The 66055-nt window shown below is 40.0% G+C and overlaps 1 protein-coding gene and 1 long non-coding RNA gene across 2 annotated transcripts; one reads left to right on the forward strand and one right to left on the reverse strand.

The window, feature by feature from the left end:
- Positions 1-6082: 6082 nt before the first annotated feature.
- Positions 6083-9923, reverse strand: LOC144522530 (uncharacterized). Its single transcript, XR_013502411.1, has 4 exons — positions 9877-9923; positions 9322-9521; positions 8583-8668; positions 6083-8434 (listed from the first exon to the last, which is right to left on the reverse strand). It is a non-coding gene; the product is annotated as an uncharacterized LOC144522530 (long non-coding RNA).
- An 11614-nt stretch (positions 9924-21537) lies between these two features.
- Positions 21538-59561, forward strand: LOC144522531 (C-Jun-amino-terminal kinase-interacting protein 1-like). The gene is made up of 12 exons (XM_078257680.1): positions 21538-21770; positions 32783-32858; positions 37328-37900; positions 44026-44604; positions 45323-45580; positions 51574-51649; positions 51741-51907; positions 52005-52108; positions 53815-53925; positions 55015-55085; positions 55333-55431; positions 58721-59561. Exons 1-12 carry the CDS (start codon positions 21699-21701, stop codon positions 58791-58793), a joined length of 2259 nt encoding a protein of 752 aa, XP_078113806.1. The 5' UTR covers positions 21538-21698; the 3' UTR covers positions 58794-59561.
- The last annotated feature ends 6494 nt before the right edge of the window (positions 59562-66055 follow it).

Raw genomic sequence — 66055 nt, forward strand, 5'->3', positions numbered from 1 at the left:
GAAACCTAAAAAAAATGCTACGTGTTAAAATTTAAATGCCCAATGTGTATGTTTTGGAAAAGATCTGATATTTTTTGCTAGCAGCATTTTTATATTCCACCTTCCTAAATCCTAAATTCCCTGTCTGTTTTGGAGGCTCACATATCCGTGAAAGTATAGCAAATAAATTAACAAATCAAGAAGAAATAGAAATAATTTCCCCCTGGGATTATTAAAGTATTTCTGATTCTGATTTGAAGACCTTCTGTGTGAACAGATTTAATCTATCTGTCAGTTGAAAATGCCACTTGTGTGGAATGAATGTAGAGAAAAAAGTGGCGTGTTGTTCTCCTTGCATATTTATCAGTTTGTATATAAACTATGTAAAACCATAACCTGTCTGCTTGACCTAGGTCTGATTTTAAGGGGGTTTCACAAAAGGCTTGTACATTGTTCCTTCCTGGATGTTTCTTACCCAAAGCATCCACTAGAGGGTAGTAGATGGAGCCATTTCTGCACATGGTCAGTGAACTGTTGAGATTAGTTGTAAGTTTACTACGACAGCAAATAAAGCTTTAGTGCGTAACTTTTTGATATTAATGAACGCCCGTTACATTCAAGCCATTGCCAAATGAGTTGCTACAAAGCTAATTAAGACTGTCAGCTCCACACAACTCTCTCTGTATTTCTCAGTATGGCTATGTTCAGAAACTGCTGTCTTTCGCGTGCAGAAACGGTCAATTTTGTTGTCATTACTTAGAATTTCTCATGGGGGCAACAGAAACTACGCACTATAGCTTTAAAGATTATTTTCATAAAATCTTAACCTGATGATCAGAATTGATGGACTCATAATTGTTTTGTAAAATGCCACAAAAGCCACAAAATAGTAGAGCGTGCCCATTATAATTTCGAGGTGTCTTTAAAGCTTTAGTGCGTAACTTCTTTCATATTAAGGAACGTCCGTTACATTCAAGCCATTGCCAAATGAGTTGCTACAAAGTTATCGGCTCCACACAACTCTCTCTGTATTTCTCAGTGTGGCTATGTTCAAAAGATGGTGTTGTCTGGCGACTTTTGTGCGCAGAAACTCAAGTGAAGAGTCCATCATGTTTTTTTATTCCTCCGTGTCCTCCTTGGCAACTAGCAAAGTGCGTGGGGGAGGAGTGGGGGCGCGTGCACGATTACGGAAGGCTTGTATCATGTGGATGTAACAACAGTGGTGTTGTCATCACTTAGAATTCCTCATGGGAGCAACAGAAACTACGCACTATATCTTTAAATGCCCTGTTTTGTCGAATCAACAGTAAAAAACAAAAACAAAAAATTCAGCTTTCACTTTCTTGGTATTTTTGTTTCATAAATTAATAAAACGATGAATCAATCAAAATAGTTGCAGATTACTTTCTTTTGTCAATTAACTAATTTAATAATTGCCAAATCATTTCAACATTAACATGTAGTCTACGGCCCAGTTTAACACTTTTCTGGATACCAAAAAGTATTTTCAAAAGTTTTACAAATTTACTCTTGATAGCACTAAATATTTTAATGTATATGTTGTTCTCATATTTATTGCAGCAGAAAATTGACGCTAGACAATATTACATTTGTACTTCTTACAAAAAAAAACATTTCTGGAGAAACCACATTATTTTCTTTGCTGTTCAGTAGGTTATTGAACATGACAATCTGTGTGGCTTTATCATCTTCACCACTTTCTTTTAACCTCAATATTTTGACAACTAGAGCTGTAACAATTCCAAATGTTGCTGTACAATTAATGGTCTCAGAAATATTTGCGATTAACAATATAATTGTCTCTTCCTGTCAAATTTATATATATTTATTTATTATTACTTTTTTAAACAAATTAAAGTTTGGAATTAATTCCAGGATACGTCTCTTGGTTATATATTCCTGTTATGTGACCCAGATAATGTAAATACAGCCTATGTAGTAAACCATGCCTCTTCATTATCATAAAACATTTTTTCTAACTGTATCCCTCCTTGTCATTTGTCTTGCTATGAACGTGTATAGGGTCAAGTGCCAACAATTAATTAAAACCAATATGACTTACATTATATAATTACAATTTGGCATAGCTTAACAAAATCAACAATTACCAGTCATACGCCTTAAGACCTTAGCTAATGTTAGAAATTAATTGCGGCTTAACAAAGACACAGTGATTATGTAAAAAAAAAATTGACAATTGTGTAATATTTGTGTAATACTTTTTACAGGCCTATTTTCAACTTAAACCTTCAGTGTGGAATAAGCAAGCCATAGTGGCAGTTTGACTTTGTGAAACCCCCTCAGTGTTGCGTGGATGGGTCGAAGTTTCACCAAAGAGAGATCATCGATTTTTAAGAGACAAATCGCACAGCCATTGCAAGTGTCGTTCTGTTTATGTAAAAGACAAGTGGGAACTGTAAAGTTTGAATCCTAAAAGGTAAAAAAAATAAATAAATAAAATAAAAATCAGCTATCGGAACCCCCAGTTCAGGCTCTCAGGGTTGAACTGGACTAACCAAAGGTCAGAAAAGCTCACAGTTCCCACTTTTTCTGAACACAACACAAGTCCTGATCAGATGCTTGTGTTTTGCCATACATTCCAACAACAGTATGATGCTCTGCAGGCCCAGAGGTCTGTCTAACTGGATATTTATTTGTTTTTTATTGTACAAAAAGAGTTTATTTTCATTAAAATTGCTGAAGGAATTTTGGTTGAAATGGGAGTTTATGCTGTGCTTTCTGTTTATTCTACATTATAAGTTCCTGAATAACACATTAATGTATTAAAATGTATTTGGTTTCACAGCAAGGGATTTAGCCAGATGGAGCCATTCTTAAATCAAAGCTTTCAAGAAGGAAAACATGTTTAAACTATAGAGAATGCAATTTCTGAAGAAAGTACAGTGTGAATGCTGGATGCTGAAAGGCTGGCGCTACACTGGATTGCTGGCTTGAATGTGTAAGAAGAAGTTTAACTAGTATGGATTGTTGGAAAAGTGGGAAATGGGTGGGTCAAAGTACTAAATCTAAATTAGCTGTATTGAATATTTTTAAAAGGTATCAATGGGATTTGAAAGTTGTAGACAACTCATGTATGAAATATGTGGAACATGTTGGTTAGAATGGAGTATGAGTTGATAATGCATGATAAAGCAGCTGAAGCAGTATTATATTGGGAAGGTTAGAAAGGGATGAAGGATGCAAAAAAAATGGAGAGCAAGGAAAGAAGTTCAAATGGGAGATTTAGAACTTGAATGAGTCTAGACGAAGTTTCCTTTAATTGTCTTTGTAGGGATAAGAGTAACACATTAAATAAGATCTAAACCCTGACAAGAGATGAGCTATAAACATTTATTTTGGAAAAACTAGGTTCATCCCTTAGCTTTCTGTTAAGATACAGTTACTCTATGGGGCTTTTATTTAAAAAGAACGGCCTTGTCCTGAGTTCCATGTTAAGATAGTTATTTCTGGTCCTTTTAGTCTGAGAAAATCGGGCCCATCCCTAGTTTCCTGTTAACATACAGTGACTGTTGGGAGCTTTTATTTTGAAAAGTCTCACAAGCTCACAGAGCCATATGTGCAAGTCTGTTTGCGTCCATAATACTGTGGCTCGCACAAATGTTTCTTCATTTTGACAAACTTCATGTATGAAGAGTGGAAATGTTTTTTTTAAAACAGAATTTGTTAAAGCTCCTCTCCACTCTAAAGTCAAGTCATTCCCTGCACACTAATGTAAACATCTGAGAAAAAAAAGGTTGAAACTTTTAAAAGTTTTTAATGGAATTTGGAAGTTAATTAACACCCAGAATGTACATAAGATGTGTAACATTTTAAAGTTCGAATGGAGTTTCTAGCTGAAAGTATGTCAGAGTAGATGGTGTTTCTGTCACATCTAGTCCCTGTGTCAAGTTTCTGTGTTGTTGGTTTCATGTTTTGTTTCCTGTTTTATGTTGACGGTTCTCTGTTATCCCTTGTGTTGTCTTGTTTTACTTCTTGTCTTTTGGTTTTCCCACCTTTGTGATTGTCTGATGTCTTTCACCTGTTTCCCAGCCCTTGTGTCACCTGTCCCTTGTTAACCCTCATTTACTTGTGTATTTAGTCTCTGTGTTTCCTTTGTCTGTTGTCAGATCCTACTGTCATGATATGTTAGAGAGGTAAGTAGCGAGGCTTGGACCCAAATGCAGTTCAGTTCAGAGTTGAGAATTTATTAACAAGAAAACTACAACAAAAGGTGTCCAGAAACTGGCAGAGCAAAAACGAGTTCCAAACAATCACAGGGTAAACTAGAGACATGAAAACCACAAGGAAACTGTCTGTACATGTAAACAGTATTTCAAACACACACTTGCTAAAACAGCATTTACCATGACATGGCTTTAAGAAATAAAATCACAAAGATGACTTTAAATAGGACAATATAACGCACATGTGATACACACGTTCTGTAAGTGAAGCTAGGTTGTGCAGCTATAGTTGTAGCATTCCGACCATGTTACTCTGTTTCTCTAAATAACTATTAACTACAATTTACATCCTGGATAAAATACAGGAAAGCATTCATATGTTATACTGACATTATTTTGACCACATTCAGTGTTTTTACTAGCGACTAACCTGGAAAGAACAGGGAAATTATGAGACCCGCCACATCTCCACCCAGGATGCAAAGGGGCTACGGAGCCGTTCCCTTCCTCCTGAATCTGAGAATCTGTGTGTAGTATCTTATCAGTCTGACATGTAAAAAAGCATCAACGATAAATGTCTGTTAAATTCCTCTTAGGATTTACTGTAAATAATAAATGAAGTTAAAGCCCAAAAAATAATCGTAAAAAAAAAAAGTTACTGGTGGTGCTGTGTGGTCCATGCTTAAACCCGCACTACAACTATCTGTGTGGAGTCTGCAGATGACGCTCAACCATCATTCGAAACCCATTCATCATAGACTATCTTAATCACATTGGGGGTTTTTTCAGCCCCATACATAAATAAAAGCTTTCCATGGCTGTGCAAAAACTTACTTGAAAAAGGTAGTTTCTGGGGAAATAGGGACAAATCACATCTATTGATACAATATATCACCTTTATTTCCATGATGCATAATTGATACACTTACATCAAGTATCTGTTTTTGAATTAATTTACAAATGCTGTAGCCCGAGATGTTGATGTTACCTTACCAGAAGGTCATTATTTCATGTATCTTAGAGAGGGTGCCAATCAAAATGAGAACAGCAAGTTCATTGCCTGGAAGTAAATGCACAAGTTTCTGATGAACACATCAGTGACACCCATAAACAATCCAAGCAAAGACTCCATGTCATAATCTGTCTTTTGCCCCCAACCTCTACACCTGTTACTTTACAAAAGCATAATCCAACCCATCCAGCTGTACTGTTCCCCCTGCTTCTTCAAAATGGTAACTTTTGCCAACCAAAAAAAACCACTTAAAGCATCACACGCACTGCCTCCAAAATCATCTGCCAATCTCTTAGATTGGAACCTCAGAGCCCTCACAACTACTCCACCTACTTCCATCTGGCCAAAGATACAGGACTCTCAAATAGAGAAGAGCTCATCTTAGCAGTTTTGTACCCACTGCATAGCAGCTCTCAATCTGCCTTGCCGACTCTGGGATGTAAATGCATTTGAGATTGTGTACTGATTTTATTTGTATGTGGCTATATGTATGTGTTGCCTGTGGAAACAAATATCCCATCTAAATCTAAGAAGGTGGCAGAGCTTTATACAAGTCAAGGCAGGGAACACTCAGTTGGTAGAGCAGGCGCACAAATATTGAGGTGCATACCTCGATGCAGAAGGTCCAGGGTTCGAGTCTGACCTGAGACGATTTCCTGCATGTCATCCCCCTCTCATAATTTCTGTTCTTTCCATTAAAAGGCTGAAATGCCCCCCAAAAAAGAAACCACGCAGGGAACACTAGTTTCTACCCCCCCAAAGGATTAATAGGAACACCAAACCTATCCGCCTGCCTGAGACTTGCCACTAGCTGTTACACCCTTGGTTTGTTAAGGGCTAGTTCTGACCCAGAATGCAGAGATCACACAGACAACGTAGAGAAGTTTTAAAAGGTTTAATTAAACAACGTGTACTCCGTAACAGTTGATTATGTCAGGGCGGGGAAAACTCCTGGCTGGTCTGAGATAGAGGCGAGCCGATTGGGAAGAGTCCAGGTGGTTTCTGGACACAAGGGAGACAGGCAGAGATGAGTACACTGGCAGTTTTCCCAAGGTGGAGACTGAGGCTGGACGGTGAGGCTGGGAGCGCGCAGGCACAGCAGAGGAAGCAGCAGGTCAGAGCGGGAACTAAGAGACAAGGCAAGTATAAGCACAGAGAACAAAGACAAAACTAGAGTACTTCTGGGACTTGGAGCCAAGTTACCACATGGGTTGTAAATAACGAACTGGCGCTGAGGGGATGAGCAGCCCGGGTTTAAATACTGCTGGATTGAATCTGGATGATTAGCTGCAGCTGTGAAGATCGGCAGTGCATGGTTGAAGCGGCCATGCCCCTTGATCTACTTTTCTCCAGACCACACCTCCAGCACTCCAAACGGAGGAAAAAAAAACAAAACATCCAAAGCAGGGCGGACAGAGAGCTGACCATAACAGGACCCACCCTCAACAGACACCTCCCGGCGTCCCTCTAGGCCTTGGCTTGTCAGGGTGAGCTTGATGGAAGTCTGTCACTAGTTGCGGATCCAAAATAAAACTCCCGGGGATCCTCTGGTCCATAACCCTCCCAGTTGACAAGATACTGGAGCCTCTTACCCTGTTGCTGAACATCCAAAAGCTGTTGGACAGTGTAGGCTGGGCGGTCATCAATCATGCGTACAGGAGGTGGAGGATCCACAGGCGGGCACAGAGGACTGGACAGGTTTCAATTGCGACACAAGGACGGTGGGATGACGCCTCATAGTCCGCGGCAACTTTAGCCGCTCAGCAGAGGGATTGATAATCAAATCAATGGACCCAGAAACCGAGGCGCCAACTTCCGTGATTCGATCCGCAGGGGAATGTTCTTGGAGGAAAGCCACACCTGTTGTCCAGGTTGGTACTGGGGAGCTGGGATCCTGCGCCGATCTGCCGAACTCTTGTTATGCTCCGGTCCTGAGCAACGCCTCACGGGCATCGCGCCAAACCTGATGACAGCGAGGTAAGTTCTCCTGAACTGAGGGGATAGCAAACTCTTGATCAGGAAACAGGAGGTTCATACCCCAGTGACGCCTTAAAGGGGGATAGGCCGGTGGCACAGAATTAAGGGCATACTCGATCCAGGGAAGGCGTTTCGCCCAAGAAGATGGATGCTGAGCCGCCACGCAGCGAAGACAGAGCTGGCCAGGTGGTCCATCTGCTGGTCCAGGGTCGGATTCTTGGGCCAACGGACTGCGGCCATGACGCAGGTAGATGGCAGGATGGACTCAGACTCACTGGACTCGTCAGAGACTGAGAACTGGTGGGAGAAGGACAGTTAGTAAGAGTAAAGTTAAACCTGCTGAAGAAGATGGACCATCTGGCTTGGTGGGAGTTTAGTCTTTTAGATGACTGGATAAAAGCCAGGTTTTTGTGGGTGGTCCAAACCACAAAAGGCTGCTCCACCCCATCCAGCCAATGTCTCCATTCCTCCAATGCCATCAACTCCTGGTTCCCCATATTGTAGTGTCTCTCTGCTGGTGACAATTTGAGAAAAAGGCACAAGGATGGAGCTTTTGGTCCATGGGGGAGCATTGAGAGACAACAGCTCCAACACCTAAATCTGACACATCCACAATAAAAGGCAATGATGTGTCTGGGTGAATGAGCACTGGGGAGGTGGAAAACCGTTCTTTCAGGGTACTCATGGCTTGTCTTCTTCAGGAGACCACACAAATGGGACTTTAGGGGAAGTGAGTTTGGTTAGGCGAGCTACTACCCGACTAAAACCCTGGATAAATCTCCTGTAAAAATTGGCAAAACCCAGGAAACGTTGCAACTGTTTGCGAGTCTGAGGTATGGGCCATTCAGTTACCGCTTTAATTTTTTCAGGATCTGCAGAAACCTGTCCCTTCTCTGTGATGAACCCCAGGAAAGGAACTGACTCACGATGGAATTCACATTTTTCCACTTTTACAGAAAGCTTGTTCTCCAAGAGGCATTTAAGGACTAGACGGACATGGGAGACATGTTCCTCAAGGGACTTAGAAAAGAATCCAAATGTCGTCCAGGTAGACGAACACAAAACGATTTAACATGTCTCTCAAAACATCATTCGCCATCGATTGGAATACAGCTGGTGCATTTGTAAGTCCGAACGGCATTACCAGGTATTTGAAGTGTCCAAGCGGTGTATTAAAGGCCGTTTTCCACTCATCCCCTTGCCGAATCCTGATGAGGTGGTAGGCATTGCGCAGGTCCAGTTTTGAGAAAACCGTGGCGCCCTGAAGGGGTTCAAAAGCAGAGTTTGAGTGGCAATGGTTATTTATTTTTCACTGTAATATTGTTCAGTCTGAAAATCAATGCAGGGGCGTAGTGTCTTGTCCACAAAGAAACCTGCCCCCACAGGAGATGTTGATGGGCGAATAATACCTGCAGCCAGTGAATCACCGATATTTCTCCATCGCCTCTTTCAAGTCTGGACAGGTTGTAGAGTCAGTTTGAAGGCAACGGGGCTCCTGGAAACTCAATAGCACAATAATTGGGTCTGTGAGGTGGCAAAGAAAGCATTTTCCTTGCTAAATACTTCAGCTAAATCCAGATATTCTTTGGGGACCAATGACAAATCAAGCAGTTTTACAGATGCAGTTGGGGTTACAGTTTTGGGAGGAATAGCTGAACCGAGACATATGAATGACAGAAACTGCTCCAACTGTTTATAGTCTTGTGTTGCCAGTCTATTTGAGGATTGTGTAACCTGAGCCAGGGAAAACCGAGACTGAGGAGAGAACGATGCTGCCACAACCTTGAAGATAACAACCTCTTGGTGGTTACTGGAAAGAACAAGAGTTATTGGGACTGTTTGTTGAGTTACCTTTGCCAGTAACTGACTGTCAATGGTCGCCACATTGATGGGGATGGGAGTGATTCGAGGGGAATGTTAGCCTGCTTAACCAGATTAGAATCAATGAAATTATCCTCTGCCCCTGAATCAATAAGGGCTGACAATGGTAGTGAACCAAATTGGAGAGTTGCAGGGAGAGATAAACGAGGGGATGTGGGTTCAACTTCAGGAACTGGGCTCGCTAGTGTACCCACTCACGAGCCTCTTCTTTTGGGCGTACAGGACAACTAGCGAGGTAATAGGAGTTTCCACAGTACAGGCACTCACCTGCCCGTCGGCGGCACAAGCATTCAGCTGGGGGTAACCGAGCACGACCCAATTGCATGGGTTTCTCCTCATCCCTTGTAGTGGGGACCGGTGCTGCCGAGAGCTCTCGACGGGGAGATGAGGAACAGGACTTTGGTACCTTGGACGCCTGAACCGGAACATGTGTCCGCTCCTCTCCCGGAGCCTGTTGATCTTAATGGCTAGAGAAACAAGACTGTGCAGGTTACTGGGTTCATCGCGAAGAGCAAGCTCATCTTTAACTGAAGGGTTCAACCCGTACACAAAAACTCCCTGTAGTTTTTCATCATTCCATTTGGAATCAGCTGCTAATGTCCAAAACTCAATTGAGTACTCAGCCACTCAATCAGTACCCTGTCTGAGGTCCAACAGTCTCTTGGAGGCGTTTCCGACATAATCTGGGTGATCAAAAACAGTTCAACCATGCGGAAAAAAAATAAAATCAGAAAAGGTTAAACTGGTGAGGTGTTGACTGGAGCACATAGCTTCTGCCCACACTAGTGCCTTTCCCCTGAGTAACCCCAGTGCGTAATGTACCTTAGATGAAACGACAACAGCTTCTGTTGAAAAATGAGTCCACATTGCACATTGGAGCAGGAAACCTCTGCATTTGTTCAATTCTCCAGAGAATGGCTCAGGTGGTGTCACTGGGGGTTCCCGGGTGAATGAAGCAGAGTCCATGGCTGAGGAAGCAGACTGAGAGGGAGGAGTGGAGAGAGGTGGAACACTGGGTGCACTGTGAAGAGACAGAGTAGCAATTTGAGCAGACAGCTGAATCACTTGAATAAACAATTGCTGATTGGTCTCGAGTAATTTGTGAATTAACTCGTCGTGCTGCTCTAACAAAGCTCCTTGATTTTTAATGGCACGAAAGATGCCGTCTTCGTGTGAAATCTCTGCAGGGTCCATGGCCAATTCGTTCTGTTAGGGGCTAGTTCTGACCCAGAACGCAGCAATATCACACAGACAACGTAGAGCAGTTTTAAAAGGTTTAATTACCCTCACAAGCCTAGCACTTACAATAGCAAATGGCACTGATCACCCCCTCAAACATTTCACTTTACTTCCATCTGGCCAAAGATACAGGACTCTCAAATGGAGAAGAGCTCATCTTGCAGTTTTGTACCCACTGCATAGCAGCTCTCAACAATCTGCCTTGCTGACACTGGGATGGTAAATGCATTTGAGATTGTGTACTGATTTTATTTGTATGTGGGTGTGTGTATGTATGTGGACTGTGGAAACAAATGTCCCAGCTATACATCTAAATCTAAGAAGGTGGCAGAGCTTTATATGAGTCAAAAGGCAGGGAAACACTGACTGGGTTTGCTCAGTTGGTAGAGCAGGCACACTATGGAGGTGCAAAAACATTGACGCAGAAGGTACAAGGTTCGAGTCTGACCTGAGATGATTTCCTGCATGTCATCCCCCTTTCATATTTACCCGTTCTATTAAAGGCTGAAATGCCCCAAAACAATCTTTTTTAAAAAAAACAGAAAAAGGCATGGAACACTAGTTTCTACTCACCTAAAGGATTAATAGGAACACCTACCAAACCTATCCGACTGCCTGAGAAGGGTGTAACAGCCACTAGCTCGGTTTGTTAGGGGCTAGTTCTGACCCAGAACGCAGAGATATCACACAGACAACTTGTTAAGCACTTTGGTCAACTATGGTTGTTTTTAAACGTGCTATATAAATAAAGTTGAACTGATTTTTTAGAGAAGTTTTAAAAGGTTTAATTAAACAAGGTGTACTCAGAGTAACAGTTGATTATGTCAGGGCGGAGAAAACTCCTGGCTGGTCCGAGATAGAGGCGAGCCGACAGGGAAGAGTCCAGGTGGTTTCGGGACACGAGGGAGACAGGCAGAGATGAGTACACTGGTGGTTTTCCCAAGGTGGAGACTGAGGCTGGACGGTGAGGCTGGGAGCGCGCAGGAAGCAGCAGGTCAGAGCGGGAACTAAAGAGAGACACAGGGTAAGTATAAGCACAGAGAACAAAGGTAAAACTAAAGTACTTCTGGGACTTAGAGCCAAGTTACCACATGGATTGTAAATAACGAACGGGCGCTGAGGGAATGATTAGCCCGTGTTTAAATACTACTCTGTTGAATCTGGATGATTAGCTGCAGCTGTGAAGATCGGCAGTGCATGGTTGAAGCGGCCACGCCCCTTGACCTACTTTCCTCCAGACCACGCCTCCAGCACTCCAAACGGAAAAACACAGACAAAACACAAACAAACACAGACACACGGGAAAAAGACATCCAAAGCAGGGCGGAGATAGAGAGCTGACCATAACATGGTTATGAGAAACTTGCATCCTCCTCCCAATGCCAAAGATCCCATTAAGGTAATCACTACCTTCTCTGAAATGGAAAATGTATCTGCTGTATAACAATAGCTTCATGTAACTCATTGTAGCCAGGTAGTCTGAGCATTCATTTTAAGAGTAAAGTCATCTTACAGTGATGATAATATTATTTTATTAAACTTGTATTATTATTAAACTACCCTAGACAGTTGTGACAGTTTAGAATAATTACTCCCTCAATTATTGTGGTCCATTGGCTTTCCCTAGTGGTACTCAGGTACTCATATTGAGAATTTTTAACGAGCTTGGGAAAAAAAAAAAAAAAGAGACGAGAGAGAACGTGAACGCAATAGTAATTACAACATAACATTATTATAACATTACAACAGGTAATTTACAATAATTTTTATACTGTTCATTGATCCCCAGTGGGGAAATTACAATTTACACTCTGTTTGCTAGAAATCACTACATACACATGGTCAGGACCTATTCCTGCACACATGGAGAGATGTCAGAGTGAGTGGGCTGTCAGTGATGGACCAGCACCCTGAGTGGTTGGGGGGGTATGGTGCCTTGCTTAAGAGGCGAGCTGGCATCTCTCCAGCTACCAATCCACACTCTGTACTTTGGTCTGTACTGGAACTTGAACCGGTGACCCGCCGCTTCCACACCCCAACTCCCTATGGACTGAGCTACTGCCACACGCAAGGTAGCTAGCTCTTGTGTAGTTGAAATGGTCTAACCACTTTGATTAAAGTAGAAAACTAGGAGAAGGGACAGCAGCTCCACTGGCAGCTAAATACAGGTGCTGGTCATATAATTAGAATATCATGAAAAAATTGATTTATTTCAGTAATTCCATTCAAAAAGTGAAACTTGTATAATGTATACATTCATTCCACACAGACATATATATTTTAAGTGTTTATTTCTTTTAATTTTGATGATTATAACTGACAACTAATGAAAACCCCAAATTCAGTATCTCAGAAAATTAGAATATTGTGACAAGGTTCAATATTGAAGACACCTGGTGCCACACTCTAATCAGCTAATTAACTCAAAACACCTGCAAAGGCCTTTAAATGGTCCCTCAGTCTAGTTCTGTAGGCTACACAATCATGGGGAAGACTGCTGACTTAACAGCTGTCCAAAAGATGACATCTTGCACAAGGAGGGCAAGACACAAAAGGTCCAACAGGACTTGGCACCTGCACACAGTGCCAAAGCTACCAGTACCTGGTTTAAGGACCATGGTATCCCTGTTCTTAATTGGCCAGTAAACTCGCCTGACCTTAACCCTATAGAAAATCTATGGGGTATTGTGAAGAGGATGATGCGATGCACCAGACCCAACAATGCAGAAGAGCTGAAGGCCACTATCAGAGCAACCTGGGCTCTCACACCTGAGCAGTGCCACAGACTGATCGACTCCATGCCATGCCACGCCACATTGCTGCAGTAATTCAGGCAAAAGGAGCCCCAACTAAGTATTGAGTGCTGTACATGCTCATACTTTTTATCTTCATACTTTTCAGTTGGCCAACATTTCTAAAAATTCTTTTTTGTATTGGTCTTAAGTAATATTCTAATTTTCGGAGATACTGAATTTGGGATTTTCATTAGTTGTCAGTTATAATCATCACAATTAAAAGAAATGAACATTTGAAATATATCACTGTGTGTGATGAATGAATATAATATACAAATTTCACTTTTTGAATGGAATTACTGACATAAATCAACTTTTTCGTGATATTCTAATTATATGACCAGCACCTGTATGTATCTGCCTGCCACAACCTGAGGGACTCACCACTATAAGATCCCAACATTACAGATTGGTTTAGGATTGTACAGTAATTATATTGTACAAAACTGTTAAGTAATATATTGTGTTACGTAATTGTTTTGTAATGTAGTGTGTTGTATAACTATCAGTGCAGTATAGAATCTATGTGACACCTACTGTATGTATTTAATGTGATATGTACTATATATGCATTTTCTGTAAACTGCTTTGGCAACATGTTTTCTTTGTTCATGCCAATAAAGCAGAATTGAATTGAGAGAGAGAGAGAGAGAGAGAGAGATATGCAGAGTTGTTTTGTGGAAGTGGCTGTTAATGGCTCTCTGATCGATCAGACTAGCAGCTGTTCCTATCCTGGAAACAGAGAGAGAGAAGAGCAAGAGAGAGAAAGGAGGGCAGCAAGGGCATTCACTGGATTTCTCTGACAGAGAAGCATGCTATTGGCTTACTGTGCTGAGACCAGCAACACAGAGAAAGAAAGAGTTCTTTCATCTACAGACCACAACATACAAACCAAGGGCCATTTCTTCAGTAGTGGTCTGCCTCACTAACAGATCCAGGATCACTTCTTTAGTATACCCAAGACCACCTTTTCAATAGACCCAGGACCTTTGATCCAGTAGACCCAGAGCCACCTCTTCAATAGACCCAGGAACGCTACTTCAGTAGACCCCAGACCGCTGCACCAGTAGACCCAGGACTACCTCTTCAATAGACCCAGGTCTTTGCTGCAGTAGACCCAGGACCACCTCTTCAATTATCCCAGGTCTGCTGCCCCCGGATACTCAGCACTATCTCTTCTCTAGACCCTGGTCTTCTGCTTCAGTAGACCCAAGACCAGCTGTAGCTGCAGTACTGGTTTAACCTGACCCCAAAACCGAGACAGGCTCAGAAGAAATGGTGTAGACCTAGGACAGACTCCAGTTATCTTACGACATTTGGACACAGAGAGAACTCCAAATTTAGCTCCGTCCAGAGAGGCTGCTGAGCCCCTCTTCCCCACCCAGTCCATGCTGTTGTTACTGGTGATGGACCCTGCTGATGTAGAGAAGTGGGAGGACCAGTGGGAGAAATGGTATATTGATTCTTCATGTGACTTCATTTTCAATGCGTAGAACTAGCATTTAATCAGAATTCCCTTCCTCTTGTTTTCAGTTTGTTGTTAAAATCCCTTATTTCTGACAGCTGTTTAAGCGATTTCTCCACTCTCCCAAAGAGTAGGTAAAGCTAGGGAGTTATATGTCTTAGATATGTGGCTTATCTGCATATACATTATATAAACTTAGCACAAAAAGTAAGGAAATCTGTGTTTGGTAGATTATTTCTCTGTGGTAACAATGCTTTTTGGCAATAAATCTTATACCATTGGAAAGCCCGTTTAGTTCTTTTTCAAATGGTGCCCCGTTTGTAAGGAACATGCATTTGTGGGATGAGCAGCAGCACTCAGTGGCAATCCCATATCTCCACAGTCTGGTACCGAACTCTATCCTCCAAGATGACAACGCTCGCCCTCACAGGGTGGGGTTTATCAGAGACTACCTCCAGAATGTGGGAGTGGAGAGGATGGAATGGCCTGCCAGCAGTCCTGACCTCAACCCCATTGAACACTTGTGGGATCAGCTTGGGCGTGCTGTTCGTGCCAGAGTGACCAAAACAACCACGTTGGCTGACTTGCGACAAATGCTAGTTGAAGAATGGGATGCCATCCCACAGCAGTGTGTGACCAGGCTGGTGACCAGCATGAGGAGGAGGTGCCAGGCTGTTGTGGCTGTGTTTGTGAAATGAATAAATTGTTAAATTGCCAATATGTTGTTTCTTCAATGGCCGAATAAGCTGTTTGGCATTGGCAGAGAAGATTTGGCAAATTTTTCATGGGCGCAGCCCACATACTCAGCGCTGCTGCTCATCCCACAAATGCATGTTCCTTACAAATGGGGCACCATTTGAAAGGGAACTAAACTGGCTTTCCAACAGTATAAGATTTATTGCCAAAAAGCATTGTTACCACAGAGAAATAATCTACCAAACACAAATTTCCTTACTTTTTGTGCCAAGTTTATTTCAAATGTCTGTGATACTTTTGTCTCAAATCTTCAGTTTTGTGATTTTTGCTTTTGTCTAACCAGATTTTAAAACATATTTCTAGTCCCCAGATTGGTTGTATGGTGATCAGACCACAAATGAAAAGAAGAATTAGCTGGCTATGACATCACACCGTCCCTCTGCCTCGATCCCAGTGGCTAGGAGAATTCCCACGGCAAGCTAGCTCCTGTTTATCAAGGAAACATACAGCATCCTGAGACTTTTTGCTTGTGGATGCTAACACTCAGCTGCCGTTGTTATCTAAAGTCAGGTCAATTCTGTTGTGGCCTTATCTTTTCAGAGCAATCTGGCTCTGAATGTGGACCACCAACTTTTTGTGCTCGGCAAACGCACAGGGAAAGTTGTTTTCAATATTGTTGTCGCAATATCGTGCATTAGTCCAGATCTTGTCGGTGGTGCTGCCAAACAGCAAACATGGGAAACAGAACTGCCTGTTCATTGTAGAACACCCAGAAAGGCAATTCTTTGTTTTACACTATTCAGTCTAAAGGGAAGGCCTGTCACCAATGGGGTTTCAAAAAATACACCCGACTCCCATGATTTAGAAAATCTGTCCCGTTCATAATTCCTAATGGTGGGCCTGCTGAAAGGAATTAACGGTTTTCCGTCCCTTCCTTTGTTGAAAATCCCCTAGGTCAGGCGTTGGTCTCCCTTCCCTTTAAAGTGTTTAAGCTTAAGCTTTTCTGTAGACGAAAGCCGATAAAATAGTTTTTCATCATGTTTTTTTTTATCATGTCGGTGAGCTTGCTTGTACATGAAGGTATGTTTACCTGACTGCATGAAGGAGCTGGAGAGTGTGTAAGTGTCACAAATTCACAATAGTACACTAGTCAATAGTACACTAGTCAGCACTGGCATAGTACAGTAATGTGTAAAGGCAGTGTAGCGATCTGTCTTTTTATGTAAATATTAAACTATATGGAAACTGACGATAATGACATGAAAAGGCAAAGATAAAACTGTTCCACTAACAGCGCTTATTTTATTATCACAAAATTAACCACATGCTGAGTAGATGAGCTAGTTTTGATTGCGTGTTCCTTCTGCTCCTCAGGTTGACCAATGAATTCAGTTTGTATGAGTTTGAAGATGAAGACCCGTCTGAACTTACTGAGCTCACAGAGCAATACCACAATCAGGTAGGAAACAGTTAAGATCCTCAAAAAAAAAAAAAGGCCATTGGTCGGGCGCCTGGGTAGCTCACCTGTTAGAGAAGGCGCCCATGTAATGTGTCAATGCAGTGGCCACAGGTTCAACTCTGACCTGCAGCCCTTTGATGCATGTCATTCCCTCTCTCCCCTTTCAAGTCTAAGCTGTCCTATACAAAGAAAATGCCCCGAAATAATCTTTTGGTAACTTTAAGCAACTTTTTACCTAACAGTTTCAAAATCATTTTGATGGTACACTGACTTGTAAAAGGTGGAATTGCACCCTTTCATTCCCACTCCACGGCCCAAATGCCTGTTCTTGCATTATGTAACTCTGCCATATGATATCCTCAAAAATGTGGAAATGTGTTCACAACTTTAAGAAATGTATGGTAGGAAAGCAATTTCTTTAATTTATAGCCAGCAATGTACCGGGAGAACTGAAACTAATTTAAATAAGGACAGGCTAATTAGTGTCAAAATAACAAAAACACCCAAATCTACAGCTATACAGCTTTGGTTTAATTACTCACACATTGTATGGTTCAGTCTGAGCCACCTCTCAAGCCCTGTGGCAGCCGTTAAGAGCAACAAAGCGCTATTAAGTCCACCCAGCACCAAAGTCAGATGAAGAAGTTAGCAACTAGATGGTGAAGATGGTCAAACATGTAGCAGCTAAAGTTAGACATTTTTCTCAGGAGTCAGTGAAGACCAAAACAGAGATAAAAGAGTGGGTGTTAACTACGTTCATTAACATAACACAAAATAACTGCTCATGTAGGCTAGTTATGTTTGCTGGATATGTAAGTAGGCCACTAATAATTATTCGCTATAACAGCTCTAGCAAGGCCAGGGATATGGTAGTTCTGCTTTATGTGTATCAGGACACAACCAGCATAGACTCGAATGCACGACTCCAGACAGAGTAAAAGTTCTCAAATGGGTTTATTCCAAAACCAGGTAACAGTGTCCAAAACAGAATCCAAGGGCGAGGTCCAAAAACAAGCAGAAGTCAGGTGTAAAAAAAAGAAAAATCGCTAGGCTAAGACAGAGTCAAAACAGGCAACAGGTCAAAAACTTACTAGGAAACAAGAAAACTGCTGGAATGTAGACAAAGGTTTAAGACCATCTGACAACGAAAGCTTGTGAGAAGGGGGGGGGGTATATATACACTAAGGAGACAGGGAGACAATTAGACACAGGTGAAACACAGTGTGGGGCAGGTGATCACACAGGCGGGAAAGTAGACAAAGACTGTAAGTGAAATGACCTGGAATGAGAGACAATGGCCCAATCCCAATGTCCGGACTCACAGACTCACGGACTTTGGTGCGCGTTCGTAAGGGCTTAGGGTTGTCCCAATGTCGCATTTCAAAGGGCGTGAGGGTTTGAGTACACACTTAACGAGCCCTTTCCGTGAGTCTGCATCGATGCAGACTTCCCCAAAGGGAATTACCCACAGTTCAAAGCGTTGTGACGTTTACTGCGGGGACCATAGGGAAATCTGGAAATTACAAAGGTAAACAACAGCACGACACACGACCACAGAACACAGACCAACCTGTTGTCCAGCTTGTAAAACAAGAGTTTGAAAACATTTGGAATCAGGCAGCTGTCTCCTGTGCCTTGGCTGTGTGGAAAGCAACAAACTTAAAATGAAAATTCCCAAACCGGCAAGTGTCAGCAACATCTTTGTTATTAAATGTCAGCAAGGTAACGTGATCTCGTGAAGTGTTGTCCCAATCCCATTTATACCTATCTGAGCCCAGATGGCCTCACACACCCACTCACTTAGCACCTGAGATCAATTAAGTCTGTGAGTCTCTTTAGTCCTTAGTCCTCAGGGCTCACTTTGGGATTGAGCCGTAGTGAATTTCAAAATAAAACAGGAAGCGACAAATATAATAAAGAAAAAATTAAACATGACCTAGACATGGGTGCGAGACGTGATGTGTCAGCATGTTTTAATGTTTTTTTCTGCCTTCTAGTGGCCACAAGTTCATTAACACAACTTTAGGAATTGTGCACTGAAGCTTTAGCATGTACTCTAAACAGAGAATTATATTTTCACATAATGGTTGTGGTGTTAACCAACCCAAATGTAGTAGGCTATCTGTTATCTTTATCAATCCCTCTAAGGTGAACTGGCAAGAGTGCTGATGCAGGGTTTTTTCCTGGCTCAGAATGGGCTTTTGAGAGGAGGCTACGCACAGTTAGCATTAGCACTTCGCATACAGTAAAGGCAAGGAGTCTGTGTTACCTTATTTGACAGAAATCTAAGCATTTTCCTGTTATTTCTGAAAATTAAAAAAAAAAAAAAAAATTACGCTTGAGTAAATGAAACCCAAATTAACAAAACTGATTATAAAAATAGTAAAATAATATTAAATATTAATATTTAAATAAATCACCGGAAGAGTTCAATACAGCCTGACTCTGGAGATGAAACTGAGATTAGCGTTCATGTTCAAGTTTATGTTCTACTTGTTCAACAGTTGTTTGGTAAATTGCTCTTAAACACATTTAGAGAGGATTTGAATTGCCTTTTTTTTTCAATTCTTATCATTTTGGTGCTGGTGATTTTCCTTTGGGGCTAGCTAAAACCTTTTTGGGGGGGCGCCAAAAAGTCCTCTATGCAGGAAAAACCCTGTAATGGTTAGTTTTAACCATATTCCAGTGTCCCACTATTACCGTTGTTTTACTACAGATTTACTGGCTGCAAGGCTGGCAGAGTAACAAACTAGGTGAATTATTGACTGTTTAATGGGCTGACTAGTTTGATAAATGGCTAGTGGATTGATTGATTGATTGATTGGTTGATTGACTGCCTGGTTCTTGGTTTTTGAGTGATCTTTTGACTGACTAGTTTGCTGACTGACTTAGTGATTGACTGAATGACTGGCTAGTTGGCCAAATGAGTAAATTACTAGTTTGCAAGCTGATTTGTTGATAAGACCGTCAACTGACTGGTTCACTGGTTAAATGATTGACTGACTGTTTTATTGACTGACTAGTTTGCTGGCTGGCTGGCTGGCTGACTGACTGATGGGGTTTGTTAACTGCTGCCTAGTTGAATAATTGTTGATTGACTGTTGGCTGGCTAGTGGACTGAAAGACTGACTAACTGACTTTGCTGATTGACTGTTTTTTTGAATGGCTGTTGGACTGACTGACTGACTGACTGACTGTGTTTTGCTGGGTAATCTTTTGACTGACTAGTATGAAGGCTGGTCGGTTGATTGGCTGAACAACTTTCTTTCATTCTTTAGCTTCTTGACTTGACTGACTGCATGTTAGCTACTGGTTGGCTAATTTATTGAAATATGTGACTGATTCATTAGTTGACTGACTGGTTTGCTAAACTGACGAACTGGCCGACTGACTGACTGACTGACTGACTGACTGAATGATTGACTGACTCACTGACTGGCTGGAATGTTAGCTAATATACCTAGCCGGCAGACTAGTTCTTCGTTCACTGGTAAGCCTTTGCCTGAATAGTTTGCTGACTGACTGACTGACTGACTGACTGACTGACTTGTTTGTTACAGTAGCTGGCTGGCTGGCTGATAGACTGGGTTTTTTGGATTAATGGCCAAACAACTTGTTTGCTGGTTGGTTTGTTAGCTGGCTGGTGGACTAAAAGAGTGATAGACTGACTGTCTGATTGTCCATCCATCCATCCATCTTCGTCCGCTTATCCGGTATCGGGTCGCGGGGGTAGCAGCTCCAGCAGGGGACCCCAAACTTCCCTTTCCCGAGCCACATTAACCAGCTCCGACTGGGGCGTTCCCAGGCCAGGTTGGAGATATAATCCCTCCACCTAGTCCTAGGTCTTCCCCGAGGCCTCCTCCCAGCTGGACGTGCCTGGAACACCTCCCTAGGGAGGCGCCCAGGGGGCATCCTTACCAGATGCCCGAACCACCTCAACTGGCTCCTTTCGACGCGAAGGAGTAGCGGCTCTACTCCGAGCTCCTCACGGATAACTGAGCTTCTCACCCTATCTCTAAGGGAGACGCCAGCTACCCTCCTGAGAAAACCCATTTCGGCCGCTTGTACCCTGGATCTTGTTCTTTCGGTCATGACCCAGCCTTCATGACCATAGGTGAGGGTAGGAACAAAAACTGACCGGTAGATTGAGAGCTTTGCCTTCTGGCTCAGCTCTCTTTTCATCACAACGGTGTGGTGATGTCTGATTGTCTGGTTTGTTAATTACTTGTTTGGCTGGCTGAATGACTAGTAAATGGGTAAATGACCGGTTTGCTAGCCTCTTTGTTGTTTGATTGGTTGGCAGGTCTGTTGCCATTGTCTCTCCGCTGTTACTGTTTAATCTTATTTGACTGGGTTACACAAACGCACACACAACACAGACACATGCACAGTGTTTATTAGCCTTTACTCACAGAAAACACCACAGACAGATCAGACGAGCTGGTGATGTCATGCCTTGCTCTGATTGGTTGGCTCTGACTTCCTCTTCCCCCTCTCTCTCCCTCTCTGCATCTCTGTCTCTGTCTCCCTCTCCACCCTGCCTTCTTCTCTCTGTCAATCCTTGCTCATCCCATCTCTGTTCAACAACACCCACCTCTCTCTCTCTCTCTCTCTCTCTCTCTCTCTCTCTCTCTCTCTCTCTCTCTCTCTTCCTCCTTCTGTTTCTCTCCTCTCCTCCTCCGTTCCACTCTGCTCCTGCCAGGAAGATGATGGTGATGATGATAATGATGTGACACTGTGGCCAGCCAATGAGCAAGCAAGGAGGGAGTGGAAGGGGTGTGTTCAGAGGCAGAGCTTGCATCTGATCGATGCTGAGGAGACCGAGGAGAAAGACAGGGAAGAGAGGGAGGTAGAGGAGGGTGGGGGAGGCCTTGTCCGAGCTGAGAAGCGGCAACACTGGCATAATAAAAGAGGAGAAGAGGAGGAGGAGGAAGAGGAGGAGGCACGGAGGAAGCTGTTGCCTGTCAAAGGGGAATCAACCTGTGCTGTCATGGACAAATATCGACCAAAGAGACCAACCACCCTGGCTCTGTTCCCACAGCTGCCACAAGCCGGCACCCAGGTATGGAGGCTGGGAGTATCCCCTGTTTTTAAAATGCGCCGGGTAGATTTGTTACAGTGTGTATATGTTTGATTATGGGTCATCTTGTGTATAGAATGAGGCAACAGTGGCATCAAACTGAATAAATGTGTGTGTGTGTGTGTGTGTGTGTGTGTGTGTGTGTGTGTGTGTGTGTGTGTGTGTGTGTGTGTTTTTCCTGGGAGGATCCTGTCTTCAGAATGAGACAGCATTGGCTAACTGTGTGTGTGTGTGTGTGTGTGTGTGTGTGTGTGTGCGTGCGTGCGCGTGCGTGCGTGTGTGCAGGCAGTGGGTCAGTTCTGAAAATGGTTCAGCTGTAGCTGTATGTTGCTGTGCTTCACTAAATAGGTTCCTGTTTTGTTTATTGGTGGCAATATTCTTGGCAAATATAATGTATTTAGCATATCAATATTCGTAAGTCAATCTATATCATGTAGCCAACTTGTTTTTTTCCTAGCAGACCCACAGTAGGTGCGCAGCTAGGGGTTCAGTGACTTGCTCAAGGACACTTTGATAGGCCATAAGTAGCGGTTGTAGGATTGACCCTGATTGCGCTGTTAAAACAAAAGCTTCCAAGCTGTTCTGCCATCTTGTGAAATGTATGTAACTGTATTTAAGATAGTTCAGCTGCCTGTAGCAGTATCTTCTAATACAGAAAAAGAGGATAATAAAAAGCCAAGCCAAAAGAGGAATATTTCTATAAAAACAAGTCTAGAAAATTATTGTGAAGTAGCTAGCCCTGGCTCCTGAGGCAGTTTTCAATAATGAGTGGTCTCTGGGGGAAGCTAGCAGTAGGCTAGTGAGTAGCACTCACTCAGCAGTAGTATGCTTGTGTATCCCTTTAAGTCAGTTGAATCCTGTTTACTGTGTCAGGACAGATCAGAGTAGAGTAATTTCACCCTAACCTGGATTTCCCTTCAGCATCAACATCCAAATCACTCAATATAGAGAGGAGGTTTCTTAGTTCCCATTGGAACATCAAATAAAATCACAACATTGTTACTTCCACCAAGGAGGTCATGTTTTCGGCTCGGTTTGTTTGTTTGTTTGCCTGTCAGCAGAATTACAGAAAAACTTCTGGCCCGATATTCATTAAACTTGCTGAAAGCTATAGCATGGTCCAAGGAAGAAATCATTACATTTTGGAGCAGAGGGCAGACACCCAAATTATATTTAACTTTCGTTAACATTGCAAGATAGGGCATTTGTGCGGCATTCATGTGGTGTCGGAATAATTGGAAAAATTTGTTCCCGATCATATTTCCTGGCTGAACTGACCTGTTTTCTTTGTTCTTTGTTGTCACACAAATACTGGAAACATATCTTCTTTGTCCATGTTGTTTCTACATTGCGATTTAAAGCTCACGAACACACCAAATCCCTCGGGCGGCAGTCCCTGCAGTCCCATGTCGAAGTGTCTTTGGCCAAGACACTGAACCCAGAATTGCTCCCGATGCTGCGCGATCGGAGTGTGAATGCGTGTAAATGTTAATCTGATGAGCAGGTGGCACCTTGTACAGCAGCCTCGGCCACCAGTGTATGATTGTGTGTGCATGATGAATGGTTCCTGTACTATGTAAGTAGTCGTTAAGACTAGAAAAGCGCTATATAAATACAGTTCATTTACATTTACCAAAGTCGGGGAAATTGGACCATCCGAGGATCAAGGTTATGTTACTGCAATGCCTTTTTTGTGTTTCTTTTGAGGCGCGAGTGTCTGCTTTACGAGCGCCGGATGGCATACATGCTCTCGCAGGTAAACTCTGCTCGTGAAGTGGATTTCTGCTAGTTTGAATTAAACTGACTTTTTACATTTTGGGGACAAAAACCAAGGGAGGCACTGGCCCTCCTATGATTGGTCACTTTCAAGGCAATCTTACTGACAGACCTCCTTAGTTTACCTTGATTGACGTTATAGTTCAGGAAGCACGGAGTGTACCGGCCAAATAAGTGTTTTTCTGTCTTTATTAACGATGTGGTGCAAGACAGCACCGTAAATGAAGGACTGTATAAGTGTCTCTCATTCGTTCTATTGTTGGGATATGTGCGATGCTTTTGAAATGTTTGTAAATCCTTGACGATGTACATGAATATCACCCTGTACACCCTTATCTCTAACATTAGAGCTAGCCTTAGCTAACATGGCTGTTGTTAGCCTGGCCAGCCAGTCCGATTAATCCATAACAGAAATTTAGAGCTAACCAACCAAATACTTATGTTTTTGACAAGTTGAACTTATTAGTATAACAAGATCACACATACAACTACATCATACTCCATGTCATGAAATATTTCTGTTTCTGGATTAATCAGACTGGCCAACCAGGCTAACAACAGCCATATAATTCCTATAATGCTAAGGCTAATGTTAGCTCTAATGTTAGTGGTAACGTATGGGACGGGTACATACATCGGCAAGAATTTACAGACATTTCAAAAGCATCGCACATATTCCAACAACAGAACAGATAAGAGACACTTATACAGTCCTTTATTTACGATGTATCTTGCACTACGCCGTTTACAAAGACAGAAAAACACTTCTTTGGCTAACTGAACTATAACTGTCAATCAAGGTAAACTAAGGAGGTGTGTGCGGGTGAGTTCACCTTGAAAGTGACCAATCATGGGAGGGCCAGTGCATCCTTGTTTTCCGCCCCCACAATGGAAAAACTCAGCTGCATTCAAGCGAGCAGAAATCCACTGGCTGCTCTGTGCGCGTGCTGCTTAGTTTTATATGTCCAGGTGCCATTCTTTCCCTCTCCCTATGTTTTTTTTCACGCTTGCTGCTGCTTGTACAACTCTCCATTGTTAAATTGGTGCGCGAAGATTAACATCTGTGCGTGTGAAATTATATAATTTGCTTGAGTTAACATGTTTTATCACACTCCTTGGCTCTGATTGGTTGTTAAACATTACATCTTAAAGAAATATAAATATTACAAGAGAACAGAATTACACATGCTTAAAACACACTGTAATGTCAGATGAAAATATAGACCAGCTACAGATGTGAAATGCAAATAATTCTCTGTGAAGAGGAAGTCTGTAGTAGTTGGCTGCTCCTTATAGGTTAACAGTAATATACAGATCACCTATAGAAGTCATCAGTAATTATCTAACTGTAAAAGATCCAGTCAATGATCCACTGTAACCTGACAGAGTAGGAAGACAGTGTGCTGACAGGCAGATATAGAAGGTTATTATGTCTTCAGCACAATCATTCCATGAGCTGCATACTGAGAATACGTGCGGTCTTTAATACAGCAGCACGGTAAAGAACCAGGACCTCTATATATGTGCACCTGCTCTACCAACTGAGCTAACAAGCCACGTGCCACAGTTTCAAAGAACTGCCAGAAATGGCTTCTGTAGGAGGGACCAATGCAGGGATTAAATACCCAGACACTGTATGTTCAGTAATGCCGGCTACACACTGGCTGCGTGGCGTGAGCGTGGCGTTTCTGTTTCCCATTGATAAAATGCACTCAAGCAGTAGTATACTTCATGTTAAACATAAATATATTCTGAGTTGATTACAGCAAAGGCAACGTCGGCAGTATTGACAGCAAAATAGGCTACAGAATATTTTGTTCTGTATTGTATATTTGAAAATCAATAATTATATTTTTTTATTTTTTAATTACATTTATATCTGCATTTATGTCAAAACCTAGAGACTTTCAAACATCAAAATGTCATTTATCAAATGTGTTTTTGTCAAAATTACACATAAACATCTTTTCGTATTCTATTTTGCCTGGAAACGCTTCCAACACGCTTGCGTGTCCCGTGAAAAATAGGCGTCGGTCCTATTTCTACCATGCACGCGTTTTCGGCGCGGCTCGAGCCGCACCTGAGACGTGCATGTCACGCAGGCAGTGTGCAGCTCTAACGCCACGCAGCTGACATGCTCACACCATGCAAACAGTGTGTAGCCGGCCTAACAGTAATGCAGGACAGATGCCACACGAAGGGCTTCTCTCAGACTGTGGAAAAGATAAGGAGATGATAAAGTTACCACAACTTGAACAATAAAATTCCCATGGAGCAGCAAAAGTTCTACCTCCCGGTTCAGATTCTAATGAAGTATTGTCCTGTCCTCAACATGATTCTTATTGGTTTTGACACTTGATGTCTCAGTTCTTGTCCTTAAAGATATTATATTTAATATTTCCGCATTAAAATGTCTAAAAACGACTATACCTGTATTATTTATATTTGTTGAGTTGTGTACTTACATTATCCCAAATGTTTCCAGCAATGTTCAAACCCAGAGAAATCTGTAATTTGAATGTTGAACTGGCAATGGTATCATATAACCTTTGACCCCTATAGTTGCTCCAAGTTCCAGCGAAACACGGTAAATACCCAGAAACGCTAGATGATACGTTAGAGAGTAATTGTAAATCATACAATGTCACAGAATTATTCTCAACAGCAATACAGCAGTTTTTCTGCCACACAATTGTTTCATTTATTACATGCCACTTTGCCAAACAGTTATTCAGTAAAGACCTGATTTGTTGATATGAAATACCAATATCGATTCAGCCTACTACGATGTGCTACAGTGACAAGTGGGTCATGCTAATGCTTAGTGTCTAAACTTACAGTAACATTATTACAACATTCAACACGCTCATAAAGTTATTTTTAGTATAATTGTTTTGACCATGATTAACAGCGCTGGGCTACCCCACGAGTAAAATTGCCACATACGTTAGCTCCAGTAGATCCAGCTTACTACAATGCGCTACGATGACAAGTGGTTCATGCTAATGCTTGGTGGCAAAACTGTATGGCAACGTTCTCATTACAATAACGTTTAACATGCTCATAAAGTTATTTTTAGTATGATTGTTTTGACCACGGTTAACAGTGCTGGGCTACCCCACGATTAAAGCTTTAGTGCATAACTTTTTGATATTAAAAAAACGTTACATTCAAGCCATTGTCAAATGAGTTGCTACAAAGCTAATTAAGACTATCAGCTCCACACAACTCTCTCTGTATTTGTCAGTATGGCTATGTTCAGAAACTGGTGTCGTCCGGTGACTTTCTCGCGCAGAAACTCGAGTGAAGATAATAACCTCTTCTGAAGAATCCATCATGTTTTTTAATCCTCCGTGTCCTCCTTGGCTACTAGCAACTGCGTGGAGGAGGAGTGGGGGCGCGTGCAGACAGTTTTGTTGTCATTACTTAGAATTCCTCTTGGGGGCGACAGAAACTATGCATATGCATATAGCTTTAAAAAAGCTTCAAACGTTAGCTACTGTAACGTTAGCTTTAGGGGTAGTTGACTAATCTACTGCTAAGTTAGCCAGCTAGCGCACTTCAGGCCACTAAGAGCCTTCGCCGGGAAGAGAGCGGACAGCCCAGGGAACACAGACACAGTTAACGTTAGCCCTCAGCCAGCGACTACAGCAACCCAAACCCAGTCAGCACCCCAGTGTCAGTTGCTAACGCGCTAACAGCAATAACAGTTTGACAAAGTTTGGTGATCGGCCAGGGAGGTCCGCTGGGGTCCGCGCCTGGCCGAAATCAAGCCGCCATAGAGACCAGTGATATTGTGGTTTTAACTGTCTAATGTTAGCTTGCTTGCTCGCTGTCCACTCAACTACCACCACAAATAGAATCTATCTAATTATGTGGCTATAACTAATACTGCGGCTGTTTCATTACAATGACATGGCATAACATGAATAACTGTTACTAAATGTAACATGAATAAAACTTTAATACATTAACTCGTCCGTAAACAGATATATTTTCATCGGCAATGATGGTTGTTGATGAACGAAGACAACAACTCCCAAATTGAAAAAGCCAGACCAGGATAATACTGAAATATAAATTTTTTATTGGAATCAGTTCATTAACATTATTGATCAAGTCCTCAGTCCATGTGTCATCAGACACATTACAACTATTACAGTAAAGTATTAAACCAGCTGTATGGTGATTAGCAGTGTGATTGGCTGCTGTGCTCTGTCCTGGACTCACCAAGTCCATTTAACTTAATAACAGCATCACTGGAATTGCCTGGATGGTGTCTGAACTAGGATCCTGTGATCCACCTAAACTCTATGGTATGACTGATGCATAACAGCACCTTGACCATAAGGTATATATGGTGCCTGGACCCATCATTATGGATTAAACAAACGTGTTATACAGTAGCATGCTAATTAGTAAAATAATTCACCCATCTTTATTCTTGTCCAAAGTTGTCTTACCTCTATGTGGTAAAGCAGCTGTATATGCAGACTCATTTTAGCAATAGTGCATTCACGTGCTGAAATCTGAGATATGAACATTGTGCACTGACTTTGCTTTGCTGTTGAAAATTCAAACCCTGGTGACACACTAAAAAAAACCCGACATGATGAAAAGGATAATGTGAATTTGACAGATCCATGCATCACCCACACAATGTTGTCTGGGTCTTTTTGATATATGCCCTATTCCTTATGTCTTCAGTGTGCATGGGGGTTTTAAAGGCATGTGTTGAGGACGAGGAGTAGGGTGCTACAGCTGATGGAGCACAGGGTTGAGGCCCAGGAAGGGAACCACTTTGAAATAAGTATTTAAACAATAAATAGAGCAGCACTCTGTAGCATCTGGGCAACTAGCTGCCTCCACACTGTTTACTGCTGTTAACAGAGCAAGAGAGGGGGTAGTTGATTCTGCATCACAGGCAGTCATTGATCTGTTATGTCTGACTGAAAGTCATTTCAAATTCACTTTGAATGGGTGGAGTGGGTAGCTTCTGGACAGGGCTAACAATTTTTATTGATTAATTAGTTTACTGTATTTGTCACAGGGACAATGCAAAAACATGTAACATGTTACAATGACATACTGTGTTGCACATAGGATTTCTAGCCAAGACTAATTTGCGACCCCTGTCTCTATATGCTTTTCTGCTTAAAAAGGTCATATCATCATTACCAGGAGTACATTTTGAAGCACATACTAAATTGTGACATTCTCATACATGTGACATAATCATATAAAATTATAAATAATTGTATGGGTGTCTGTGTGCATGCATGCACGTAGTCTTTACGAATAGCCAATGTATGTTTATCTATGTATATTTATCTGTTCCTCTATTTTTGTGTGTGTGTGTGTGTGTGTGTGTGTGTGTGTGTGTGTGTGTGTGTGTGTGTGTTTGTGTGTGTGCATGATCAAAGATCAGTAATTGCAGGTTTTGGTTTTGTTACAGCCAGTATTTTACCATATTCATTAAACATTTTCAGATCAGTTTGTGTTCATATTTCCGTTGGCAGAGCATTCCAATAATGTATTTCTTTTACTGAAAAAGATGACTGACCGAAAGTAGTTTTGTGCTGTGCCACCCTGCAGCCATTTGCTGATCCTCTAGAGGCTTTTCTATTGGAATTTGTTTTACCTCCAGAGGAAAGGTGAGAGGATCACCTAAATCTTTAGAATGTATTCATTAGGGACCTTGACTATATGAAGCAAATTCCATGGCATTCTAGCCAATCATTTTTAAAATATTTCACTTTGAACCACAAATGTTAACTTTATGGTGACACAAGAGGAAAAGTCAAGGTATCACCAAAGTCATAAGGATTTGTCCTCTGGGGACAATTTCATGACAATCCAGCAAAAAGTTGTTGAGATATTTCAGTCTGGACCAAGCGGCAATTTCTGGGCTTAAAAGTGTAGCCCATAGAAATCAAATGGTGTGTAGCCAATCAGAAGTGCCTTAAATCTGCATTCCATGATTCTTGATTGCATAGAAGTCTATGAGAAAACGACCTTACTTCTCACTTAAATGTATTACCTCAGTAAACATTTTCCTAGTGTCAGCCAGCCAGCTAATTTTCAACTGTAGTCCTTTGGTAAGATGTTTTGAGACCTTGGTCTCAATAGCTAGTTAAGTCTTCTTTAATACAGCATGATGTTCATTTTATAAATTATTGTCCCATTTATATTAAAATTGATGATAAAGCAGAGGATGCTTTAGGGCGTGGCTACACACCGACCTGTCAATCAGAATGGAGGCTTAGCATTGCTAACCATGGCACCGTGTACATTGAAATAGCCATGAACTTGTTTGAAGGGGTTGTCTATGTTTTCATCTTAAAATTTTGACCCTCTTACTGTATGTTTTCACTTCATGAAAGTTAAAGCTATAGTGCGTAGTTTCTGTCGCCCAGAACAGAAACTTTTTTTTGACCCGGGAACAATCCATCAGCGCTGTGAGTGGAGATACAACCCGCTGCTATGATACAACAAAACAGCGTTGCCTGAAACAGCGGGCCAGCGGCAGCAATGAGCCTACGATGAATTGACTAAATGTACAGCACTGAAAAGTCGACCATTTTCTCCTAACTTTCCAAGTTGTTGTAATTTTGACAAAGGTCAACCAGAAGAAAAAGCCTTTTTCTGACCAGTTGTACATGGCAGAGTGCCTCCTACTGTACCGGAAGTAGAGTTACTCCTTCTTCCTTCATTCTTCCCATTCTTCCCGCTCATGTATACGGCGAGAACTGGCCTAACCTGGTTATTCACTTAACCGGATTACCCCGGTTACTAGTGGGCATGTAAACACACTGACTGTCGGCGCATCCACATGACGCAAGCCTTCGGTGATCGGTCGAGTAAATGAAACGGAGAGCGTAGAAATTCCTACTCCTAATACGTTACAAAACCCATTGCTAACCTGTTCAAGAGCAGTAAGGCGGCATCAATGTCTGACTTCAGTCCCTTTTCTTTTTTCAGCACTCTCCAACTAGGAAAAGCCACATCAATGGTTATCTGTGTTCGTCTTCGCCGTCGGTCTCTTTCCTTTTTGGATTTTAGTCCTTCTGCTGAATGTAGGTCTTTTCTTAGCAGGACAATCACTCACTGAAACATTTTGTGGGCGCTTCTTAGGATTTTCAACAATACCTTCACCTGTTGCAGCAGTCCAATTCATCTCCAAAGCTGAACGCTGCTGTTGTCGCATCACTCGAGCTTCTGCATGCGAAAGTCGCCGGACTACACCATTTTGTAAACATAGCCATACTGAGAAATACAGAAAGTTCCATGGAGCTGATAGACTTAATCAGCTTTGTATCAACTCATTTGGCAATGGCTTGAATGTAACCAACGTTCATTAATATAAAATATTAACATAAATATTATAGCTTTAATTAGAACATTTTAGATGCCTAAAAATGTCTTGTTAGGCGTCTGGTAACACCTTGCCAACCGAGGCTAGCTAGGCTAATGCTAGTGCTAGCTATCTAGCTAGCTAGCACTAGCATTAGCTTGTAATTTAAGGGAAATTAGTCTGTATGATTTTCATACAGCTTTGTATACTGCTGTATGCAGATGAACGGTGCCAGTGTGTGGAGATCCTCCGTTTATTATTATTATTATTATTATTATTATTATTATTTTATAATAATAATAATAATTATAATAATCATATTTTTTTCTACGGTTTGGACCAAACTGGTGTACCGGCTGATCAACCAACAGGTTGATATTGCCATCATTAGAGACACACCGCTATCATGGCTTAAAAAAATAATGTTCGTTTTCTGACAAGTCAAGCTAGACGTTAACTTTTAACATGACAGATAATGTATAGCTCAGGATACATCGGGATAGTTATGGCTTTATAATTGAATCTGTCTCTCTCTCTGTATTGTTCTTTCTCTGACTCTTTGTGTCTCTGTTCCTCCACTTTCTCCACCATAGAACTCTCTCTAATCCCTTTCTTAGTTTTAATGTAAGAGCTTCCTATCATTGTGCCTCATTATCAACTCTCTTTCTGTCTCAGTTTATTTAAATTGACGAGGCCACTCATTCATACTGCTTCATTGACCTGATATGTTAATTACTCAGTCATTTGTATACTATTTCTTTTACTTCAAGTTCCCTCAACTGCATTCTTACGTCACATCAGAACATTGAAATCAGCATATGCTGTTGCGGTAACGTCAGTCTAAAGGAAGATGTCATCAGAGTGAGGGATGTGCTCAGCACATCAAGATATACTTTGATTCTCCCTCTCTCTCTCTCTCAAACACGCACACCCACACACACACACACACACACACACACACACACACACACACACACACACACACACACACACACACACTAGTAACCGTAGCAACAGAATGGGGTGTGCAACAGGGAAAGCAGATGCATGATGGGATGTCAGTAAGTAGTGAGTCAGTGTTCTACGTGGTTCTCATGACGTCAAAGCCGAATCGTTACATACTTCCTACAATATTAGACAGACAGACAGACAGACAGACAGACAGACATATAGATAATATAGAATACATTTAAAAACAAATGCAGCAGAAACAGGAACAGAAATGTAAGAAAAGCCATAGTGTATGTAATAGGTATCGATATGAATACCCTCTTTGTCAACAACCATAGCAAAATACTACAGTAATATTAATATTAGTATTAATTAGTATTAATGATTCCATTATTTTATGCCTCTATATAAAAGTCTTTATTATTCTGGTGGAAGATCAGTTTCCCTGCAGGTACTGAGCCAATGTGACTGGATGACAAAAGATGAAAAGCACATCCCTTCTCCTCCATGTGAATCAGTTTTGCTATTGTGTGTGTGTGTGTGTGTGCTTGTTTAACTACATTTGTGGGGTCCAAAAACCGGGAATACAGTATAATTGTGGGGTACGACCAGCTTTGTGGGGCCAAAATGCTGGACCTCACAAGTTTAAAGGGTTGTTTGAGGGTTAAGACTTGGTTTTAGGATTAGAGTTAGAATAGGGTTAGGTTATGATTAGGGTGAGGGTAAGGGTTAAGGTTAGGGTAAGGGTAAGGGGCTAGGGAATGCATCATGTCAATGACGGGCCCCACAAAGATAGTGAAACGCAGTGTGTGTGTGTGTGTGTGTGTGTGTGCGTGTGTGTGTGTGTTATTAACCCAATCATGTTTTGGTTTTTGCTCTTACACTGCTGCTCTGTTTCATTACTTCTATCCAGGACTCCATCAACAACAACTCTTTAGGCAAGAAGGACAGCTGGAAGGACTCTCGCTCCTCCTCCCCGCATATTACAGGTACTAGTGTAGTGCCCGTTTACTCACAAAAAAATAACAAAATAAAATATGATGCCTGATTATTCATTAAACTTTCCAGCATCAAAGTTGAAAGCTCCACTTTTAACATGTTACGTAAATGTAAGTACATTAACATTGCAGAATGCAGGACTTGTACTGTGCAGTATTAACAGTTTTACTACGAATAGTTAATGGTTTTACTTCAGAATTTTTTTTTTTAAGTAATTCGTCTTCCACTGCCAATACTAACATTCCCAGTTAGAGAAAGAGTGAAAAGTAAAGCAAGACGCTGTTTGAATGTTTTGCTCAGACAGAAAATCATTCATTTACAATGAAAGAATAAGTTACAGATGCATCGTTGCATTTCAAGTGTTGCATACGGTAACTTAGCCTACTTTGGATGTCTCGTGAGCTAAACCGGGGAATCACTGTCATTGTGTCACGAGCCAAAGCATTAGGAGATTTTTGAAGCAACCAACGTAATAATAACTTCGATTTATATAGCGCATTTCATGAAACGAAAATAGTAGGCCAACGCAAACATGGAGTAAAAGAAATAAAACCTCCACCCTAAATGGAAGGGGGACTTAATTTAATGTCGGCTACTGACGTACAACCACGGTGTACAATCTAAAGTTATTTGATGAATGAAATAGACATATTACATACATGAGGGCCAATTCGGGGACGTTTTAGAATCATTTACAATCCCGTAATTGTGACCGAGTGTGACTAGCGTTATTGCCCGTCGTCTTTCACTTTCCCTTCTTTTCTGTGATGGCCCTGCCCCAGTATCCATCATAACAGGTAACTTCTAAAATAACACACAGGCTTTCCGGTGTTACAAAGAAATCTGTGACCCGTCAGAATGTGTTACTGTAGCGCCGTCTACCTGCCGCAAATCATTCTATGACATTGCGGGAAAAATCAGACCAGGGCAGAGGCCTTACTAAAAACTATATTAAAAATGGTGTTCTTTTCACTGTTAAGTCTCGTTTGCTGTTACAGGTCATTTAAGATCATTGTATGAAAAATGAAACATTAAAAAGTTACATATAGTCACTTAAATCTCGCCAAAACCAAAAACTGATTTCCCTTAAGATTTAACGCCAGACATAATGTTAGCTTAGTGTCAGGATCCCACAGTCTTTCCATTCTTCCTGCTGATTCCTCACATCTGTATCCACTTTCGTCTTCATTAAAGCTCAGTTTTTCAGGTCGGCAGCTTATAAAAACTTAGGTCATCATGGGTGTTTTACCCTGTTGGTAGTGAATATCACCAGACAGCAGCTTTTAGGCATTTTTAGGTGTTGTTTCCTAGCAGACGAAATTGACGAGGAGGCACCGTCACCCAATACAAGTAAATGGGGAGTGAGGAGTTTTCCACTCCGGTGGGCGTGGCTTTCAGAGTATGACGCGAGGCGCTGTCTCTATGGACCGTATAAAACTAGCTCCCAACTCTGAAGATCTGCAGACTGTAGAGAGGTCACAGAGGGGTGAGTTGATGTGGCTTAGCCCCCCTTCCCAGCGCTACCCATGTTGATACTTTTTACACAAAGGCATTTTTTCCAGGGCAGAGGCACTTCAGGACAAAACTCTTGGGTTTAGTTAGCATACTCTTTAGGCACATCCAACAGCATTTTACGTATATATGCACAATTTTAATATCTCTACATTCAACCAGCCAACTTATGCACGTTTACACAGCATTACGCTCACACTAGTCTATATCCACGACGTTCCACTTCCGGGATTGTTCAGGTGCCGTGGAAATTTAGCCGGACATCTTTCGTTTGGGCCGGATATCCGTTATCTTCCGTTTTCTTTGTGTTGGCATTTTAAACTCCGGTGGATTTATGAGGACTATGGTTAACTGCTCCTCAGATCTCTGCAAGTTAAATTTCAGACAGCTAGCTAGACTATCTGTCCAATCTGAGTTTTCTGTTGCATGACTAAAACAACTTTTGAACGTAATTCCTTCCCGAGGCTATTTTGCAGAGGTGCCGTTGCTCTGTGCAGCGCTTAGCGCCGCCCAAGACGATTGTGATTGGTTTAAAGAAATGCCAATAATCCAGAACAAATTTCCCAACCTCAGAATGCTGTGTTTACTCGCCAGACCTTCCTCCAAAGCGCTGTGGGAAATGGTTGTTCAAAGCGTTTGAGGAAACTGGGGTTTGAATTTCTCAGTGGTGGAATGTAACTGTAATAAGTACTTCACTTAAGTACAGTTTCGAGGTGCTTGTATTTTACTTTGGTATTTTCGTTTTATTCTACTTTCTACTTCTTTACTGCACTCAGGGGCGCCGCAAGGAATTTTGGGCCCCATGACAAAGAAATTGTCCCCCTCTGTGCAGCTGTTGTCACCACATCTCTAGGACCTAACTGTCCCATCAAAAGCTTTACATAACTCTAATTAAAGGCTTTCAACTGTCTTGCTTCTTGTAGTTCAATACTAGTACTAGACTTTGACAAAATGGAAAATTCTCTTAACAAAATTAATTATTATTATAATTATTAATGAAAGACAGAGAAAGCCCCACAGACTCCCTGCTATGATGCTAATTGGCATGTCATTGAACACAGTGTTGCTCCCCTTATTCACTGGGACAGGGAGGGGCACAGTTTGGTGGAGACTGGGGTGCTGCTGACTCATCTGTTGTTAAGTGTGCTAAAAGGGGCAGGGACAATGATTTAATATGAATATCTTGCTAAACGTTTCCCTGCACTGATTAAATGGTGATTAAATGTTAGGCTAACACTAGTCTGTAGCTAGCTAGCTTATTTCACTATGGACATTAAGCCAACAGGTTAATACCACTCACAGACTATAGGCTACCCACCTTTCTTGGTGAAAAACTGGGTTACAGTTTGACACCCTTCCCTTTGTCTTTCCTCTCTCTCTTTTCTCTCTTTCCTTTTTTGAAAACCAGATTTTGTTTTAACGTTACTTGGCAACACTGCGGTCACTGTAGTTCTGCTGCATCTACTGACTGCAACTAAACACCGTCAATGAGTGCGCTACGGCAGGACCAAACCATTTCATGCAGTTACAGGGGGGTGGTCGGTCTATATGGATGTTTACTTTTTGGTCAATGGGGATATTTAACTTTTACTGCCAAAAACAAGTAAAAACAAAGAGATAATTCATTTTATTATTATATTTGAAATATATATACTAGGGCTGTCAAAATAACGCGTTAATTTCGATTAATTAATCTGAGAAAAAATAACGCATTAAAAAAATTAACGCAGATTAATCCATTCCATATTGACATTTGCATACAGATGCAAATCTGGTGCCACTGATATGTCTGCGCTTCTCTCTGCTGCTCTGAAACAGACGTTACAGGAAACACAAACACCGCTGCATGTGATGCTAGTTAACACTATACTCAACAGCAGCTAACGTTAGCCTACCGCTAGCTAGTAGCTGGATTAAACACGGTTAAAATGCTGACAGCTAACACTAAACGGTGTAAAGTGTGACTGTGTTTTACTGTAGAGGATTCAACACCGGTATGTAACAATCTGCAGCTGCCGTCGGAGAAACAACACAGACGGTGCGTTCAATGAAACTGGTAAACTACAGCGTGGTGCATTTGAAGTTATTGTAAATGTCCTTTTCCTATCTGGTTGTTGTTTTTGTCGCTCAACAGCAATTTACTAGTGAAATAAGTTATTGTTATTGTTATACATTATTATTAAATCATTTAATTTTGACCATATGGCCTTAGCAATAAACAAGCCGTTCTTTAATGTCACCAACTGTTGTTTAGTACCCTTTTTTTCTTTTCTTTTTTAACTTTCTTAAAAAGTATCGGTTCAGGCACCGTTAATTATGTATGCGATTAATTTCGATTAATTAATCACAGAGTATGTAATTAATTAGATTACATTTTTTAATCGATTGACAGCCCTAATATATACTGAATGATGATAGTTTAATAATTTTAAATTAGTTTTTACCTATTTTTTGGGTGGAATTGTCCTAACTTTTCCCCCCTATACGGCGCCCCTGACTGCACTACAATGTGGAGGCCAATATTGTAACATAAATTGCACTGCACTACATTTATTTGAAAGCTGTAGTTACTAGTTACTTTGCAGATTTTGAATAATTAATACATAATATAAATCAACTAATCCATTATGATATATTATGATAGGTTAGACTACCCAGCAATATACAAAGTAATTAAAGTTAGCCCCACCTTTACCAGCTGCAACATTACAGTAAAGTGATGACAATGCCAGAGTGACAACAGATCCTCAAGAATGTAGTGAAAATATTATTGAAATATTTAAAATGATCATGTGGATTTTTCCTCAGCTCCTCTAACTCTTATTTATCCAGGATAAACTGCTTACTGTAGGCTACTCTGATAATCCCTCTGTATACATCTGGTTGCCTAATACATAATCTGATACTTTTGTTTGTTTTCGCGTGTGTGTGTGTGTGTGTGTGTTAGGGGATATAGCACCAGCAGATATCCAACCAAAAGCAGAGGACAAAGTTCGGCACAACACGCGCCGCCCGGCACCAAAACCACCCACAGCCAATGGAGCAAACAGCAGAGCCAACACCCAGGCTGCTGCCACCACCGCAGATACACGCGCTCGACTGCGGGAAAGACAAGTGTCAGGGGCCATGCACACGCAGTCCTCCAGCACACCAAGGACACCAAGGAGTCAAAGGAGAGGAGGAGGAAGAGGAGTGCCGGCGATGAGAGAGAGGGCCCTGGGGGACATCAGAGGAAAGGATGGCATGACTGCAGGGAAGGAAGAGAGGAGAGGAGGAAGACTGTGCGAGGAGTCCAAGGGGAAGGAGAAGGAGAAAAATACACATCAAAGGCCAAGAGAAACAAATGGACTGAAAAACCGGGGGACTGATGGGAAAGGGAAAGTAGGTGCCAAAGGGGTTAACAGAGGAGGGGCATTCAAGCCAAATAACATACTATCTAACCAGGAAGTTTATCTGCCAGCCATGGTGGTCCCACGCACACCTGTAGCACCAAGAAACCAGGACAAGACCCAAGACCAAGGTAATGAACCCTAGAGCGTAGGGTGGTGGGGTTTTTTTTGCCAAAGGGAGTGTAGTCTGACATAGAGTCATTTTTTTTTCTTCACACCCTGTATTTATTTTCTTTGCCGTCTTCCATTGTGATATTTATTATTTAAAAAGGAGAGATCAAAACAGTTACATCAACAAGATAGCTGCAAATGTGTAAAGTAGATCATAAGGTAGAGCCCCACCCCAACACTTTCTGGCACAATCTTAGTAACAACTCTTTCATTTACATTCAGAACAGGGAAATTATAGAGTGCTTAATTACCAAAGGAATTGTATTGAAATAACATAGTTATATAGCATATATAGCTATATGGAGAGACAAACATTTTTGCATGTTCAGGTGACCTGCTATGCACTGACTTAAACACTTTCTAGACTATTGGAATTAACTATTTGGAAGAGTACCAATTGAATACTGTCCTCATTTCACTTGAAATGAATACCAAATGACACAGTCCTTTGCAGGAGCATTCTTCTAAAATTACAGTAACATGAGTTCATTTTTAGCATAAGGATAAGGAACAATGTGACCTGTAAAATGAAAGGAAATAAAGTAGTGTATTTGGTATAGTGTCTTGTAGTCTCGCTTTGCCAGACTATCCACACGCTGCGGCGCGGAGGAGGATCTGGCTAGTCCACACAGCATTATGGGATGGGAGAAAAAAGTGCTCTGGTTTATTGACATTTCTTTAAACCAATTACAATTGTCTTGGGCGGGGCTAAGTGCCGGACGGAGCTGCTGCAACATAGTCGTGCGAGAGAAAACTCAGATTGGACAGATAGTCTAGCTAGTTGTCTCATTTTACCCTGCAGAGATCTGAGGAGCAGTTAACCGTAGTCCTCATAAATCCACCAGAGTTTAAAATTCCAACAAAAACGAAAGCAGAAGGAAACAAAAATTGGCGAAAAGACATGCAGCTGGTGGATTTTTCCTGCGGCATCTGAGCAATCCAAGAGGTGGAACATCAAGGATATAGACCAAATGTCTTATGGTCTAAAACTGTTTTAGTTTCATTTACACCATCACAAGGATGACATTCTGATAAAGGGTAACTATGGGGATATGGAATAGCAGCACAAAATACTCATTAATGGTAGTTTTATTATAAAACAAGAAACCACTTTAAAGAGTGCAAACCTCAGAGTAGGTGACAGATTAGTTATGTAAGTGTACCCAAATATGAAAGGGTCAGGGGGTCACATGTATGACATACGGGTCATCAGAAAATTGCAAAGTTATTCCTTATGATGGATTAATTAAAACCAATTTAGGTTATTCCTCCTCCTTAATCATTACACAACCTAATTATGACTAATCTGTCATTTGGGTTTAAAGCTGCATAAGCCTCTTTTTTTTTATTGTTGGCACATTGATGGCAGCAGAACATGCTGAAAACTTAACAATGACATTATTGTCTTGTGAAGTTGTTACGTGGAGTGTTTTAGCAAGAAATGTACACATCCATATCCTGACATAGAGCAACATTAGCATATTTTTGGAAAGTTTGTGTCCACCTGATGAATGTAAGTCCAATATACGCTTTCCTTTTATTTTTGTTGTTGTTTTTAATCTTCACCAACTCCTTAGGGACATATGTGGAACTTTAGCTGGTACATGTGACACTATGTTCATCAGCTAGTCTCTAACTTTGTGTTTTTTGCTGCCTGCTGCTGAGTGCAGTTATATACAGTGGCTGACCAGGGCAAACACACTACAACGGCCCAAAACACTTCCATTGGAGGAAATGTGCTGCTTATACAGAAACGACGCACAGTAAAAATCACCCAAACCCCCAAAACACATGCCACAGCAAAACACTGCAAGTACAGAAACGATGTAAAGTAACAGAGTATGCAAGTGCGAGTTTCGCACTTCTTAACTCCAGCGGTGTCGCTCTGCTTCTAATCGTCTACTGCATTAATGGGGTTGACTTTATAGCTCCTATACATTAATGTAATCCTCCACACTGTAGTCAGTCCACTTTATGCAGTGATGTCTTTGCTGCTGCTGCATATAGTATATAGCCATAATCTATTGCTGACCTCATATCGCCCTATAGGTGTATTAATGCCTGTTTGTCTGCCCCCCCCCAGTCCCATCCGGCCAAGTTTGTAATAGATTTATGACTTTTTTTGAATTTCGTTTCTAAGTGTTTGATATGTACTTGCTGTCGTGTTTTCTAAAAAAAAAAAATATGAGTGCGTAAGACAAACCATTAACTCCAGGGCTGTAGTCAAGTCCACCTTTGTCGAGTCCAAGACCAGGACTAGTCGAGACCAAGTCAAGACCAAGTCCAAATGAAAGACAATCGATACCGAGACAGAAAAAAAGATTCCTCTTTAAGACCACTCACTTACCTGTTCATAATTTATGTGATGAGAGAGACAGTATATCTTCTACTTTAAGATGATCATTTTGCTTTATTATTTGTAATAATCAAAAAGCAGGTGCAGAGTAACACACTATGGGATCAAATTAGGCCATATTATTTACTTTAATTATAAAATAGAAATGTTCCCATTCTTGAACTTATTACTTGTCTTGAAGAATTCATAGTACAAATTGCTCACTGATATTGTCTGTGGCCAAAATTAAAATGATTGATACCTGATGATTGAGGTAGCCAACTGTATATGATGCAGCCAGGTGTATACCAGGCGACCAATCTCGATGCCCGTTCTAGATGGATTTTGGGTAACACTTTATAATAACCATCATTAATAGATGGTAAATTGATAGTTAATTAATCTTTAGTTAATTGTCATTTAACTGTTAGCAACAAACAATACTAATTAATAGTAGTGCTGTTAATTAACAGATTATTGTTACACACATTATATCCCTCATATGCTATATTAGGTATCTGGTAATGATTAAAAAATGCTTGTAAACCTTTAAGAAACCATTTTTAAAACATCTATAAACATTACATAGATAGATGGACCAGATATTCCTAACACTTTGTTAAGGGTTACTAGTTGGTTTGTAAACTGTATATAAACAGTGTCTGGCTGGTTATTATAAAGTTGCAACAGAACTATAATACCTTGTTAAGTAGTTAATAAATACTTTGTAAACCATCTATAAATATTATATGGATGGCTATTGTAAAGTTGCGACTGATGTTTTTCATAGTTATTGGTTAGTGTGTGTGTATATATATATATATATATATATATATATATATGTGTGTGTGTGCGTGTATATATATATGTGTATATATATATATATATATATATATGTGTGTGTATGTATATAGATACTATTTTTAATATAATTTAATGAAGGGCAAAACATTTATCATTGCTTCACCAAGCATTTACTAACCAATAACTATGAAAAACATCAGTCGCAACTTTACAATAGCCATCCAGATAATGTTTATAGATGGTTTACAAAGTATTTATTAACTATTTAACAAGGTATTATAGTTATCTGTTGCAATTTTATAATAACTATCCAGACACTGTTGCTTCACCAAGCATTTACTAACCAATAACTAACTATGAAAAACATCAGTCGCAACTTGTAAACAATGTATGTATTGTGTGTGTGTGTGTGTGTGTGTGTGTGTGTGTGTATGTATATAAACATAAACATCAGTCGCAACTTTACAATAGCCATCCATATAATATTTATAGATGGTTTACAAAGTATTTATTAACTACTTAACAAGGTATTATAGTTCTGTTGCAACTTTATAATAACCAGCCAGACACTGTTTATATACAGTTTACAAACCAACTAGTAACCCTTAACAAAGTGTTAGGAATATCTGGTCCATCCATCTATGTAATGTTTATAGATGTTGTAAAAATGGTTTCTTAAAGGTTTACAAAAAATGTTTAATCATTACCAGATACCTAATATAGTATATAAAGGATATAATGTGTGTAACAATAATCTGTTAATTAACAGCACTACTAATAATTAGTAAACATTATTAATTATAATGTCGTTGTTTGTTAACATTAAAATGACTATTTGCTGACAGTTAAATGACAATTAACTAAAGATTAATTAACTATCAATTTACCATCTATTAATGATGGTTATTATAAAGTGTTACCAGATTTTGAAATAAACTAATACCTGTTTTCTGAACAAGGGTGCTTCATCAACGGTTTTGTTTTGAAGGAGGACGTTACTTTAGAACAAAAGCATATAATGCTGGACTCGGTCAAGACCAACTAGAATATTTGGCGAGTCCAATGGTCGAGTCCGAGACAAGTCAGAGTCCAAATACCAACGAGTCCAAGACGAGTCCGAGACAACAGAAAAGCTTCTTGAGTCCGGACTCGACTCGGAGTCCGTTACAGCCTGATGCACCCATTCTATGGTGCACTGCATGTCCCAACCTAGTCAGTCAAACATATTGTAAACATATAATATACCGACATACAATAATACAAAATACCACACTTTCCTTGCATATTTGCTATCTAGCCATAGATAGCCCAGGTAAGCCAACTTATATTCAGACACACTTTCCAACAGCTGACCATATCGGCCTAATGTTAGGGCTGTCCACACCAAAAACGATAACCATAACGACAAAGATGTGAGTAAATAAAGTAAAAAGTGAATAAATTCTATGATTCTCTCACACACATCATATGGCTTAACCACATGGTCCCAAGCTCACCAGACATCAGTTAAGACCATAGAGTGTCTTTATAATCGAGCCTTGAAAGTCCTGGACAAGAATAGAATAAGGTACCATCACTGCCAAATTCTAAGCAAACATAAGATTTTAAGTTTTGCTAATTTTACCTCCTTGCATTTTGTTAAAATGGTCTTTAACTGCCTAAATAACGCTGCTCCCCCACCCCTTTGCAAAACAATAACAAGACAGCAAAGTGGTACCAGAGCCACCACTCGAGCAGCGTTAAAAGGCAATTGTAGTATCCCTTTACGTAGAACATCATTTGCCCAAACTGCCTTTTTGGTAAAAGGGGCACAATTATGGAACTCTCTGCCAGATCATTTGAAATGTATCCCAACATTAGCCACCTTCAAAAAAAATACCAAATTGTGGCTAATTCGGGAACAATCTTGCTCTCATATTTAGTTTTTACACTGTGCTCTCTCTATTTACTTTCTTTCCTTTTTCATTTCATTTCATCTTGGTCTTATATTTAATAATGTAAATCTGTATTTTTATTTTTAACCAAAAGCCCTACTAGGGACAAGTGTCGTGAATTAGCTTCGGCTAAAAACACTATGATACATACATCAGATGACTGTTAAAGCTTATCTATGTTTTTTTCTATCTGTCCCTATCTAAATAAACCTTTAATAATAATAGTATCCAAACTGATGAACGATGAGTGGCACCAAGCACGTACATAATACACTAATATGGATTTAAGATTACAGGAATGTCACTAGTAATATTCTATATATTCATGAACTGGGGTACATTTCATGAACCTAAACAAATAGGGTTATTGTCTACTGGCAGATCTCCTGTATTTGCAGCATGTTTCTCCTAAAGGAACGGTTTTGGGGCTGTTCGGCCACCATAAGTTTGGGCCTGAAAACCAAAACGATGATCCCAAACTGACTAAAATGCTTTGTAGAGCTGAGGGCACCTGCAGAGATTGTAATAATTCTCTTTGAGTTTTCCACTACTAGAGACTCCCTTATTATAAATAGTCTTTTAAACCGTGGTTAATATAAAAAAAGAAAAAATTGTAATAATTGGGACAGCTTTAAAAATCTAGTTGTCGCATAGACACAAACAGACAGACAGGACTTAATATTAGTATTAACATTGGCCTTAAAAAAGTCCAGCTCTGATTACAACCACGGTCTTTGACTACTGGCCATACAGCACCTTTACCTTAACCTGAGGGGCTAAGTGCCTTGCCAAATAAAGACACTGATGAGTGCTGTGAAAGTATTCCGCTAAATAGTACTAGTTTGCTACAACAATCTAATCATATGTGTTAAGAAGTTTAAGGTGCAGTATTTTACATATGTGAAGTGGTTCATAAAACACTTTCTCCGCATTTTATTCCCAAAACAGTTTGCAAGCAGTTCACAAATGACTGTTGTTGTATCTAACCAGTGTCCATGATTTGTGTTCTTAGGCCAAAACCATGACAGGACCCAAGACAACCCCCCTATCCTCTCCCGGTCCAGTAGCGAGGGGGGGTCAAACAGAATGTCACTGAGCTCAGACACAGAGGCCCCCCCACCAGGGCCCCTGCATCCCTCTCTATCCCACCGAACCAACCCTGACATCAGAGAAGAAGAGGGGGAGGGAACTCCGACTCCCTCTGTGAACGTCCAGAACGGTCCAACCCACTGCCTTGCAGGTAATGAAAAAACAGAGATGGACTCTACTAAGGTCCATGCAGGGGGAGAAAAAGGTGACAATAACATTGAGGTGGATAGCACCGACTCTGTCACTCAGGGAGATCGTGCAGCTGCTCAGACTGTACCAAAGAGTGAAGCTACAGCAGGGTTAAATTATGACTCTGTTAAGTACACTCTGGTGGTCGATGAACACGCTCAATTGGAGTTGGTCAGCCTCAAGGACTGCTTGCACGGTTACAACGAGCACAAAGATGACAGCGATGCAGAGACGGTCTATCAGTCAGCCAATGAGGAGGAAGACCCAGAGTATGAGGAGGAGAGAAAGGGGAGAGAGGAAGCAAGGAAGCAAGGTAATCATACAGATTCCTTTTTAACATGGCTGAGCTCACTTCTGTCACAAAGCAGTATCATGAGTTGGTACAACAGTGGCCAAGCTCATAGTGTAAGTTCATTAAATGTAGAAGGTTTATCCCTTTTGGAGCATGAATGTTCTAAGCCAGGAGTGTCAAACTCAACTTCACTAAGGGCCACACTGGAAAATGAGAATCCCATCAAGAGCCAGACAGTTTATTGACATTGACATTTGGTCAACTTTAAGCCCCTAGCAAAAAAGTTCCTTAGCCATCAGAGAAAAAAAGTGTCAAAAAAGATTGGACAGATAGTCTAGCTAGCTGTCTGGATTTACCCTGCAGAGATCTGAGGAGCAGTTAACCATAGTCCTCAGAAATCCACCGGAGTTTAAAATTCCAACACAAAGAAAGCAGAAGGTAACAAACATCCGGCCATAAAGAGTGAAATCCGGCAGAATTTCCGGGCGGCAACGGAGCAATCCCAGAAGTGGAACATCGTGGATATAGACTATCTGCATATCAACAGAAAAAATAAATGTTATCATGTTATTAAGTTGGAACATAAAAAGAGAAAAGAGGGCCTTGTGGAACACCACTGAACAGATGGAGCACACTCTTTGTACTAGATAATTGTGCATATAATATTGTCTGAAGTTGTTCCTTGGTTTTTGTTTCTTGCTGCTAATAGTTTAACCTTTCCTTGTTTTTCTGCTCCAAGAGAGGAGGAAAGAGGAGGAAAAGAGAAGAAAGGAGGAGGATGAGAAGAAGAAAAGGAGGGAAGAGGATGTGAAGAGGAGGAGAGAGGAGGAGGTGAAGAGGAGGCGGGAAGTTGTGGCAAGGATCTGCAAGCAGTCCAAGGTAACATCAACCACAACTTCAGAGGAAGAGGAGTCTAACGGAGGAAGGGCCAGAACTTCCAGAAGTAAGAAGTTCCTCAACCTGTTTTCCAACAACAGCAGTCATTACAGCACCACTGGTTTGTATATTCTTCAAATATTAAGTTTAAATCAAAAATAATTTATAAATTAGGCTGTGAGTTCAGGCGCATTAACGATAACTAATGTAAGTTGCTTCCTGCCTGTCTTTTAACCCTTATGTTGTCTTTGGGTCAAATTTGACCTGTTTTCTAAATTTCTATATCAGAATTATGGGTTCTTTTACCTAATTTTGATTACCCAAAAATAACATGGATGATTCCATACAACACGTTTCGCAAGTACACTACTTTCATTCACAATTTTTGGCACAAACATTTGAGAAATGTTTCGAAACTGAACGTTGACATATACCGTGTACTATTTCCTCAAATTCCAAATTAAGTTCCAAAATTCCAAAAATAAGTGTAAAACTAGTAAGAAGTTGGTGTTCGTGGTGTTCATTCATGGTAGTGAAAAGAACCGTTATATGTAAAAAACTAAAAAAGCATGAAAATAAAAAGCACCAAAAATGTCAAAAAAAGAGTCAAAGACCTCATAAAAAGTGTTGCCTTTTAGTTTTGACCCGGGAGGACGATGCATGGTCGAATAGAAGACAACACAAGGGTTAAACATGCATCACAGTTCTCCTCTGCCATTTTATTGTACAGACAGTAGAGAGGAAATATGAGCTAAGATTATCCGTATATGCATTGATATACCAAAAATGACCGGCCAAGAAATACATATAATTATATAGTCTTGACTAGGTATATATATATATAGATTGAAAGTTCACTTTATTCGTCACCTCTACAGTTGTTGTATCATTTCTAAGTGAGTATGTTGAAGCTTCCGTTGTCAATGTCACATATTTGAGGTCTTAAAGGATAACTACCGTTGTTTTCCACCTGGACCCTATTTTCCTATGGATTTTGTTTTAAAGATTATTTTTTTGGGGCTTTACCCTTTATTACATAGAGACAGCAGATAGGGCAAACGCTCTTACTGGGTGAGCTAGAGGCCGCCCCGGGAACAAAAATCTTTGACATTGGTCCAGTATTAAGCAAGAGACAAGCGAAACGAAACAAAACGAAACAAGCTACAATGTAAGTTAAGCCTAACGTGTGCTACATTTCATTACATTTAAAGGGTAACTACCGTTTTTTTCAGCCAATCCTATTTTCCTATGTTTTTCTGTCTGAGTGACTGATGGGAACAACAGTCTTTGAAATTGGTCCAGCATTAAGCAAGATCGCTGCAGTCGGCAGCAGCGAAACAAGCTACAATGTAAGTTAATAGGGCAATTATACAGCTTGTATTTACCTTAACAAAAGTGCTCGTTTTGCCAGTGACAGGCTCAGATAAATATTCTAAGTGTCTGACAACATGGAAAAGATTTCTAAGGAGGTCGACCTTTCTGTTAAAGGATTAGATCCTTTATTTAAACATAAAAACATCTGCGAAATTGCGTTCGCTAAACCCACCAGACTAAATAAACAATAATTTTAGCATCGTAAAATACACTTCTTTCAAAGTCAACAGAAACAATATAAAACTGAAAAGCCATTTTGGGCTGTCGTTCCACTTTTCCAACCATCACAACAATAGTTTTGGTTGAAATAAACACAGTTTACTGATTTACATGTGATAATATGATGGCTCTATACACGCTAAAAGTATTGTTTTTTTAAATGGAGTCTGATGGGTTTAGCGCTAGCCACTTTAGAGCTGTTTCTGGTTAAACAGAAAGGTCTCAAAGAGGTTTTAAAGGTCTATATCTGAAGGGATCATTTCCATAATGTTGTCAGACACTTAGAATAGTAATATGACCCTGTCAGTGGCAAAACAAGCAATTTTGTGAAGGTATTGCCCTATTAAATAAATATATATGTATACACTCACCTAAAGGATTATTAGGAACACCCTACTAATACCGTGTTTGACCCCCTTTCGCCTTCAGAACTGCCTTAATTCTTCGTGGCATTGATTCAACAAGGTGCTGGAAGCATTCTTTAGAAATGTTGGCCCATATTGATAGGATAGCATCTTGCAGTTGATGGAGATTTGTGGGATGCACATCCAGGGCACGAAGCTCCCGTTCCACCACATCCCAAAGATGTTCTATTGGGTTGAGATTCAAGCTTGTGACATGGTGCATTATCCTGCTGGAAGTAGCCATCAGAGGATGGGTACATGGTGGTCATGAAGGGATGGACATGGGTCAGAACAATGCTCAGGTAGGCTGTGGCATTTAAACGATGCCCAATTGGTACTAAGGGGCCTAAAGTGTGCCAAGAAAACATTCCCCACACCATTCCACCACCACCACAAGCCTGCACAAGGCATGACCGATCCATGTTCTCATTCTGTTTACGCCAAATTCTGACTCTACCATCTGAATGTCTCAACAGAAATCAAGACTCCTCAGACCAGGCAACACTTTTACAGTCTTCAACTGTCCAATTTTGGTGAGCTCGTGCAAATTGTAGCCTCATTTTCCTATTTTTAGTGGAGATGAGTGGTACCCGGTGGGGTCTTCTGCTGGTGTAGCCCATTCGCCTCAAGGTTTTTCGTGTTGTGGCTTCACAAATGCTTTGCTGCATACCTCGGTTGTAACGAGTGGTTATTTGAGACAAAGTTGATCTTCTATCAGTTGGAATCAGTCGGCCCATTCTCCTCTGAGCTCTAGCATCAACAAGGCATTTTCGCCCACAGGACTGCCGCATACTGGTTGTTTTTCCTTTTTCAGACCATTCTTTGTAAACCTTAAAAATGGTTGTGCGTGAAAATCCCAGTAACTGAGCAGATTGTGAAATACTCAAACCAGCCCATCTGGCACCAACAACCATGCCACGCTCAAAGTTGCTTAGATCACCTTTCTTTCCCATTCTGACATTTAGTTTGGAGTTCAGGAGATTGTCTTGACCAGGACCACATCCCTAAATGTATTGAAGCAGCTGCCATGGTTGATTAGATAATTGCATTAATGAGAAATCTTACAGGTGTTCCTAATAATCCTTTAGGTGAGTGTATATGAAGCAGCATTTTAAAATGTATTGGATTTATTAAATCATTTTAATTTTTTAAAATACCTACTTAAACACATTGAAAAAAAAAGTGAAATTTGTTATTGAGACCAGAACAGAAAGTGGAAAAAAACATGATGTTAGAGACATTGGCAGTTCATTAATTGGCATTCATGGGGGCGGTGAGATTACATCTGGTGTAGCCTGTTAATCAGACTGAAATGCCATTTTGTTTCACTTCTGTCATTCAGCCTGATATTGGGTGTATTGTATACGCTAGCCAATTTCTTGTTCGCTTTGCCCTTACCCACTCTTAGCAATTGATTTAATATATCCATCCCAGCAGTCATTTTCAGTTAATATTAGGGCTGTCAAACGATAAATTTTTTCTTAATCTCGATTAATCGCTGAATTTCTATAGTTAATGATTAAAATTCTATTATTTTGCATTTCAGAACTGTTTTTAAGTACATATTAACAATGGAAAGCAATTCTTACCAGTGTATCTTGATTGGGAATCAAATGAATGCGAAGAAAGTTACTTTATGAATTTGACTTTAAGATTTGTATTTGTTTATTATTTATTTATTTATTTACTTTAAACAAAAGAAACGTGTATGAATCTGTCATTATTGCACAATTCCTCCAAGTACCTAACTAAAAAAAACTCTATCCTTACACCACAGCAATTAACTGAGATGTAACACTAACACTTTGCTTATACAAACAAAATGGTCCAAAAACCGGATGCCACAGCAGGACATTTGTCGGCAACTAGCACTCTCCAAAATAATGCTTTGCCTGAGCCCGCTAGCATTAACCTGAGTCACGTTAACTGTACTATGCTTAGCTCGTAGGTGGCAGCTCAAGCTCGACGTGCTTCGTGATATTTTAATTCGGCTTTACACAATGTGCACGTGGCTTTCTACTTGTCTACTGAGCCATCCGGGAGTTTTGGAAAATAAAAAGCGCCATTCAGAATTGTGTTGCTGCTGTCTTTTTCCGTCATGCCTGCAGCAGCAGGATGTGTTACGAGGAAGTATGGCAGCTTGATGATAAGTAAAGGTGCGGCAAAGGGTCAAAATAGTAGCCTAGCTATAGTCTAGAGATTTTAGAACAGCTAAGGGGCGTTGCTAGGCACGACGTGAAGCCGAGTGAAGTGTAAAATAAATAAATAAATGGCGGCATGCGATTAATGCATTTTTTTAATAAAATGAATGCGTTATGCTCGGCCCTTAATCGCATTGCGATTAACGCGTTAATGCTTACAGCCCTAGTTAATATGGAAGCTGCAGTAACGGTTGATAGGAGCAGTTAACATTTATATAATATATTGATTCAATAGCCTTTATTTCTGTAGATCGAAGTACAGCAACCTGCACAGCTTTTGACCATTGGTATGTCGCTGTTTTTCACAAATCAAATCAAGTCAATGATGATTATTTGTCACTTACACAATCATACACAGTACAACGTGTTGTGAAGTTCTTTTGTGCGTATAGCTCTAGCAAGTAATTATGAAGAGTAAGAAAAAAATAATAGTATAGAATTCCATAGAATGAAATAAACCAAATAAAATGAAATATTTTACAAAAGAAACAATCAACACAACATATCAGTAAGTTTTCAGAGGAATGAAACAGTATGACAGTGGATTAGTTTTGGGGAAAATGAAACAATACAACCGGCACATAGTATAACATATGCAATGTGTGGCAGGCGGATGGATTATAATTAAACCTGGACGCAGCAGAGAGAGGAGTCTGTTGTTGGGATGATTGAGATATTTTATGATCCTTTCATCCAGCACCTCCCGGTGTGAACTTCCTCTAGGGCTTTACTTTGCTACGTTTACACCTCACATTCACACTGCTCTGGCGTTTCCGAGCCCCTAAACCAGAGACATTTGAAAACACTTCTGACCCCATTTTGGTTTGGAATCTGCAGGTTTGTGTTGCAAGTCTCAACGGCCGCAAACGGAGACCTTTGGCAACACTGACACTGACGCCTATCTTTCGCCGCCTGTTTGGGTCTTATTGGTCATGACGTCTTGTTGTCTAAGACTAAGCTACTAACGTTACCATAGCAACTATCAACAACGGGCGGAGTATACATGCTGCCTCCTGTTTAACCCGGCACGCGCATGCCCAGTATACAAGTGAATGTTTATGAGATATGCAGTTTGGGCGTGTTAGCTTAAACGGAGATTAGTTCTTCTACTGGAGCTAAAAACACTTGTGTTCACAGAGTTCGTTTTTGTTACTGCTTAAAAACAAAAACATAGCAATGTAAATGTAGCCTTAGTGCTGCTCCCAAACCAGGCGTTGATTCATGTAGTATCGACCTTTTCAATGGAATTCCATTGCTAGGCAACAGTCTGGGTCTTTGTTAACTTCCTGTCAACTTTTGTCATTCACATACACTGCAACCAAGGAACCTTATAAAACGTTTGTTTTCTTGACCGCAACAAGAAATAAACTAGAATACATTTAGAATGCTTATGTTTAAATGTAACTTATGTGTAACTGTGAAATGGTCTACAGTGACTAGAACAGGCAGTGTGTTGATATGCGTTGCTATTGTCTGTACAGTGAGTAGTCGCTAGAGGACAGGATGGTCTATGTTCAGTGTTATATGTAAGGAAGTAATGCAAAAACCAAGAGACAATATGAGCTATCATAGTAGGAAGTAGCTACTGAGAAGATTTCCAGAACATTGCTATGTTAATGCCACTTGAATATTAGTAAAGTTCATCAAACTGGATAAGCAAAGTCTGTACTTTACTCAAATTTAATGACATTATTTCCCGGATGTGATTTCAAGGCTCTGTCAGAACTTTAGTTTACTATTGCCAACGCAAAAATTACAGACATGGCCAATTCGAATGTGATAGAGATCACAGACAAACTCTGCAATTATTGCAAAGTGTCAGTCCAAATTGGATCACTTGCCTTTTTTTCATTACACGCTGATATGACACAAAATACAGATAATTGTGAGTGTAACATCAATGCTGTATCATTCAGGTGCTGGGTCATTTGGTGTGTTCTCCTGTGTTTTGGATGGAGTGGAGAGACAACAGAGCCACAGAGCTGCCTACAGGTTAAAACATATGAACATACACAAACTAATTGTGACAGGTCCAAATAAACACATTAGTCTGAAATCTGTATTTTTCATGCCCGTTTTTTAGGTTTGTCCCTCGTCATGCAGATGAGCTTTACCTAGAGACAGATGACCCAGTGTTAATACTGAACCAGTCTGAAGACCTGTGGTGTCAGGGCTACAACATGAGGACTGGAGCGACCGGCATCTTCCCTGCCTTCTATGCTGTCAAGGTGGCCAAAGAATATAACCAAGGTATATTGCAAAAAACTGGAATGTAAAACCCGAATACTACCATCATCAGCGACATTTGAAATGTAAGATGTTTTTTTGTTCTCCTTTCTTCTCGCAGTCCAGAAAGATGGCTGGATAGAGCAGTTCCAGGGGCGGTTCCTGGGTTCAGTACAGGTCCCGATCCACAAGGGCAACGACATGCTTTGTGCTGCGATGCAGAAGGTGCAAACAGACACTGTACAACAGAACCATACCATGAAAGCTGATTATCGGTGATATAGTGGCAGGGTGTAACCAAATAAAAGCTAATTGCAGGAAAGTCTTAATGCTTTTGAACCTGTCCTTTTACATTTTAATATGTCTTAGTTTATACTGATATCTTTTATCTTTTTTAAAATTATTATTAATGAAACAAAAGATAAATGAAGCTGTTGGGGATCCCAACAAAACAAATTACTGATACGGTTGGCCTATCAAATAAATGAAATGGGTCGCTCACAGAAACCCACAAATAAACCCACAGAGAATTAGCACCAACATTTTTAACCTCTTTTAGTTAATGTAATAGTGAACAGGTGAACATTGTAGAGCATTTATCAGCTAAAGAGAATTTTTTTTCACATTTGACAGAGCTAAATGGAGAGTGAATATTGGACACAAACACAACTCCAATATGTTAATGTTGCTCTGTCTCAGCTAAATGTGTAAAAGCAACTGTTTGCTAACATGTTAGCCATAACAACTTTATAAGGTGATAATACAGCAAGGCAGTTTGTCTGTCAGCTTGTTTTGAAATCCCTCTGCTTCCAAGTGGTCAAAACGAAGAAATGAATGCAGCAGTCAACAGGCAATATGAGTGAGTACTCGGGGGGGAAAAAAATCCAACGTAAAAATGGGGTCTGAAATGAGTTTTTGATGGTGTCTTGAAGTAGCCTGGGATCATGAAAATTTTTGTCTTTATTGGGGGTAGCCCAGCGCTGTTATCCATGGTCAAAACGATCACAGTCTAACATTCTTTAATCAGTGTGTTAAACATTATGTTACCATACACGTTATCTTGGTGACTGGCATGAACCACTTGTCACATTAAAAAAAAAAGTCATTTTGAAAATGAATGGGTAAATCGCAAAGTCGACCCAACAGGGTGACAGAAAACTACGAAACTGACATGACAAGATGGCGAGCAAGGAAGTTTACTCGGCTGTCTGGCCTCATTCAGTATAAAATCAATATTGAAATCGTGGATGGTCCTCACTAGGTAGGCTCTGGATAGTTTCTTTGCGCAAAAGATACAAGTGGAAATCTCCTCAGTGATGTATTTTTTCTTTTATTCATATTTATTATTATCCATATATTTTAGGTTACTGCGGTCTCGAAAAACTTTCCCTCCTTACCTAACTGACAAACTATCTTGCTCTGCGGAGCTGACAACTATTTCTGGCACTTTTCATGTGAACAAGTTGAATGTCTTTAAGGTGTATGGAAAGCCATCCAGTTCAAATATACAGGATTACTAACACGTTAACAACATGTAGACAATGTGTTGTCAACATGTAGACCACACATAGGCATGTTGTCAAACTTGTTGCATAGCATTGTTAGACAACGTGTTGACAACACCCTATCTGTCAACGTGTTGACAACACCCTAACAATTCTATGACAACATATTGCCAACATGTTGATTTCGCATGATTCTGAGACATTTGGCCACTCACCCACTACTTGGGTGAGTGTCATAAGTTCCCAAATTGCTGCTGAGCAGTAGGGTTAAACCATTTCTGTCTGCCTGGGGGGTTGCCGACAACTATTTAACCTCTTGTGTTTTATAACTCAAAATCAAGATTGGCTTATATCTTATATATTTGACTAAACCTGGTATGTCTGGTAGGTCATGTATGTTTAATGACTGATTATTTGTGTGAACAGGTGGCGTGTAACAGGCGGTTAGCAGGTCAGCCTCCTTCAACCTGTGTGCTGGAGGTCAGTGTGAAAGGTGTGAAGATCAGTGTCCAAGACCAGTGTCACTCTGCTCATAGGGTATGTGCATTACTGTATCTACACATACACACACCTACCTTCTGTCCTTTGTAAGTGTCACACCTTTTACATTACATGTCATTTAACTGACACTTTTATTCAAAGCGACTTTACACTTTAATTGCTATATATGTCAGAGGTTGCACGCCTCTGGAGCTAGGGGTTAAGTGTCTTGCTCAGGGACACATTGGTTAATGTATCGCAGTGGGAATCAAACCCAGGTCTCCCACACCAAAGGCATGTGTCATATCCACTGTTCCATCACCACCCCTTTTCAAATTCAGCTGATAGAAAACCTGCAGCAGGTAATTATGATGGTGGAAACAAGATACCTTGCTGTAGTTAGGTCTATAGCACTCTATAGTGGCTATTAGCAGTAACTACAAGAAAAAAAGGTGATGGTGATGTCTACTAGGGCTGGAGGATTAATTGAAAATGTATCGACATCGAAATTCTGAATTATCGACGTATTTTTCCCATGACAATAATTTCGATAATTTATTTCTGTTGGTAGGCCTACTTTCTCCTTAAAAACATTCTACCGCGTGTGCAGGGTCCAAAATTAACAGTTGCCAAATGCGGGGGTGGGCTGACACGCACACACACAAACACTTGCGCACACACCTGAAACCAACCGCTAACTTCTGTTTACTGATTGTTAGTTAATTAATTAGCCAGTAAGTGCAGATTTTTGGCAGCCAGCCTTCCAAAATAAAGCACAATGTTATTAAAGGTTAGCGGATCATTAACCACAAGCAACTTGCTGGTTCAAAAGTTAGGACTAATATGTTAATTGGCAGTTAAGAAAAGATTGTATAGCCTATTTACATTTTTATCATGCAAAAGACGTTTTTTAAAACTTTATACAAAAAAATTTAAGAACGCAGTGTCCATCATCGAATCAAACATTTTTTTTTTCACATCTATCTTTATCGAGGTAAAATGCGCAATTAATCGTGATTTTGATTTCAGGTCATATCGTGCAGCCCTAATGTCTACTCTGCCAGTTTGGATAAATAATCCATGTGGAAATTCTGGATTTAAATCATTCAAACTTTACATTTCTATCTTTGTGTCCATCTCTTTCAGGGGGACCAGTGTTTCCATTTCTTCCAGTTGAAGAACATCTCATTCTGTGGCTGTCATCCAAAACACAGCAAGTGAGTCAGATTAAGGGATTATTTGATTGAGTCGATTCCCACACTTGCATGAGAAATGCATTAAACTATATTAAAGTGTACCTGTTCTCACAGACTGTTATGTGCCATTACATTTCAATGACTGATGTAATGATCACAAATGTAAGCGTAGTGCTCTGTCTATTACAGCAGATTTGCCTCAACAAATATTTGTAAATTAACCTCTAAAGTGTAAGTATCCTGAGTCATGCTAATTACTGCACTACAGGTATTTTGGTATCATCACCAAACACCCTGACCAAGAGCGCTTTGCCTGTCATGTGATGATGTCAGAGACAACACTACATCCTCTGGCTGAGTCTGTAGGGTGAGACCTATTGATTTGTATTGTGTTCTGTATTCTATTCTATTATCTTGAATATTTTATACATATCTTCTGTTTACAATTGAATATACATTTCTGCTCAGGATCAATGGTGGAAAGTAACTTGCAAATTATTCAAGTACTCCTCTTAAGTGGCTCCATTTTTGCTGCTTTATACTTCAACTCTATTACACTTAAAAATGGAAATACTGTACTAGCTCCACATTACTTTACTAGCATATATTCATTTTAAAGCTATAGTTACTTTGCTTATTAAGATTTCTCATACAAAAGGTGTAATTAATAACTTATTAACTATGAAGCTTATAAAATAAACAGTGTAAAGAGTATTTCAATCAAATTCTTGACAAGGTGCAGCATTACAATGCTATATATATATATATATATATATATATATATATATATATATATATATATATATAATATTTTTCTGCTGGCTCTGGGCCTGTTGCTTGTATTACAAAGACCCCCCTCCCCCTCTCTCTCAAACTCAGGCCAAACTACTGAAAATTACTGGAATTGTTGGGTCTTTATAAATTAGTGTGGTCTAGACCTACTCTATCTGTAAAGTGTCTTGAGATAACTCTTGTTATGAATTGATACTATAAATAAAATTGAACTCAGATTCAATTGTAAAACTAGACAATGCTAAACAAATATAAACCAAGATTCTGTAACTGTATTGCCTACTTCTCACCTAAAATGTTTTCAGAAACATTTTGTGCACTGTCAAATGAAACCGTAAAACTAGACAGTGCTGATCAAATATAAACCAAGATTCTGTTACTGTATTGCTTATTTAACTCAAATGTTTTCAGAAAACATATTTAGTGCACTATTTGGCTGAACTAGGAGATTGTTTGTAACCAGCCAGGCACCATATTGGTTCTGTGACATGCTCGCGTTACGTTACCAACCAGCGGGAGCGTTTATTGGTACAATGCGGCGCATTGCATTCTGGTAATTGTAGATTTTCTACCTTCTGAGTGACAGCAGCTTTACTCTGTTTCTCTGACCATTTAGCACCAATTAAAAAAAAAAAAAAAGGTCTGCACCATTCTACTACATAGAAATCCCAGTTTCATGAACAGACCCTTTTTAAAGCAGTAAAATACTCCTTTAATGTATCAGCAACAATGGTCAGATAATGTTTTACCAACATAAAACTCTGCAACATTACTCTACAAGTACTTTTACTTTTGATTTTAAGTACATTTTGCTAATACTTCAAAATGCAGGAATATATGTAGATGAATATTTTTTACAATTGGCTATTGCTACTTCTACTTAATTAAAAGGTTAAAATAAATACTTTTACTACTACTAATATGAAAGACAAAAGAAAATATTTGTAATATCTATAATGTCAGTCTGGACAGTAGTTGTCAAAATAGCTTGCTCTGTCACCTCATATCATCCTTTGGTTTCTTTTGGATACACAGAGTTGGGCTCCATCCAAACAAAAGAGTGGTCGATAATACAACTAAACAAATGCATGGTACCATCCATGTATTGTGTTTCATTGTTATCCGTTTTAGAGATTCTCTGACCACTCCTGAGATACTCAATCAAATACTAAAGCACAGAGACGGTTAAAGGTGAATATTGCAAAGGTTTTATGTAATGCAATTCAATTTTATTTGTAGTATCAAATCGTAAGAGTTATCTCAAGACACTTTACAGATAGAGTAGGTCTAGACCACACTTTAATTTACAAAGACCCAACAATTCCTGTAATAATTCCCCCAAGAGCAAGCATTCAGTGGTGAGAAAAAAACTTCCTTTTAAGCAGAAACCTCGGGTGGTGAGGAAAACTTCCTTTTAGGGAGAAACCATGTACAGACCCAGGCTCTTGGTGGACAGTTGTCTGATGGTGCCGGTTGGGGTTGTGATGAACAGTGACAATTAGAGTCACAATAAAAGGTAATGGAACTATGACTAGAAATAGTAGTTCATGGCATAGCAGGGCACTGCAGGGTGTTACAGGGTGTGGTAGGGCACTCCCCTGTAATTAATCACAGGGGAGTTACAGAGGAAAAGTCACAAGGTCTTATCAGTTTTGTTTTCCCTGGCAGCTCCCAAAGAACATAGAGAAACAGTGATTAGATGCTTGTCACAAAAGATGTTACGAATGACACTGGCGTAAACCCAAACGCAGACAGAGACAGAGTCAGAGTAATAGTTAAAAGTTTATTACAGTACTTAATTGTCCAGGTTTTCAGAGGGGTACAGGTCCAGGGGTTCCAAGCAGGAGTGTCCGTGCTATCCGGGTGTGCGTGTTCAGTCTGTAGGGAGGTCCAGTGGTAGCGAGCAGAATGGTAGATGGCAGGAGTGAGTGGCAGCCGGAGTCAGGTTGCAAAGAACTGTAGCACGAGAGAAAACAGGTCAAATCCGGCGGGTTGAGTCAACCGTGAGACTAACGTCGTCATCTTGACTATGATCTGACGATGAGTGATGAGTGATTATGGTGAATGAGCTGCAGCTGGAACCCTAACTCCAGCACACCAGGCTTCACTCCTGCAATTACAAACAGACAGAGGGAAGGGGGAGAGGAGAGACAGAAAGCTACCTGGCTGTAGCAGTAGTAGCAGGCCTAACACAAGAAGTCTATGCTCATTGGAAAGCAGCCACATTAATCTTTTTCTAAACCAATGGAAAGATTCCTTTACAACAACCATGCTCAATAACCAGTGACAAGCTTTTTGCATGTCTCCATACAATTGAATATATTTAGCTTTTCCTTTAATGGTCATTCAGACTTACTGTCTTACCAAGGACATGCTGTCATATATAAACAGACAGATTTATATACATGGTCCCAAGCCTATGGAACTTTTTCACAGCAGACATTTTGACTTGTCATAGGAGGAAAAGCACAGCTCAAATTGATAACCTCAACGATGGCTCAATTCCATCAAGTGTCCCAGTAAGCTGTTTCAGTGAGTCAGCATGCACCATACCAGGGCCTCTCCTAAGTGGATTAATGGTTTTGAATACACCTGTGCTTTTCCTGCTACAACATGTCAACATGTCTGCCGTGAAAAAGGTCTATAGCTCCAGGAATGTACCTGCACCTGTCACAGTAAACAAAACCTCTATGGCCCTCTGTCTGCATCTCAATAACACAGCTCATAGAACAATGTGAGACAGCTTTGAACACAATGCATACAGAAAAATCTACAAATGATAAATAATGAAACTTGAGGAATCATAATTCCTTAACACTGTATTGTCGTTTTATTTTCTAATTCTCTTCTCTGGTGTCCCACAGGAGGGCATTCCAGCAGTATTACAAGGAACACATTGGCTACTCTTGTCCCACTGAAGACATCTTCATTGAATAACACCTCTCCCGCATCCACACTATGTACTGAATACTCACTATGTGCATGTAAGCCTGGTCTTACACAGCGAACTGGACCACTGATTTATCTTTGTCAGAGTACTTGCATGGTGGATTTCCTTTCTTACCTGCATCCAGTGATACAGCGAGCTTTCCCTTTCCTTTGGCCTTGTGCCAATATTAATACCTCTATGGATGGATAGGATCACATGAAATGTTCCATACACTGGGAACAAATGTAACTTACCCAAATTCAAATACAAATATCTGATATTGATATATTTTATGGGTTAAAATTACTTGTATGTAACTACACGTAGATATTGGCTGTAAAACCATATAAACAGCCTTCAGGACTATGAAGTTAATTTAAGGACAGAATGTTTATATCATTCCGTTTTAAACTTGCAACCAGTGCTGAAATAAATAATCATTTACCAGTGACAGTTTTGGTAATTAGTTAACCATTTGAGTCATGTATCAAAAAAGTTATCAGCCATGTTAGCAGCTCTGTGAGTCTGTTTTTAGGCACAGTAGTACTTTAAGCTACTGTAAAAGCCAATTTCAGCATGCTAAGACGTGCGCAATGGCAGTGTTTAGCAGGTCATGTTTACCATGTGAGCAGCTAACATTTGCCAATTAGCAATAGAAACACAAAGTACAGCTGAGGCTAATGGAAATGTCGTTAGCTTGCAGGTATCTGAACATAAACCAAACTAGATCAGGATCACCAAAGTTGTTACAATTTATCCTGTGGGGAACATGAATGTCTATAAAAGATTTCTTGTAAGCCTATCTAATTTTTGTCAAGATATTTGAGTCTGGAAAAAATGTTGGACCAACTGTATGAAACTGACATATGGAAAGCCACGCTATACAGATAACAATGAAAACGCTGAACATTTTAAAATCAGAGGATATGCTGTTTTTCTCTTTCATATAATTGGAAATTGCATTTTTGGACTCTTGGTCAGACAAGTTAAACAATTTAAAGACATCACATTAGGCTCTGGGAACCTGATGATAAGCCTTTGTCATTATTTTTGACATTTCATAAACTAACTGATTTGTCAGTAAAGTAAAAAAAAACTAAACAAATTCAATTCAAAAAAAGGTTCCTTGCAACAATACTTGTAGTCATATTTGATGTCACGGCATGATGAATGCACTTAAATGAAAATAATCTATATGTGCTTGAGTTCTAGTTTGTATAGGCTACATTAGACAAACTTCATCATAGCTAATTTTTACTTGTAGCGACTGGTTTGTACTCATATTGATGGTCACGTGGTTAAACGTTAAGCACACTAAATACATTTGAAAAAAGTTCTTAATCTTTAATTTCAGTTTGTAAAAACTATAACCAGTATGTTGAGTAAAATGAAAATTTTGCCAGAAGTCTTGCATATTTTGAAATTAAATTTTGTATTCTAGGTAGTAGGAAAAGTGGAAAAACCTGGCAAGTTGTGTAAGATTTGTATTTAATATATCTATTTTACCTGTCTAAATGATTACGTGGGAGTGCAATGGAGAAGAGCATCTCCCTTACTTAAACGTAATCCTTTGACTAAGTTGACTATACATAGGTCAGCCATGTTAGTGATCATGAGCAGTGTGCTTACTGGGTGTTAAAGTCAACAAACTAGAATTCCAGTTACAGATATTTTCATGAGTATTGCAGCTTGAGTTTGAACTTAACTCAAATAATGTCAAAACAGTTTCAGGTGAGACAGGAATTTCAATTTTACAGATGTCGCTTCATACATTGGCCTGGAATCAAACCAAACCAAACCAAACCAGGTCAACAGCCTGAAAGGCAGCTATGCTTACCACAAACACACTTATGGCATTTTTCCATTACATGGTACCTGCTCGACTCACCTCGACTCTACTCGCCTTGACGCACTATGCGTCTGTTTTCCATTGCAGATTTTAGTACCGCCTCAGCGTGGCTGGTCGTCATAGCGGTGCCGCAGTAAACTGCCCTGACCTAACGCGACACACACACAGAACGTCGAAGGTGTGTTGTTGTTGCCACAGCCAGAAGACACATTTTGTTTTAAATGAAGCTGGAGGCAGCAAAAAAAAACACAGCTGGCTAAACTATTTAAAAATGGCAGGTTTGTTCAGGACACCCCCCTCTGTTGCTTTCACGTCACCTTTTGGTATCGGCTCAGCTCGCTTGGAACCTCGACTGAGGTGGTACTAAAAAAAGTACTTGTTAGGTTTTAGGTACCAGGTACTTTTTTTCGTAATGGAAAACCAAAAAAGGCGAGTACAGTCGAGTCGAGCAGGTACCATGTAATGGAAAAGCGTCATTAAGATATGAGAATCTAAGAACAAAGCAAAACTGCATGTTTATAATAAGAGGGTAAATGTTCTGTCTTTAAATTAGCTTCATCCTTGACTTTACAGTAAAGAAGGGCTTCTTAGTAGCAACAATTTCCCACAACCGTTTAAAAGACTTTAAAAGAACATCCAATAAACAAATGGACCTGCTCTTTATTCTTTGCACAGATGAGGACAGACTGATGTTTCCAAAATATAAAAAAGATATATAAAAGAAAGTACTATTCTGTATTGTATAACCCCCAAACTTGACAATCTACTATTGAAGACCTTTGGAGGTGCTGTTTAGGTGCCTAATTTCTTCATTTGCTGCTTGATGTTTCTTTTCTTCCAAATGTGGTTCCAACTACAAACCCTTTATGCCGGGCTTCTCTGGTTGAAAGATTACATATTTTTCCTTTAACTCTGTGTAATAACAAGGCCCAAATGACGCTGTGCAATTTAGTTTGTGTGCAAAAGAACAGACTGGTGGGATGGTGGATCATTGTATAGTCATGTCTATGCCTGTCCACATTATTCGCCTCAGACTTCATTCACATTGCCAGCTCAAATCTAGGACCAAAGTTGGGGTCAAGTCAGCATGGAAATACTTCTAATAAGGCAGAGGATTTGTTTCCAGTTTTTCAGGTTATATTTTTTAAAGGAAATACTAACCATGACTTACCTTCACAAACTGACCCACAGTCTGACTTGGTTATGTTAACAAAGAGAACTCATTTCTTGTTTTTGTTGTCATTCCAAGATTAGCTCCAGACTTAAAGCTGCACCAATCAACATGTTTTACAACATTGGATCAAATGACTATGTACAATGTAAAAGGAGTCACTCATGAACACTCATGATGAACCAACGTGAATTATTACACAACAATGCAGTTTCCCTCAGCTCTATGAAGATTTTTTTTAGTCTCTTTTAGCTCAATGTTTTTCTTTTCCAGCATGCAAACTACACTTCAAATTGGTTTCAAGAAGCAGCAGGCAGCTATGTTCAGCTAAAAGGCTTTCATTTAACCCATTGTACACTTGCAGCCCAGTACTGAACAGCAGACCAACAAAGCTGGTCACTACTGAACATAAAGGATCATTTGGTTGGTTGGTGGAGACCAAAATAGAGCTAAAAAGAAATTGAATATTCAATTTACATGTATAAGAACATCTGAGACATGACTCAAAATAATGCTAATGTTCTGCGTCTGCCGGATATGTAAAGAGACAAATATTTGCTAATACGCTAGCCTTATAGCTTTTATTGTATGGCAAAATTGTGTTTTTTTTTTTACTTAATACCAAATACCCTAAAAAATCAATTATTGCAGCTTTAAGATCCTGGATGTGAAAATGTGGACTGGGATTTCCAGCCATTTGGAATACCTCTGCACAAGTGGTTGAACTTTATATTATAATAGTATAAACAGATTTGAGCAGGTAAAGTCAATGGAAATGAAGCCTGAAATATTTTGTGTTCGAAAAACAGTGCCTATTTTTTTTTTCTGCCATAATGATGATGACTGTCCTCTGTATTAACTGTTAACTTTAGATGTCTCCAATCACAGAATCTAAATACATACTGTACAACAGCCAGTCTCATTCATATGAGTAGTCTTGTAGCTGGATATGACGGTACACCTAGATGGCTGCCATGGAATGTTAAAAAATGTAACTGGGACCCCAAAGACCTGATATTAGGCCAACCAAGGTTTACCTGGTACAATGAGTTGGTGCTGTCCCTCAGTCAGTCATTGTGTTTCAATACTGTTTGAATGATTACATATTTAGTTTAGAACTGGTCAATATTATGCCCGTTTTCTATGGGAAGCTGTTATTCTAAGATTATGTTATGCAACAATTTGGTGAGATTTTACACATTTATGTGTGAATAGAATTCATGAATAGGATAATAGTTAACATTAGTACTAGCAGTATTAAAGCTATAGTGCATAGTTTCTGTCGCCCCCATGAGGAATTCTAAGTAACGACAACACCACTGTCGCGTCCACATGATACAAGCCTTCCGTAGTCACGCACACGCTCCCACCCCTCCTCCACTCAGTTGCTAGTAGCCAAGGAGGACACGGAGGATTAAAAAAACATAATGGATTCTTCAGAAGAGGTAATTATTTTCACTTGAGTTTCCGCGCGGAAAAGTCACCGGATGACACAATCTTCTGAACATAGCCATACTGAGAAATACAGAGAGAGTTGTGTGAAGCTGGTAGTCTTAATAAGCTTTGTATCAACTCATTTGGCAATGTCTTGAATGTAACGGACGTTCATTAATATAAAAAAATGTTACGCACTAAAGCTTTAATAGTTTTAGCTGAGATTTTTGTGATGGAGTTTTTGTCCCATGATCTTGCTGCTTTTGTAGCCTAGGGAGGATGGAAATGCAGGAAGAAATGCTAAACACCTGAACATTTTGGCATGAAAATGGTTAAAGATACTTAAACGTCTATAGAAGGCATGCAGCCTCTGTCTGAAAATATTGGTATTGGTCTTCAAAAACTGTCTCAGCTGAACCCTTAACATAGGTCAAACATTTCTTTTAACTAAAAATCCTATTACTTGCCTTTCCGACAGCCACTGTCTTAATTGTCACTGAATTCATAACATGTAACAGAAATGTTAATGTTGGATTACACATTTCAGGTTAGGTAAGTATTGCTTGATTTTCATAGGAGCACACTAAAGTGAATTAAAATCAATGGCACCCTGGAAGAAAGAAAAAAAAAAACCTACGTCCTCATGTAGTGAATTATCCGCCACATTTCCATGCCAGCCATCCAAGGTGCACCACAGGAAGTTTTTCTGACCCACCAGAAAGTGTCCTTTCTATGTATTCCACTGTTGTGATTCTAAAAACCATGGGGATCTACTGTACATGACTCATCAATATAGCTTATATCCTGTATAGATACTGTATGTTTGTATAGAAGTTATTATTGTATGCTGTTGGTTTGAACAAAACCTGGGTGTAACACCGCATGATATCGATGTTGTTTAATGAATACACACAGAAGATGCACAGATTGGTGATAATGATGGTGGTTATTCTTGTCAATAAATCACATTTACAACTGCACTTAAAGTTACTATATTACTAATTTTTCATCTGATGATCATAAATGACCTGTAACAGCAAACGAGACTAACAGTGAAAAGAACGCTATTTTTATATAGTTTTTATTAATGCCTCTGCCCCAGTCCAATTTTTCCAGCGAAGTCACAAAATGATTTTCAGCAGGTAGACGGCGCTACAGAGCACACATTCTGATTGGTCACAGATTTCGGTGTAACACCGGAAAAGCCTGTGTTATTGTTTCCAGCCAGTTAAAAGGTAGCAGGAGATTTCTTTATATAGTCCTACTTATATTACATTTTATTTTAGTTGTAGTTATGGCTGATACTGGGGCAGGGCCATCACAGAAAAGAAGGAAATTAAACGAGTGAATTAAAAAGTGGTAAAAACCCAATGGCTTTTGTCCAAAGCGGGCGCTAGAATCAACACAAATTGAAAGTTAGAAATAGTCAGTGGTGTAGTCTACATGATACGCAGTTATACGCAGTATACCCACTAAAAAATCTCCAGGATTTCTATATACCCACTTAAAAATGTGCAATGATACGCAACAACATAGTTTTGTGACAGAACTTTCACTTCAGATATTTGTATTCACAAATACAGGGTCAAGTAATGTGACAGCAAACTAAGCTAACACTGCAGAACATGCAGAGATACTTTTTTCTTCTTTCATCGACCTGCTGAGCGCAGTGCGTAGTGTAATGCTCCGCCTACACTAACACCAGTATCCTCACTTCACCTCACATTTAAGACAAATATCAGTAGCCTATTTTATTATGTCTTCGTTGCTTTGGGGTCAACTTTTGTGATCCAGGCTTAGGTGCCTGATGTGAAAGCCCCTTTACTGCTTTATATTCCACTATATTTTTGATATATTTTGAATGTCATCTGTGTTTTCCTTCTCATGGGATCAATAAAGGTATTCCCACAATAAATTGGGGCATAAAAGTGTATCAGAATGCAGGAAATGAAGTCTTTGACGCTCAAAATAACCCTGGGAGAGGAAACCCAGACCCCACATTTTGCACTCCAGGATCCAGCCAAGTCTCTGCAAAAGGACACCACAGCTCCCAACACACCACTGGAAACCAACGCAGAGAGGCTACCCGAGGCCACCCAGCTCACCTGCAGACACCTGCTCACTAGTCTATAGCCACGACATTCCACTTCCGGGATTGCTCTGTTGCCGCTGGAAATTTTGTGTATGTCCTTCTTTTTGGCCGGATGTCCGCTACCAAATGCTTTCTTTTTGTTGGTATTCTTCTTCTTCTTCTTCTTCTTCTTCTTCTTCTTCTTCTTCTTCTTCTTGTTTTTTGTTTTTTTTTGGCAGATTACTACTTTTGTATTACACCGCCACCAACTGTACAGGAGTGTGTAATCCCACGAACTTCATAGAGTCTAGGCTTGAATGTATGGGGTGTCGAATGTAAAAGTTTGGTTAAAATTTTTTAGCAACATTTAGCTCACTTTCCTCACATTTAGCACATTTTCCTCACATTTGAGACAGAAATTATATATATATATATATATATATATATATATAATATCCAAATGTTAAATGTTAAATCTAAATGTTAAATCTAAATGTTAAATATATATCTAAATGTTAAATATTAAATCTAAATGTTATATCTAAATCTAAATCTTAAATATATATCTAAATATTATATCTAAATCTAAATCTTAAATACATATCTAAATGTTAAATGTTAAATCTAAATGTTATATCTAAATGTGTCGCCAAGTGTAAAGCTAAATATTTAGAAAATATTTAAATCCCCAAGGAAACCACGCCCACTGCAGTGGCTTCAAATCGTGCTGCACCGCAATTTTCAG

The sequence above is a fragment of the Sander vitreus genome, chromosome 8, assembly GCF_031162955.1.
Source record: "Sander vitreus isolate 19-12246 chromosome 8, sanVit1, whole genome shotgun sequence".
In the NCBI taxonomy this organism is placed as follows: domain Eukaryota; kingdom Metazoa; phylum Chordata; class Actinopteri; order Perciformes; family Percidae; genus Sander; species Sander vitreus.

Excerpts from the sequence above, each read along its gene's own strand:
- LOC144522531 (XM_078257680.1), top strand. The coding sequence starts at position 21,699 with ATGGACAAATATCGACCAAAGAGACCAACCACCCTGGCTCTGTTCCCA. Across the intron at positions 45,581-51,573 it reads CAGTCATTACAGCACCACTG|GTGCTGGGTCATTTGGTGTG; the intron begins GTTTGTATATTC and ends TGTATCATTCAG. Across the intron at positions 51,650-51,740 it reads AGCCACAGAGCTGCCTACAG|GTTTGTCCCTCGTCATGCAG; the intron begins GTTAAAACATAT and ends CCCGTTTTTTAG.